Below are 71,048 nucleotides of genomic sequence, written 5' to 3'. Positions count from 1 at the left end.
TAAGGGAAAATGGATAGTCAAAAGCATATGGAAAATAAGCATAAAGAGAAGTCAATTTAATCCACATTCATCCCTCTCCCTCCATTTTCACCCGAACCTTCCCCAGACGTCGTACTTGGACCAGCATTCCCAGAATCGTCTTCCAATTGTCGCTTGTTCTTGGTCTGAGTGGGACTTCGAGATGCCGCATTTGAATCGCTCGTTATAGTTGTACCATGACAGTGTGTTTCAAGGTTCTTCGTAATATCCTTGAGGCCAAATGATTTGACTGTTGAGATGGTTTCCCGCTCGAATGGACTCAACTTTTCCCACCAGGCGTCATCATAGCAATCTTGAGGCAAATCTCTGGGCACCCCCCTTGCGCCTTTGAAAGTCTTGAAAATTGTCTTAGAGCGGCCGTAGATCTTCTCGTTGGTTTTGATGGTTTTGTGGTGCTGCACCTGTGCCTTCACCATTTTGTCAAGGCAGTGGAGTACCGAAGTGAGATCGCCACTACGCCAATTCGGACACATTCTTACTGGTAACATGTTCAGCTCGCCATCTTCAATGTCGGAGCCACAGTCCTTGTTTTCAACAATGTGCACCAGCTGGACATTCTTTTGGAAGACTTTGTCGACCATTTTGCACCTGTTTTCCCTTATCTTGAACATCCATCGGCCAATGCAAAATTTGTAATTCATCAGACAGGGACACAAAACAAAATTTAGCAATAAAAAATTGTAACTTACCTTCTTTTTCCATCTTTGGTACTGCGCCTTTTTCGCCTTTTCGTCCTTCATCTTACTATAAGTGTTGCTGCTCATGTTCTTGAATTGTTGAATCTCGAGGGACTTGGTACGGACCCATCGTTGGATTATTGCTGGCGCCTGGGCTGCCTGTTCATCGGTGACTGGCATAGATCGTCGAAGCCATTCAACAGACTTGCCTCCCAACACCTCTAAGATGGTTGAGTTCCAGGTTGATACAACGCCGTGGCTAATTTCCCATTCAAAAGTGAGCCTTGAGATGCCGGCCAAAGCAAGAGCTCTCTCCACATCACCCTTAGTTTGCGAGCTGACAGGTTGACCTTTATGATTACCCTTCTGAGCGGCGGGAATGAAAGAAGGCAACTGGATGTTCTTTCGGATTTCCTTCTCTGCCAGAGATACGAAGTAGTCTAACTCTGCAGGAGTCTTCCCTTGGAGCCTCTGGCGTAATCTATTGAGTTCCCTTTTGATTGAAGCCGTCCGTTGGTCCACCCAGTACTGGGCCTTGATTTCTTCACGCGTCGGCGCAGGCGGATAATCTTGAGGTTTGTCAGGATTTCCAAGAAAGAACTTTACAAAGCTTTGGATACCACGAGATAATGTTCTGCCAGAGCCTGTTTTCCCGCAATACCCCTCAACCTCTCTTCAGCTCGATGGTGGTCTTCATTTGCTTCTGCCTCCTCCCTTGCACGCCGGGCATTCTCCACCACAAACTTTGGATCCAATCGAGAAGTCTCTGGCAGTTTTGATGGCTGGTTTGGCTCCTGGGCATCACTTCCTGCTAGTAAGTGCACCCATCTATCAGCAAGCAGAAAACCAATCAAATTTAACTATACACTGACCACCAACACCGGTTTCCATTGTAGAAGCGCTTCCATTGACTCCAAACTTGGGAATTAATCCATCTACAACCGCCAAAATCCAACTATCATCCGGACCCACACCAGAAGAGGCATCATTCCTGTTGTCTTCATTCCCAGCCCCGTTTTGTTCATTGAATTCTGAAGGCATGACACACAGAAGTTTGTCTCAAACACTTGATGAAAGCAGATCTCAGAAGAATGACAGTATATGATTGAAAGAGTATTTTATGCAGTAGTTCAAGAGAAAAAGCGCTTTGAGCAGAGTTTGACGGTTGAAAAGGAGAAAGTAGAGTAATAAAGGATAAACTGGCTAAAGTGCATCAAATTCGGTGAAATATTCAGCAATTGAGGCTGATGGGGATTTGTATCACTATTGCAAATCAAGGGAAACAACACCAAATATGTGGAAAATGCGTTTCTGAATTTTACAACAAAGAAAAGGGGGTCTGGCAGATAATCAGTTATCCCTTTTTCTTCCTTCAATTTTCAATCAATTCACAAGGCCCTCCCACCCCTTCATACGTAAAAAAAAACAAAACCAAACAAACCCAAAATTCAGATAAGTATGTACACAAATGTTGTATCAAAATTGAATGAGACTCACAGCTGTACCCAATCCAACAGCACTGATGGTGTTTGTCGAAATTCCAAAGGTTGAGATTGGATTTGCCAGGATTGCAACATGACCAATAACCCTTCCACTGTCAATCACCTCACTAACCTCCTGATCGGATTGAACTAGACGGCAGTTGAGATCCGGGTAATCCCTGTATGGATCTTCTTGTTGTGCTACTTCCTTGAATGGTTTGACTATCAACCAAGTTTTCACAGGTGTTTCTTCTGATTGGAATATTTGTTCCACCTCTCCAAATCTTTGATCCCTCCCTAAGTAGAACTCCACTAAGCAATTTCCTGGGTGATGGCTTTTTGTGGTGAACTTCTTCTCATTGATATTGATGTATTCAACAACCTCAACAGTCGAGGAAAGTTGAAGTTCTTCTACACTTTGAACCAGCCTTCCCCTTGAACCCTCCTTACCAGCCACAGCTCGCTTCCATTTCTTCATCAAAGTTCCATTCAACTGAGTTTGAGTTGTTTCCTTCTCGTCGTTTTTCCCTATGATACCAATGTTTTTTTTATTGTGGTCTTTGAGAATCAGCTGGAACGTTGAGTTGATGTGCCACTCCTTCATCAGTGTTTTAGGTATCTCATCTGCAATAGACCCGATTTATTGTCAGCTTAAAAATTCTACAAATTGAGTACAAACACACTAATATAAAACTCACCCATGTGATGGTTTGTAGGGAGTTTCTGCAACATTCCATTGACTCTTTCCTGTGCCCAAGCGGCAGTTGATCGAGGGGGTCCAAAACGGCGAATAACATCAGAGTAATGTTGTGTTAGATGTAGATTTGGCTTGCTTGGTTTTGTTGGCCAACCTTCCTGAAGGCACCTTCGGTATTCCAAAACCAAGCCATCAAGCTCACTAAGATCCTGTAGTTTGATCTTTGGAAGAGTGAGAAAGTGTGAGATTTTCAATAGTAGGGTGGTTGATTCCAGGAGTGAAGATATTCTTTGTTTGCTTTTGGCTGTTGCACAATCTTTGTACAATTTGGTCCATAGTGGAATTAACGCAATGGGATAGTAAACTTTGTACAGTATCAACCATTCTGCTGCTTTCAAAGATCCATGGCTTGCCAATCCCAAGTTGCGTGGAACACGATCAATCCAAGAGGGGACAATTGTATGTAAGATTGTTCTCCGCACTATTTCCAGCTCCTCCGGCAAGAGTTTAGGTTCATTAACGTCCAGTATTGGTGATGGAGCAGCTCTGCGGGCTCTATGTCGAGCTCGAGTGGCAGTGTGATCACTGGAACTATCATCTTCTGAGTTGGTGGTTACCTCCTCATCTGCATCACATAAAGCCTTCTTCCAAATCCGAAGCCGATATGAATGTGATGATGACCCATCTGAAGTTGTCTCAGAGCCACTGCAGAGCACACTGTCAACGATATCTTGCTTTGCTGTGGTACTTTTTTGCTTTGTTACAGCTGCACGAGCTCGCTTGTTTGGTTTGTCGGATTTCGCATTTGGATTTTCAAGATCATCTAGTTTACGTTTCCCCTTGTTTATGGAGCTAGGGCCAGAATACGTTGCAAACGGATGCTCGGTGTGTGACTTGTCGTTCTGCCATTCTGCATCTTTCTCTTGAATAATCTTGAGCTTGGACGCAACCAATGGCAAGGACATGAAGCGCATTGTGTGATCCTTTAAGTCGCCCAAAATCAATGCATGCATTAACTCAATAGAGCAGAACTCTATTGGCCTCCAGTATGGAAGGTCATTGAGTACACTCCACCTTGCGCCGTGTTCCTTGACAAAATGTTTACGTTCAGTTGCATTTTGGAGTTGGAGCCATGCATTTGCTTGTTTCCGTTGTTCATCATTTGTGCGCGAGGGGAATTTTTTTTTGTCAGTTTCTTCAATTTCATTCTTGCTCAACATACAAAAAGAGCAAAATCGAATTGAGGCATGACTTCCAAATCCAGCAACCTTGCGGAGAGCAGGAAGATCTGCAATGAGAGGAAAAATTGCCGCACGGATAGTTCTTCCTTGTGCATGAGAAGCTGTTGATTCAAAGAATATTCCTTTCCAAAATTCCTTCAATTCATTCACTAGCGGCCGTAAAAGATGGTTGACTTCGTCTAGACTAGGCTCGTTTGGCCCTGGAATAATTCCGAAAAGGAAGATGTTTTCCTGCTTGTAACGCTGAGCTGGAGGAAGATTCAAGCAGATCAAGATGATTGCTCCAATAGAGTTATGCTTTCCAAGATTTGAAGTTCCTTCAGCATTGAACCAGTCAAGATACAGGCTAAACACAAGGTTTCCGGAATTCTGTGTGTAAACGCCCGTCCCATTGTCTAAGTTTGGAAATTCTCGCCAGAAACTTCCATGCCACACGTCTTCCATTTCATTGTGTGGTTCCCAACTAGTTGCTGAAAGACTTGCATCTAGAAGCCCCTCGAAGGAAGGTTGGGAAAGCCGATCTTTCAACCAGGACTTGAGAGTCAGATAAGAGTATGTTCGAATCGGTTTGCGTGATTGATGCTTGTTGAGCTTCATGAGTTCTTGATCACACACAGGCACAAGTTCTTGTGACTTTGCCCACTTACAATATCCCTGATATTGGGAAAAAAAAGACTGAGTACATTTAGTCGAAGGTTCTCGATTATCCTTTTTCAGGGGGTAAAGCGCAAAGCATTTTTTACAACATATCTGTGTTGTAAGATTCGGAAGAAGTCCAAGCCAATGGAAAACCGCCTCCTGAGTCTTAGGGATCTGTTGAATCATAGATTTTGTATTGATGATCCGATCTTCAGTGCTCCACAAGTCTCCTAGAAATGAGACGTTCTGCCTTGCTGCCTCAAGGAAAGCAGCAGAACACTCCTTGCTTAGCCGGTTTTTTAAAACAAATTCAGCCATCTGCATCATGACCTGTTTACAAAAATTCTCCTCCAAGTGTGGCACCTTCCCTGTGGTGGAGGCACTTTGATTTGAGTTGGAGGTGGTCGGAACAGTCTGAACCACACATCCATCAGCCCCAAGAAATAAATTTTATGATTGTAAAACAAACTTCGCTCACTTCAATTTGGTTGTAGTTGATGGGGCCAGTTTGCAAAAGGGTGGTCGCATTCTTCTCCAGTTGCATTTTTTCTTTCCTCTGGTGCATATGGTACGTTTTGCCTATCAAGACCCTCCCCAAAGCAACCCTACCACCCGCGTCTTCATGCTGGGCCTTATTGCACCCATAGAATTCGCAATGGCAAATCAAATTGGGTGGTCGGGACATGATGTGTTGGCTTTAACTCAAATTATATAGGCAGAGCAGATGACTTCGGACTTTTTCAGGAAGGAAGAATAAAATAGCGGTAATCAAGCTTCACACTTCACGTGAGAAAACTTGATCCAACCCAAGCCTTAAATCATCACCACCGATAGATGAAATCACACTGCTCTTCTGTTGTTGAGTAAAGATATGTGTACACAGCAAAATAACCAGCTGTGCACGTGATTGGCTGCAAGAATTCCAGACAAAGAATCTTTTGGAGAGTATATTCAAGTCATGTGCTACCCTCATGCAGGAGATAGAGTCATCATAACACATGCACTCAGGTATCATGTGATTCGGAATCGGAGGAGATAAAAAAGTCTACATTGGTGTTTGAGAAAAGCTGCACTGCATCCTCATATAATTCCTTGTACATTCTGAACTTCTCAAAAATACCACCACCTTATGCCCGCAAATTTCATATTCAGCAGCACTCCTGTCCGACCGGGGTAGATGATTCTTGAATCCGTAAAGAATTTTGTGACACTGTTCCACATAATTAGTGGTGGGTCCCACTGTCTTTCCCACCAGAATTGAGCAAGAAAATCATCACATCCCAAACCAATTTCTCGTTGTTCTGAGTTATATGTCATGCCGTATTATGGTGATGAACCACCTTCCTACCATCAATCATCTCCCGTTTGTGGTACCCTTTCTCCCATCCAAGTAAGATGGCTCCAAGACATGCAGATCTCGATTGATAATGCACTCAAGATCTGGGAGCCAGAAAATGAGGATCACGAGTCCACCACATCCAACACAAACCAACGAGAGCTTGAATTGGAGGCCTGGAAATGGCATATTGTCTGTCAGGGTAAAATGACTTCGGGGGCACATGATATGGGTATTCCCAAATGGGCAGTTCCAAATGTCAAGGCAATTTGGGACGCCAAGAGGAACCGTCTTGGAAAAGGTACGTTTGTTTTGAGTGTAATTTTTTAGCGTATTATCCAGCTGATTCCTGTGTTCCTTGACCCATGTGTTGAAAAAGGGCCACTGATGTTTATTAGTCCAGGCACAGTCCCACCAAATGTTGTTCAGTGAGATGGAATTTGTTAGGATCACTGTTGTGGCAAGATCGAGTGCTGATAGATAGTGAGTAAAGTTGCGAAGTCAAGAATTTCTCATTCAATGATTGCTGAGTTCTCCCTCCATAATGCCTCAAATTCCAGATTGGCTTCCTATTCCAAAAAAAACCTTCTCCTTATTGCCTCTGCATTCATGATATGGCCTTCTGTCACACCATTATTTTTAGTTGTTTTTCTCAGCCAAAATTTAAACAGAAAAATGATAGTATAGGGAACATGTCACACACACCACATTTCCTGTGGCGTTTTGCATGTTCCCATAAAGTCAAAAATGAAATGTCCAGTTACTACCTCAAAGAATATTGTGGTTCTCATTTTGTCAACTTTTTGACTATTGTTAATCAGGTGGTGAGGAAAATTTGATATGTATTGAGCGTGAAGCCCAGGGAAATTAGATTTGTACTTTGGTATTGAGTTCAGAAAAGGTGTTGGTTTGTCTTTTTGAATGCCTTGCAAGACTGCATTGTATGAGTTTGGGGATGGGAGGGTGTCCCGGCAAGATAATATTGCAACATGACACTGTCATAAAGTTGTAGTTGAGTGAAGGTCACTCTTATGTTCGCGTGATCTTTCCCGAATCTTGCCATCGCCATTCAGGTTGGAAGTGTATCTCTGATCGTGCAAATAACGGATGATTGCAAAATTGGCGAAGCATTGTTAACTGTTTGAAAAACTCCGAAGAATCCCATCTCTCCCCCGCCGCTCGTAACCTTCCAAAAAGTTGGATAAAAGACTGGTGCAAATTTTTCAACATATCCTCCCATTCTGAGCTGATGTTCACTACAACACATTTCTCAACTTTTTCTGGTAGATTCAACAAAACGTCCTTGGTTCTTCTCAAACAAATTGCTTCCATCAGTCTATTCAAGCTTTTGATTGCCTCTCGAGATCCAACATTCATTTGAGGAACCAGACAGCTCTTCCAGACCCATTCTTCGCTCCAAGGATATATTTTCAATAGTGTGATCAAGCTTTGCAAGTCAGTCAATCTGTTTTGGACAGGTGTCCCCGTTAAGCAAAGAACAAACTGGTACTGAAGGTTATGGATGCTTTGGGTTCGGTTGGTTTCTGGATTCCTTATCAAACTATCATCATGCAGAAATATGAATCAGAACCAAGTCCAATGCTCATTCACATGAATTATTTCACTTACTGTGCTTCGTCCAAGACAATCCTGAACCAAAATATGTCCAGAGATTCAATGTTAATCTGGTTGGTATGTTTCTTGTTACCGCTTGTCCAATCATTTCGTAAGTTGTCAAGGCAAGCATTGCAGACTGCAGGTCTTCTTTCGATAATTTTTTCCGATCATCTCCGTGGAATACCTTGTAATTTATTGCGTGATCTCTGAAATGAAGACTGATTTCGTTTTGCCAATTTGACAGGGTTGCTAGAGGGCAGATGACTAGAGTAGCAGCTGATCGTGTGTTGGTATTACCGTCTCGAAAGCTCTTTCCTTTGTCAATTGTCGCCAGAATGAATGCAAGTGTTGTCAACGTCTTTCCTAATCCCATATCGTCAGCTAGTATTGATCCTCGGGACCTTTGGTGATTGTGGGAATTCGTCTTGCTAGAATTAGACTCGACATCGAAGCGATCACAAAGCCAGGCATTATCATTGTGGTACCACAAGGCTTCTGGCTTGTGATTTTCTGGGTCCTCATTCTTCAGGAGGAATTCTAGGGCGGATAGCTGATGTGTTTTCATATCTGTTTGGCACTGTTGAAGTGATGCCAAAAGCCAAGGGGGTAGTCTGGAGTTCGAGCCATCTGGAGTGGTTTGAGACGTTAATTGTGGAATTTCAAAGAAAACAGCTGGGTTGTAGTTCCAGATTGGGATGAGATCCACGTTTGCAGTTTTGAAGGCTAATTCTACTTGAGCTATGTTTTCCAAACGGCTGAAGACGCAGCCCCTGAGCTGAGGCTCTATGCAATTCTTTTTCACAAGAAAGGCACGCAAATTAACAAGGGAAACATTGTTGGGGGGGATATCTCGATTTGTTACTGGAGTTGAACAGCTTGAAACTGGTCCTAACAGGGGACCTAGATGGCGACTTTGGTTTTCACTGAGATCACCAAACCTATTCTGCGGTGCACAATATACATGAACTCGATGGTGCCCACGTTGAAGGAAGGCTACCTGAGGGACATCAGAGGTCAGGCCAAAAGGACTAGAAGAAGATAAAGATATGATAAATTGGCCGAGGCAGAAAGTTGAAGACATGCTTGGAGAGCAATGGATAATTCAATTGTTTTTTGTGGTAAAGACGGGAACTGAGAAAAACATGCAAGGAGGTTGTCTCCTTTCCATATATTGGGGCAATCCAACCCCAAGAATATTATTGACCATGATGATATCCTAAAATCTATTGTTAGCTTTGTTGGGTCCTTGTATTTGGGCTCCTCACCATCACATACTGGAACGATGTGTGGTGAAATGCTATTAGAAGACATCGATTGGATCTGCAAAAAACATGCTTCAAGGTAAAGATATCAAAACACTGAAATCATTAGCCCTGTCCCTTAGACGAATATCAAATCTCTCAGAGACCTATGCGCAATCATGTCTTTCTGAATTATTTGTAAATTGGTAAGATTATGTTGTAAAAATATGTACGTTACACACATTTTTTTGCTTGATGTGATATGCTGAGTACCAATTCATAAGATTGGGGCCAAAAGCACAATTATTTCATATGGTAGAAACTATAATTTTAGTTAAACTTGTCTAGCCATCAAGTAATTGTAGTTAGCTTTGTAATTTTGAAAATGTGTATCCAAATGTCAAAACAAAACGCTTTGCCAGAAGGTATTTTAACTCTGCCTGTTGTTTTGCAAAGTAAACATGTTGAAAGGTACTTTAAGGCATTTTTTGGAGGTTTATTGGATAAGATTATTTATGATTGAGTTGAACTAGAATCTAACATTATTTCAACATAAGCTCTTGCTGAATTAGCTTTCAATATAATTTGAACCTTTTTCCATTTGGCCTAAACTTCCACTTAGGAACTGAATGAGTTATGTTTATTAACTCCCACTCAACTTCTGGCACAATTCACACTCACTTACAACTCAATTCTGGTAAAAGTTCCAACCCACTTCTGAATCACTTCCCGTCCACTTCTGAATCACTTCCACATAACTCCCAACACAATTCTCATTCACTTCTGAATCATTTACTAATCACTTCCTAATGCACATGTGACTAACATCAGACCTGAATCAACATAAAATTACACTCTGGCACTCTCCGGAGAGTGCGTCAAAGTCTCCCCTGGTGATAGCTTGGTGGGTCTTGTTGACTGATAGCATAGAAGGGCAGAGTTTGCACCTCCATTATCCCCTTCTCCATTCAGCAAAAGGGTTTCACAACCGCTTTTGAGTCTTACACCGCTGCCCTAAGTAGCGCAGCAACAAACTCCAAACCAACCAGTTCATCATCAAAAACTAGTTTTAGTTGCTGCAACATCACCAATCAGTCCCTCCCCGCTAATTCCCACTTTCCCACCGCCAACTCTATTCACCAACCTTAATAGAGATACATAACATTATACCCAGCATATACCCAGGAGATAACCATATAGATACCGGTCAGATACCCGCGATAAGCTTATTTGTTTGGCTTTGGTCATTGGAATTACTGCCCCATGGCCCGCAAGAAAAAACTCTCAGCACAAATCCTCCATCCCACCAATTGACCCCGATCCCTCCACCACGATATCCAGCTCCACACCTTCCATTCCACCTAGTACTACCCTCTCCAACCCTGCTAGTGATACCCTGCGGCAAATACCCATTCCCCATCTATCTGGCGGCCCTGAAGACCCAACATCGGCGGAACCCAAAGACTTTGCCAACTGGCAATTCCCGGTCGCCATGGACCAGGGATTCTTGACTTACATCAACCATGGCTGCGTTTTGGACAGGCAGGGGTATCCCCTATACCCAAATGGATTGACTGTATTTGTCCGCCCCATCAACGGCAAATTTGCAAACTTTGAAGCAGTCGGTGTGATGAACGAAAGTGGTCACTGCGTAGAAATGTCAGGACCCCGGCCGCTCCAAGAAGGTAAAGTCGGTGATCTGGAGAAACTCCGCTCCACAGTTCCGCCGTGTTGTAGGGCTCTGAGTGGGGTAAATAAAGTAAAGCACGTAAAATAATCCAGCTCCGCAAAGTAAACAGTAAAATAAAGCTCTGCCGCATAAAGAAGATAACTCCGTCACAAAACTCCGCAACAACCGCAAGAAAACAGCCGTAAAGCAAGCACAAATCTCCACAAAGCACAACGGTAACACGTAAAGCAAGTCCGCAACGTACGCAAAGTAAAAGAAGCACAACAATCCGCAAAGTGAAGTAAAAAACCGTAAAAGAGAGTCTGTGGGGAGTATGATCCCCCCGGATCCTTCCTCCCCCACCGTGGTTTTATAGAGAAAAGGAAGAGAACTAAAAGATATCCTCCGCCTGCCTCCCACGCACGCCATCCGCTAACTCCGTTCACACACGCACACTCTTCATCCGTCAGGCGCCACACGTACGTCATCCGCCAACACCTTTCGTCTCCGGTGCTTGCCTTCGACCGCCGTCAAACTCCTCTCTCTAGCTTCCACGCCCCTGTCTAGCCTATGATGTCAGGATCCCACACGCCGCCCTTCTGGCTGCCACGGCTTCCCCCAATCACCACCTCCGCTATCCAGTCCGCGCTGGCCTGCTTAGTCTGCGTCCAGTTCCGCCGTCGAGCTCCGCGCGCTGCCGCCTTCAGTTGTGCGCTCCGTTCCGCACTGTTTCCGCACTGTTTCCGCACCGTTTCCGCACCGTTTCCGCACCGCCTGTGCGCCGCACTGATTGCTCCGTGGACAATTTGACACGAGTTCCAGAACTGATCACCACATCGGTTACTCAAAGCGCAGCAGCAATGGCGCCAAGTCCGACGAGTGGCGGGTTATTCAAATTTACTGTCTTGGTTTTCTCCGGTGCGATCAGGACGAGTGTGATTACGCCGGCCCCCCACCAACCGGCCACAGAAAAATAGAGGAGTTCCTCAGCAGGTTAGTTGGAACCATGCCGTCCCTTATCTGTTCCGCAGCTACCCTTGACACTCTTCTGATCATTTTTGGGGCAATTGTGCAGTAACCCAACCTGCAAAGGACTTGCCGGTTGTTGCCCAGGCAAGATTTATTGGGAAAGTTGCTCAGATCCACATTGCCAACGGTGGGCCAATGCGTTACGTTACGATATTTAGGCCTAAACGCGTAACACATCGACCATTATTTTTAATAAAAAGGTGTTAATTTTATCGAAAAAATATCAAATTTTCAATACTTTACAATAAATTACAATACGTTTTTGGCTGTATCTATGAAAAATGGCCAATATTTGCTGTTATTTAGGGTATTTTTGCATATTTTTGCACCCATGGGTGTTATAGTTAACTTATTTTATATACTCAATAATCTTAATTTTCTGTATTGTAACTTATTTTTCAATACTTTACAATACTTCACGGTTACGGTTAACTGTAACGGCCCACCGTTGACATTGCCGATTCGACTATCACAAAAAAAACGGCTGGGGGCTCCTCCAACACCATGGCTTCCACAACCATTGATGGCCCTCCTCAAAGAAACCTGACCCATTGGCAAAAAAGGACTTAACAGAGACCCTCAAGAATAACCCAAAGGCCACTGCCCTCCAGCTCAAGGTCTGTAACTTGGATTTCGAATCTATCTGCTTTTTGTCTCCAATCTTTTGCCTGTGGATTGGCATTTCACATGCTAACTGGACTGGACATGATTTTTTTGGTCCATCAGATAGGGAATATATCCGCGCCAGGCGAGCCTACCACCAGTGTGGTTAACATTCACGAGTCACTGGGGAACTCCAACCGGCTGCGCCATCTTTGCCAACAGATTCTTCAGCAAATGGATTTTGGATCCAGCAAGGGCGGTGATGGTGGTGACAAATTCATGCACGATTTGTTTGAATGGCAATTGTAAGTCATCTGATTATCTTTTTACTCAGATGATTCGCTCACTGAGAATCTCAATTGTTTTTTTGTCTAAATACATGCAGGAACGGCATGGGTATCTTCTTGATTGCTTGCAAGCGTGGCGAAGAGCATATTATGTTCCAGACAAACTGGATGTCACAACGCTTGTTTGATTGTAGCAAGGAGGGCGGGAAACTCTACTCAGAAGGTTTGATTTCCGACGTAACTTACCAATTTTTTGCTTCCGGACACTACCAAGATGGATGAATTTGCGATGTTGTATATTGATCAACATAGCATATATTGATCAATTTATATTGATCATTTTTTTTATTCCTCTTGATACCTTTTTCTGTGTTGCACGTCTCCTTAATAGTCTTCTATAATCTCTCTCCTTCCCCCTGTGTTAGCTTCAAGCCACATGATTTTTTTTTTTTTTTTGCCTGATAACATTCATAAATTTCTACATACACCATTTGATTCTTCATGAAAAAAAGACATTGCAAGTTTTAGGATTAATCCAGGGTGGCTGAGGGGTCTCAAAGTTTTTTTCTTTTTCTTTTTTACTTCAACAATTGATGTTATCAGAAGTCTCCAAATCTACTTTTTTTCAAAAAAGGAAAAACATTGACCCCTGACCTCTCTCATGATACCATCCTGCAAACATTGTTAATTTGGTTGGTTGAACTTCCTGAAGATATTGCACATCATACTTGAGGTGCTACATGCATAGAAGGCCTTTTTGAAATTAGTTTACCATGATTTAGCATATTTTTGTTGGGTTCTTTGTTTTATCTACTTTTGTTATCACCCACAGATTAATGAGGAATATTTCGACATAAAATTTCATCCAAGAATTGTTCTGCATATAAAACCCAGAAATATTGTGTTTTGGGACACATGCATTATGCAGCAGCTACAATCTGATCAGTTGCCAAATATCACTACTTTTGTAGTTTCGTGGTGTTTCTGCCACTATATCTCATCCCAGTGTGGGAATCCTTCTGCCATATGGTTACCAAAATTTTGACAGGCCCCCAAGGATTCATTATGTACCTTTAGTCACCACAAAAACCCCAAATGTAGCAGCTACAGTCTGATGAGTTCCCAAAATCACTACTTTGGTAGTTTCTTGGTGTTTCTGCCACTATATCTCATCCCAGTGTGGGAATCCTTCTGCCATATGGTTACCAAAATGTTCACAGGCCCCCAATAATTCATTATGTACCTTAAGTCACCACAAAACCCCCAAATGTAGCAGCTACAGTCTGATCAGTTCGCAAATATGACTACTTTGGTAGTTTCCTGGTGTTTCTGCCACTATATCTCATCCCAACGTGGGAATAATTCTGCCATATGGTTACCAAAATGTTAACAAGCCCCCAAAGATTCATTATGTACCTTTGATGACCACAAAACCCTGAAACATAGCAGCTACAGTCTGATCAGTTCCCAAATATCACTACTTTGGTAGTTTCTTGGTGTTTCTGCCACTATATCTCATCCCAGTGTGGGAATCCTTCTGCCATATGGTTACAAAAATTTTTACAGGCCCCCAAAGATTAATTATGTACCTTTACTGACCACAAACCTCCAAATGTAGCAGCTAAAGTCTGATCAGTTCCCAAATATCACTACTTTGGTAGTTTCTTGGTGTTTCTGCCACTATATCTCATCCCAGCGTGGGAATCCTTCTGCCATATGGTTACCAAAATGTTTACGGGCCCCCAAGGATTCATGATGGACCGTAAGTCACCACAAGACCCCCAAATGTAGCAGCTACAGTCTGATCAGTTCCCAAATATCACTACTTTGGTAGTTTCTTGGTGTTTCTGCCACTATATCTCATCCCAGTGTGGGAATCCTTCTGCCATATGGTTACCAAAATGTTGACAGGCCCCCAAGGATTCAATATGAACCTTAAGTCACCACAAGACCCCCAAATGTAGCAGCTACAGTCTGATCAGTTCCCAAATATAACAACTTTGGTAGTTTCTTGGTGTTTCTGCCACTATATCTCATCCCAGCATGGGAATCCTTCTGACGTTGTAAGACTCAAAAGTGGTTGTGAAACCCTTTTGCTGAATGGAGAAGGGGATGAAGGAGGTGCAAGCTCTGCCCTTCTATACTACCAGCTACAAGACCCACCAAGGTAAGCTTGGCAAGTTTTAATAAGTGATAGGAGTGGTTAGCTCAAGATAAGTTTTTCGTGACACAGTATAAAAAGGTTGTTATTCAGTATGTAAGGGTTGTTATATGTAAGTAAGAGGGTTGAGTGGGTACGTAAGTGTTTTGGGTGATGGGTGAGTATAAAACTTGATGAGTAATAAACTGAGGAACTACAAATGGGGGGGAAGAGAGCTCCTTATATAGACAAATGTGAGGGATTTTAGCTCCAGGGCAGCCCCTGAGTGAGGTATTTTAGCTGGCCTGGGCTGTACAACATGAGGGAGTTAAGAGGGAGTGGCTGTGTACAATTTATGCAAGGGGTGCATACATGAGGAGGGGCTGTGCCAGATGATGTCATAATTCATGCAAGGGGCGCATAAGCTGTGCAGGGAATGATCATGTGATGTAATAAGACCAAACAAAGTGGAGTTAGAAGGAACTAGAATGCGGGGAACCATTCATTCGAAGGGGCACAGCCTGCAGGGGCAGTGCTGCATGATATAATGTACATAACAAACAAACCCAAACCAATATATGTAGTGGAGATAGAATGGTGCGGGGAATGTGGCTTGAGGCGCCTGACAGGTGGTTGACTGGGTGCTACAGGTTGTCCAAAGGGTCTAACTTCCAGTGTAGTGGGGCTCCAGTGATGCTTCCAGTGGGGAATAGGGGTTACTTTAGCCGTGGTGTCCATTTAAGGTGTCCAATGGATGGTATCTTGAGGCCTTCTATATGTACATGAGAAAAACTTTTGATTTTTCACATTTTCGAGTACCACATCCTCCCCCAACTTATTGTCTGTCCCCAGACAATTCCGCCGTGAAGAAGGCGTATCTTGAAGATTTAAGCTTGGAGGTTGATATGTATATATGTGGTTTGTCCAGAATCCTTGAAAAGTTGGCCGCCAGATGTCTTCTTGATCCCGCGGGCTGAGAAGCTCTGTATAATAAAAATTGGCCAAAATTGACTTTTGTCACTTTTTGGTATTTTTACTTGAAAAAAAAAGTCCTGTCATGTTGGTGAGTCAGAGGGCTGCGCGCAGTCCGCAGCTGCGCAGCTGAGCGGTCGTTGTGCAGTCGTAGGGGCCGCAGCAGTCGCGCTGGGCTTTGTGTAGTGCGCGGGCTTTGATCCGCGCGGCCTTGGTGTCGAGTAGCAATCGGGGGCCCGTTACCCGTCCGGCTCGTCCGAGTTCAGAGCTCAGGCCTCTCGGTTTGCGCCGCAGCTTCGTGTTTGGTTCCGATCCGACCGGAGGTGGGGTTACCTCGGCGGCGAGGTAACTCAGTCACCTCTATTCAACCACCTGCCGCCATCGATATTTCGACTCAACTGCTGACTTCGCCAACCGCATACCGCCGCCTCCGTCTGTCAGACTCGGCCGTCGTGCTCGGTCCAGCATCTGAAGCCGAGTTGTTTATATATGGAAACGGCCTCCGGTTTCTTCTGCCGCTGTCGATCTGAATAGCCGGTGCCGATAGCACCACCAAGGTACGTCATATTCGTTCCTCGTTTGTCATGACTCAGCCGGATATGTGCACCCAACTGAGCCATCTGAATAGACCCTTCTGGCTGACATGGCCAGGCCGGGTTGTTTGGATCATGCCCGATATCATCGGCGATGCGTTTGGTCCATTTACCTCGGCGATACCTCGGCGAGTCGTAGTCGAAGGAGCTGGTTGATAGGCAAGGCCTCCTATTTTCTTCCAAGCCAGGCTGGTGAGTTCCTTGCCATCGCGGGGTATAGACCGGAGTGCCTGCCCTCCTGGAGAATATAAAAAGAGGCTCATTCGCTTTCGTTTTTAGAGCATCTCATCACCTTTATCCCCTCGTCCTCTTCATTACTTCCTATAGCAAAGATGATTTCCCCTTCTAGACGAGCTTCGTATCCTTATAGCTTACGCCCTCGGACGACTTCCGCGGCAAATCGGGTGAGTTTGACGTTTGAAGAGCTCCTTGATCGAGCTAAATTGAAAAGTTTTTATTTGTTCTTCATCTAGGGTACTTCCCCACCCCAAAGTTCTACCATGATTGCAAGAAACCTGCCAAATCATCATCCGTTAGTGCAGCCATCACTGGTAAGTGACTGCCTTCAGGATGACCCATCGCTGGTGGGTGTATGCTGATAGTTTGTTTAGCCTGGGTCTGATGATGTGCTCGAGCCTCATTTGCCCTCCTCGCCCGATCGAATGGAATGGGCCAGGGAGCGTATGGATTTCTATTCTTGCCCAATAGATTCCTCAATGCGTCGTTCCGAGTCCCCGGCGGCTCGTCGTCCGTTTGTCGTGGGTGATTCCGCGATTAACACCCTGGAGACCGTAAGCAGCTGACTTGTGTTTGTTGTTGATTATCCTGTATGGGCTGACTAAATGTTTACAGCTTTTGGATCCAACCAACATAAATCAGCCCCCCCAGAATGGTGGCTCCTTTATAGCAGGTGCTCCCGCGATACCAGCAGAGTTGGTTGGTTCGCCCCCGCGCTTCCGGGTTCCCACACCATTCCCTGCGGAATCTTCTGAAGTGGCCGAGCCAGGCCTGGCTTTGCCTGTATATCATCCTCGCAGTCCTGGATGGCGTCCCTCGGGTAACTCGCCGGTTTATCAGGCCGCATCCACGGATGTTCTCCGATCTCCGGTAAGCTACTGTTTTGTTTTCCCTGATACCACGGCTTCAAGACTGACAAGTTCGCTTGCCAGGACTTATCCTCGAACCGAGTCGTTTTCGATGATAGCTGGGCTGACCCCGCATCTTGGATGCAAAACCCCGTCGTCCATTGTCAACATGCTCCTCTCGTCGATCTTCAGCAACCCATCGAGGTTGATCCTTCGGTATCGAACAACATTCGCGCTAGTCCTGAAGTCGTTCCTATCGATACGAGGTCGAATACCGAAAATAACGATGTTGCTAGTGAAGATCACCATAGTAACCCAGATTTCCCACGAATTCCGTCCCCGATCCATCGTGGGGACTACAGTATTACTGAGTTGCCTTTCTTACAACCGCATCAGATTGGAGCTCTCTTAACCCGCGATGTAGGTCAAGCCCCGCCGCACACTGCTGTCGAACCCGCTGCCTTGTTTCATATGTATACTAGCTTCGTCGAGGGCTTTATTACCTACTCAAATCAAAGCCCATCCACTAGCGAATTCGACCATCTTGAACGCGTCGCCCTTTTTCAACACTGGGGCCGTCGATACCTCGAAGGCGACTACAGTCTTCAACAAAATCGCTACTAAAAGGATGTTAGTATTATTATCATATTATTTGTTTTCTTGTGCTTGTACTAAGTTGTTTGAGTTTCCAGTGCCTATGTCGAGTTCTTCCCTGGGGTAAAATCACCATAAAAGAAAAAAATCAATAGATAATAGTAAAGCTAAAAAAAATCATATAAGGATAAAAAAATGTTTTGTCTCTTTTTTTTTTTTTTTTTTTTTTTACTTTTTTTTTTTTTTTTTTTTTTTGTAAAGTATCTATTTTTATTTTATTTATTTTATCTTTTATGTTATGTTAGTCTGAAATGAATCCTTCGACACCCCTCCCCCAACTTAAAAGGTTGTCCTCAACCTCTTGAGAGAAAAGTAAGTGTTTGTAAGAGAAAAAAAAGGTAAGCTTTTTTTTTTTTTTCCTTTTGTTTTCTTTTTGAGAGAGAATTTTTATGAAGAACAGAGATGCAGAAAATAGATGAGTGTGAGTCTTGAAAGATTGACCTGGGTAAGCAAAAGTGACCAGAGAAAGCTGGGGAGAGGTTTGTTTTTTTTATTTATTTCATTTTATTTTTAAATGAGTGAATATTTTTAAGGAAAGTGGATCCTCCCCCAACTTTTTTATGAAAAAGAATAATTAATGTTTGTGTTGTTTGAACAGTTTAGTCTCCTGCCCAGGAGATAGAACAAAGTTGGAATTGTTGGCCAGCTCATTGTCAGAGTCTTCAGGTGGGTTATCTTCCAAGTTGTCCTCTTCCTCTGATGAATCTGGTTGATCTGGATCTTCGTCTTGTCGAATTTCTTCAAGTTCCCGTCCACGAGGATAAAACCGTTTGATATGGGAAGCTGCGTAAGCCCTTTTAAGTTCTACACCATCCAATTCCTCCAAGACATAAGATCCTTTTGGTAATTGTTTGGTAATTCTAAATGGCCCATTCCATCGGTTTGCAAAAAGTTTTCCCCATTGGTCTTCCAAACTCTTATTATAGATCAGAACCAATTCGCCAGGTTTCAGAGGTTTTCGAAGTCGTGCTGCCATCTTTCTATCCCAGTACCGGACAGAAGATTCCCTTACTTTCATCAGTTTTTCGTGAGCTATCACTAGAATTTCTTCCCATCGTTCTAACTGCTTTGTTCGAGCTTCTAAGAGTTCTTCCGTAGTTTTGATTTCCGTCCAATCAATTCCTAGATAGGTGTCCATCTCCAGATCAACTGGTAAAACTGCTTTTTGTCCAAAAACAAGCTCAAATGGCGAGTATCCTGTGGTCCGCTTTGTTGATATCCTGTTGGAAAAGAGCACTAAAGGCAGATATTCTCTCCATTTTCCTCCAGATTCGCCGCACATCTTGATCAAGGTGTCTTTAATTGGTCGGTGTCCTCTTTCAATCATTCCGTTGGCCTCAGGATAGTAAGGTGTAGGTCGTTTAAAATGTGCACCAATCTTTTCTACAGCTTTGATAAACTCATTCTTGAATTCAGGTCCATTGTCCGCAGTAACCGTCTTGATTGCCCCGTATCGATAAACCCATTCTTCCAAGAGAAACTTTGCGATTGTTGCAGATGTTAGCTTGACCAAAGGTGCTGCCTCCACCCATCCTGATAAGTCATCTCGAGCTACAAGTAGATATTTATATCTTCCAGCCTTGATGTGACAGACGTCCAGCGCTACTCGTCCGAATAAAGTGTTTTCTCCAGTTGGATTTCGAATTTCCCTAGGTACTAGTGGGTCTCTCTTTTGACAGGGTTCACAGCTTTGTACCCATAAACGGACCTTTTTCTTCAGACTTGGCCACCAAAATCGGCAGACTAGGCGTTGGTATGTTTCTTCACGTCCTCGATGACCAAGCTCCTCGTGAAACTTCCGTAAGAGTCTACTTTGATAAGATACGTTTGAGATTACTAGTTGTGCTATTGGAGAGTGTCTACGCATCAGTCGTCCATCTTGAATAAAGTAGTTGACTGATTTCCGCCTGAGTTTCTGAAATTCTTGAGGATCCAAGCTTTCAGGTTTACGTAACGTTTGCAAATAGTCCTTGAGATCTTTCCAAAATCCAGGCGCCTCCCATTCCAAAAGATGCGTAGAAGCTGAAATCATTTTGAACCGAGAGCAGGCTTTGATTGCTGGTTCCTCTTCGTCGAAATCTTCCGCGTCCTCGTAGAATTCGTCTTCTTCATCACTTATTGGTCGTCTTGACAAGGCATCCGGCATAGTGAATGTTTTACCAGGTTGGTGAACCATGTCAAATGAGAAAAGCTGAATGAATGCTACCCATCTGGTCATAGGTGCATTTGGAAGGGATGGTGAGTTGATCATTTGGATTAAAGATTGTGCATCCACTTGCAACTCAAAGTGTTGACCCCACAGTAGTGTTTGTAGTTTCTTGAGGATCCTGGCTACGCCACAGAGTTCTAGCTTTGGCTGAGAATATTTTGACTCCACCGGTGAGAAGACAACTGATTCATAAAGGACTGGTCGAATGAGTCCTGTTTCTAGTTCTTGTTGAGAAAGTACTCCTCCTGCCGCAATGAAGCTGGAATCCACAGCTAAGATAATAAGTCCGGCATCTTCAGAATAGTCAAGGCTTTTCAAGGTGATATCTTCTCCAATGATTTCTTTGAGCCGGTTGAAAGCTTGATCACAGTCCTCGTCCCAGACCCATTTGATATCCTTTCGTGTGAGCTTCCTGAGAGGTGCAGCAATTTCTGACAGATTTTTGATAAAAATTCTGACATAGGTTACTATTCCCAGGAAGCCTCGAAGTTCTGTGACATTATTCGGAGTAGGCCAGGTTGAGATTTTGTTTTTCTTCTGGGATGACACACGCCTTCCTTCTCTGCAGACCACGTGTCCAACAATGTCCAAAGCAGGTACACAACACGCAAACTTCTTTCCTGAGATGGTAAGTCCTGCTTCTTCAATCCGAAATAAATCTGCCCTTCTATACTACCAGCTACAAGACCCACCAAGGTAAGCTTGGCAAGTTTTAATAAGTGATAGGAGTGGTTAGCTCAAGATAAGTTTTTCGTGACACAGTATAAAAAGGTTGTTATTCAGTATGTAAGGGTTGTTATATGTAAGTAAGAGGGTTGAGTGGGTACGTAAGTGTTTTGGGTGATGGGTGAGTATAAAACTTGATGAGTAATAAACTGAGGAACTACAAATGGGGGGGAAGAGAGCTCCTTATATAGACAAATGTGAGGGATTTTAGCTCCAGGGCAGCCCCTGAGTGAGGTATTTTAGCTGGCCTGGGCTGTACAACATGAGGGAGTTAAGAGGGAGTGGCTGTGTACAATTTATGCAAGGGGTGCATACATGAGGAGGGGCTGTGCCAGATGATGTCATAATTCATGCAAGGGGCGCATAAGCTGTGCAGGGAATGATCATGTGATGTAATAAGACCAAACAAAGTGGAGTTAGAAGGAACTAGAATGCGGGGAACCATTCATTCGAAGGGGCACAGCCTGCAGGGGCAGTGCTGCATGATATAATGTACATAACAAACAAACCCAAACCAATATATGTAGTGGAGATAGAATGGTGCGGGGAATGTGGCTTGAGGCGCCTGACAGGTGGTTGACTGGGTGCTACAGGTTGTCCAAAGGGTCTAACTTCCAGTGTAGTGGGGCTCCAGTGATGCTTCCAGTGGGGAATAGGGGTTACTTTAGCCGTGGTGTCCATTTAAGGTGTCCAATGGATGGTATCTTGAGGCCTTCTATATGTACATGAGAAAAACTTTTGATTTTTCACATTTTCGAGTACCACAACGTATGGTTACCTCAATGTTGAAACGCCCCCAAGGATTCATTGTGGACCTTAAGTCACCACAAGACCCCCAAATGTAGCAGCTACAGTCTGATCAGTTCCCAAATATCACTACTTTGGTAGTTTCTTGGTGTTTCTGCCACTATATCTTATCCCAGCGTGGAAATCCTTCTGCCATATGGTTACCAAAATGTTTACAGGCCCCCAAAGGCTCATTATGGACCTTGACTGACCACAAAACCCCCAAATGTAGCAGCCACAGTCTGATCAGTTCCCAAAATCACTACTTTGGTAGTTTCTTGGTGTTTCTGCAACTATATCTCATCCCAGCGTGGGAATCCTTCCGCCATGTGGTTACCAAAATTTTTACCATCCTCCAAACTTTCATTACATACCTTTACTGACCACAAAACCTCCAAATGTAGCAGCTACAGTCTGATCAGTTCCCAAATATCACTCCTTTGGTAGTTTCTTGGTGTTTCTGCCACTATATCTCTGCCCAGCGTGGGAATCCTTCTGCCATATGGTTACAAAAATTTTTACAGGCCCCCAAAGATTAATTATGTACCTTTACTGACCACAAACCTCCAAATGTAGCAGCTAAAGTCTGATCAGTTCCCAAATATAACAACTTTGGTAGTTTCATGGTGTTTCTGCCACTATATCTCATCCCAGCGTGGGAATCATTCTGCCATATGGTTACAAAAAATTTTACAGGCCCCCAAAGATTAATTATGTACCTTTACTGACCACAAACCTCCAAATGTAGCAGCTAAAGTCTGATCAGTTCCCAAATATAACAACTTTGGTAGTTTCTTGGTGTTTCTGCCACTATATCTCATCCCAGTGTGGGCATCCTTCTGCCATATGGTTACCAAAATGTTTAGAGGCCCCCAAAGATTCATTATGTACCTTTACTGACCACAAAACCTCCAAATGTAGCAGCTACAGTCTGATCAGTTTGCAAATATCCCTACTTTGGTAGTTTCTTGGTGTTTCTGCCACTATATCCCATCCCAGCGTGGGAATCCTTCTGCCATATGGTTATCAAAATGTTGGCAGACCCCCAAGTATTCATTATGTACCTTTAGTCACCACAAAACCCCCAAATGTAGCAGCTACAGTCTGATCAGTTCCCAAATATCACTACTTTGGTAGTTTCTTGGTGTTTCTGCCACTATATCTTATCCCAGCGTGGAAATCCTTCTGCCATATGGTTACCAAAATGTTTACAGGCCCCCAAAGGCTCATTATGGACCTTGACTGACCACAAAACCCCCAAATGTAGCAGCCACAGTCTGATCAGTTCCCAAAATCACTACTTTGGTAGTTTCTTGGTGTTTCTGCAACTATATCTCATCCCAGCGTGGGAATCCTTCCGCCATGTGGTTACCAAAATTTTTACCATCCTCCAAACTTTCATTACATACCTTTACTGACCACAAAACCTCCAAATGTAGCAGCTACAGTCTGATCAGTTCCCAAATATCACTCCTTTGGTAGTTTCTTGGTGTTTCTGCCACTATATCTCTGCCCAGCGTGGGAATCCTTCTGCCATATGGTTACAAAAATTTTTACAGGCCCTAAAGATTCATTATATACCTTTACTGACAACAAAAACTCCAAATGTAGCAGCTACAGTCTGATCAGTTCCCAAATATCACTACTTTGGTATTTCTTGGTGTTTCTGCCACTATATTTCATCCCAGCGTGGGAATAATTCTGCCATATGGTTACCAAAATGTTAAAATGCCCCCAAAGATTCATTATGTACCTTGACTGACCACAAAACCCCCAAATGTAGCAGCTACAGTCTGATCAGTTCCCAAAATCACTACTTTGGTAGTTTCTTGGTGTTTCTGCCACTATATCTCATCCCAGCGTGGGAATCCTTCTGCCATATGGTTATCAAAATTTTGACAGGCCCCCAATAATTCATTATGTACCTTTAGTCACCACAAAACCCCCAAATGTAGCAGCTACAGTCTGATCAGTTCGCAAATATGACTACTTTGGTAGTTTCCTGGTGTTTCTGCCACTATATCTCATCCCAACGTGGGAATAATTCTGCCATATGGTTACCAAAATGTTAACAAGCCCCCAAAGATTCATTATGTACCTTTTTGTAACCATGTGGCAGAAGTATTCCCATGCTGGGATGAGATATAGTGGCAGAAACACCAAGAAATACCAAAGTAGTGATATTTGGGAACTGATCAGACTGTAGCTGCTAAATTTGGGGGTTTTGTGGTCAGTAAAGGTACATAATTAATCGTTGGGGTCCTCTAAACATTTTGATAACCATATGGCAGAAGTATTCCCATGCTGGGATGAGATACAGTGGCAGAAACACCAAGAAACTACCAAAGTAGTTATATTTGGGAACTGATCAGATTGTAGCTGCTACATTTGGAGGTTTTGTGGTCAGTAAAGGTACATATGAATCTTTGGGGGCCTGTTACCATTTGGTAACCATATGGCAGAATTATTTCCACGCTGGGATGAGATATAGTGGCAGAAACACCAAGAAATACCAAAGTAGTGATATTTGGGAACTGATCAGACTGTAGCTGCTACATTTGGGGGTTTTGTGGTCATTAAAGGTACATGATGAATCTTTAGGGGCCTCAAACCATTTCAGTAACCATATGGCAGAAGGATTCCCACACTGGGATGAGATATAGTGGCAGAAACACCAAGAAACTACCAAAGTAGTGATATTTGCAAACTGATCAGACTGTAGCTGCTGCATAATGGATGTGACCCCAAACACAATATTTCTGGGTTTTCTATGCAGAAAAATTGTCCGATGAAATTTTATGTGGAAATATTCCTCATTAATCTGTGGTTGACAACAAAAGTTGATAAAAAAAAGAACCTGACAAAAATATGCTAAACCATGGTAAACTAATTTCAAAAAGGCCTTCTATGCATGTAGCACTTCAAGTATGATGTGCAATATCTTAAGGAAGTTCAACCAACCAAATTAGCAATGTCTGCAGGATCGTATCATGATACTGATAGAGGTCAGGGGTCAATGTTTTTCCTTTTTTGAAAAAAAGTAGATTTGGAGACTTCTGATAACATCAATTGTTGAAGTAAAAAAAACAAGAAAAAAAAATTGATCCCCCTCAGCCACTCTGGATTGATCCTAAACCTTGCAGTGTATTTTTTCCATGTAGCATTGAATTGTGTATGTATAAATTTATGAATGTTATCAGACAAAAAAAAAAAAAGATTCCTGTGGCTTGAAGCAAATACAGGGGAAGGAGATAGATTATAGGAGAGTATTAAGGAGACATGGAACACAGACAATTAAGGTATGAAGAGGAATAAAAAAAAATTGATCAATATACGACATCGCAAATTCATCCATCTTGGTAGTGGGATTTCTCCTTACAACCTCAATGTACTGCGACGACATTGGTTGATGTATACCAGTCCAGCTGAGCTGGATCCGAGGGCTCAGCAAATCATATTATACCATCCATTTCTCGATTCATTTCCGTCAGTTCCTGATTCCCCTGCTCCTGCAAAACGAACGCAAGGGCCTTGCTCAAAGAATCATTGATTTTTCAAAAGCCCAGCAGAGGGGTTTCATCGCGGCATATATGGAAGTATTTGGCAAAACGGACCCCGAGGAAGCCAAGCGCAAGCTCAAGGGGTGTTGGGAACACTTCCAACAGTTGATCAAAAGGGTGAAGCGCAACCGGGCGGTCATAATGGCCAATGAACAGGTGATGATTGCAGATTTTATTCCCCTTTCTTGCTCGCATAGGCTGGATGAACGCTAACCGGGCATTCCCTCTCTCTAGGCGCTCTTTGAAGCTAAGTGCTTGGCATTATTGCAGCCATGTGGCACAACTGGTCCAACTCACGACAAAAAGATTGATGAAATGTAATACCGGTTCCCAAAGGTCAAGGTGTGGCTTGACTGGTGGACAATGGCAGATGTTGAGTCCATGCTGTTTCCGAGCCGCCGCAAGATGCTTGAGGACTCGCCAAATGGCAAAGATGGTCTTCCAAGCACAACAAATGCTCAGGAGAGCATGCATTGTGTGTACTATATGTTTAGGTCAGTCGGTTTTTTCTTATCTTGTCATCTTTACAGCCTTTAAAGCACTTCATCTCTTAGATCTATCTAACACAACTGTGTTTCTCCCTGTAGATCCGGTAAAAAGAGCATGTTGGCCGGCTTTTTGGAGCTTTACGCCCTTGTGAAAGCTTGGGAGACCAATCACTCCCTCAGGATGCGCGGGGTGCCAATCCGATATGAGATTACAACCAAGGACCAGAAGAGCATAGCTCAATTGATTGGCTGGATCAAACCAACCAAGCGACAGAGGGCAGCGATGAATGATGGCCGGCCACCAGACACCACCAAGGCTCTCCTGGATGGTCCCAACAAGCGGGCCAAGCTTGGAAGGCCGCAAAATTCCCAAAACATCAACCAGGCGGCGCATACAACTTATCTGTCCTACGCCGCCTCAAATAACGCCCTCAGGCGAAACCAATGCTGGCTGGCTGCTTTGTTGGATTCCTTATATGTGATATACACGCCCCTTTGGCTGCGATCCCCGGGCGGCAAACAAAACAACCTAATTTTCCACATTCTTCTCTCCCACTTCGCCTCCAGATCAACAAACAAGCTAGTTGGGAACAAATCAGTGAAGACAATCCTTACTCGCGGGTCAAACCAGCTAGTCGAAGCGGCTCGCAATCTACATCCTACCTCTTTCGTCGCCGGGCAGTACTCGTCAGCAGATTTCTTCATGGAAATCCTGCTGGACCCAAAGGCCAACTCCTTGGAAGCTTTGCAAACACTGTTTGCATTGGAAGAACATCAGGTTTTTTTGTGTCCCCACAAGCAACACAGCAAGCCAATCAATCATCCCCGATCCAACCGCGTGTTGAACTCGCTAAAGATAACTCAAGCTATGTTTGACAGCAACCGCATTGGCTATGCTGATGCGGGGGCGCTCATCACACTTTGGGCGTCGTCGGGGCTAGCGGATACTTCTGGACTTCAATGTCAGACTTGTAACACCTCCAGGAGTAAGAAATCCCAACCCAGTAAGCCCCAGAATCCAGATGATATTGCCAGAAGCTGTTTGGAAGAATTGTCTACATTATCCTTCCCCAATGGCAAATCTCCTCCACATCTCTACTTCAACATCTACTCAACTTCAATTCTCAATGAACAAAAGCAGGCGGAATTTTTGGCCCAGATGAGCTGGCCTTTCAAGTTGACAGTATCCGGGGAGGTCTACACTTTAATCTCGCGTGGATACTGGGGTGCCCATCACTACTGGGGCAAGGTATTGCGGCAAATTTGAGGCGTCACTGGTGTTTGGCTACACAACAATTGAGAAAACACCGGCTATGCTCAGATGGTCAACCCGGTCCCTGGAAGTATCAGTGGTGCACATCAACGATGGGAGGTTACGTTATAGATAACGCAAAGTAACGTTAACATAACTAAAAAAAGCACGTTATCGTTGAAGTTTCTTCTAACTTTTTCAAGTTGCGTTAGGTGTATTTTTCCTTCTTTTTTTCTCACTTTAGTTACGTTATCTGGTTTTTTTTATTCTTTATTTTTTAGAAAAGTTACGTTATTCACGGCAGCCAGCTCGCTTTAGAGCGAGCTGGGTTTGTACGCGCCGCAGTCGTACTGCTGGTTTACGTGTAATCCGACAGTACAGCCGCGGCACACTGAACTGACGGCAGCAAGCTTGCTCCAGAGCAAGCTGGGTTCGTACGCGCCGCAGTCGTACTGTTGGTTTACGTGTAATCCGACAGTACAGCCGCGGCGCACTGAACTGACGGCAGCAAGCTTGCTCCAGAGCGAGCTGGGTTTGTACACACTCCCATCCACATGCCGCCCAGACTGGTCAAACCACAGGCAGGGGAGAAAATTGCATGTGATTGCGTGCATGCATAGACTCAAGTTGCCCACATTCCTCCGCGTGCGTGGCCACCAAGTCTGACCAATCACCGCGTGCCACCAACAAGTTGTATGTATGTCGCGTGAAATTCCAGTATCACTCTAGACTGCCTGGATCAACTCAATTTTCCAGTATCTGCACGGAAGGCAAAAACCCGCCCTAATCTCTCCGGCCATCCAAAGGCTCCTACCATGCCAACCCAACATGTATTAAACTAACGGGTAAGAGCATCTCTAACAGAGCCGCGACTGGGCGTTCGGGGGCGAACTTTGGCCGCCCGGGATCCTGTTTTGCGCGCTAACGGACCCGCGGAACGACCCTGGGAACATCGCCGGGGGCAGTCCAACCCGCAATCACCTGCTGACTTCTGCGGGTCGCCTCCCGGCCGCAATTGACCACACACACTTGCATCCGCTCCTCTTCATACCTCGCAAAGATGGACAACACAGTCTTGCAGCTCACCAAGCAAGAAAAGAAAATTCATCAATTGAATCAACGAGCCTTGTCTTGATAACGAGGTCTTTTCCGGTCATCGAGAGGAGTAAACACTCCCCTTGGTGACCGGTTCTCTCTGATCATTGAGGGGAGTAAACAAGGAAACACTCCCCTCATTGACCGGTTCTCTCTGATGATCGAGGGGAGTGTTTACTCCCCTCGATGACTGGGTCCGTTCCGGTCATCAAGAGGAGTAAACACTCCCCTCGATGACCGGTTCTCTCCAGAGAGGAGTAAACACTCCCCTCGATGACTGGGTCCGTTCCGGTCATCAAGAGGAGTAAACACTCCCCTCGATGACCGGGTCCGTTCTGGTCATCAAGAGCAGTGTTTCCTCCACCTGATGACTGGGTTTGCTCCGGTCATCGAGATACATGCGTCCCAACGACCAGAACGTGACCAGAACGTTCCAGTCATCGATATGTGTGCATCCCAATGACCGGAATCAGGCTCGCAGAGGGTGGTGGGTGGCGCTGGAGTAGTGAGGTTTCAGTAGGATTGCAGCTTGAACTGCCAGTCCATAATTGGAGCTGAGCCGTGATTGCTGTGAAATGTGTCTGCGGGCCGGGGAACACAGGCCAACTGCCCCCCAGACCGTTGGAGATGCCCTAACAAGGTAGGAGTCAAGGGGGTCTATTGCATCAAAATTAAATGCAGCTCAAGCTCACCTCATCCGGTCGCCGCTGGTAGTTAAATGATGTTTACAGATTTCATTGTTACAGCGACAAAAGTCTACATGTACATTTACAATTATTACTCTGTTTTCCTCGTTACCCCCGTTATTTCACTTTTTTTGTCGAAAGAAAGTTATGTTACTGCCGGGCTCAGGAGGAAGGAAAAATCATTAGTTACGTTTCCTGAGACTGGTCTTGCTTCAAGTTAAAAAAAACTTTAACTGGTGAGAAGATAACGGAAAAAGTTACGTTACAAAAATCACTTCAGATATTGTAACGTATGTAACTTCCCATTGTTGTGCACATCCAAACACCAGCTGGTTAATCTACTCTTGACAATGGACCAACGACAAGGCCACCTTTGACAGAGAAAGCAATGAGAGGATCCCACGTGACAACCCCAAAATCTCATTGGGGTTCCCCTTTGAGCACTTGCAATATTTCTTGAATATTGCTTACAACGGCAACATGACGGGTGACATTACAAGACCGGCACCATCTGCCAATCCTGTGCCTAAGCCCGTGAGTACAAGGAGAAGGAAGGCTACCAAGTTCATTGGTGATGATATATTGTCACCTTTGTGCTCTGAAGACTGGAGCAAAGATCTCTCAGACCACAGCGGCAAAGATGAGGAATCTACCAGCAAGGAGTCATTGCATTCTGACTTCCAAGCGGTTTTGTAACCTCAACCAAGTCAACCAGTCACCAAACCAATCAAGATACGACTCCAATTGAACAACAGTCAACCAAACCAATCTATGCCGACTCCCCCTTCTGAGCCAACTCCAGCAGCAAGAGCTAACTCCAAGGCCCCTACCAGACAGAGCCGGCGTTCAAGAGCCCCTCGCCCCCCCTCTTCCACCACAGTGTTGCCACCTCCGCTTGTGCAAGACTCTCTACCGGACCCTGCCGCAACATCTGCTCCAATTGGGTACTGATGTCCCCTTTTCAGAGTCGGCCACCAAGAAGCCTGCCGGAAAACGTGGTCGCCCAAGGAAGCCAATCATATCCAACAGCAAATTTCAGCCGGCCCCGTTGAGTGGTGTGGACTGGGAGCGCATTGCCGCCCACTTGGCGGCCAACTGGAAGGCTCACTTCACCGCCAAGAATGTGAAGTTTCAAGCCCAGAACCAAGGTAATCCAAGGAAGTCCCTCCTCATTGACCTTGGAAACCTGGCCTCGAGTTTGAGCGATTGACCTGCTGCCACATCTCACAAAGACACCCCAACCCAGGACTCCGCTGAGAAGGCCGCGGGCACTCAGAAGGCCATGGCTGCTTGGAGGGCAGGGGCTTTTCAGAAAGAGGAAGGGGAAACCCTTGATCCCAATTTCCACAAAATTGTGGATTTAATATACTTAGATTGATCAATATATGCCTTCCCAAATTCAACCATGTTTGTAGTTTTGGGAGGGTGTATGTATGCCCTCTCAATGTCAGGTATGTGCTGGACACCAAGGGGGCATACACTCTTGATGTCCGGAACAGAGCGGACATTGGGAGGGTGTATGTATGCCCTCTTCTCAATGTCTGGTATGTGCTGGACACCAAGAGGGCATAAACTCTTCACACACAGACACACCCTCTCAATATCTGGCCCAGACCGGGCACCAAGAGGGTATATACACCCTTGATGACGGTCTATGCCGGCTTTGAGGGTGGTGTGAACTCTTGATGACCGGCACAGACCAGACATTGGGAGGGTATGCAAGTGCCCGGTCTGGGCCGGATATTGAGAGGGTATGTCTGCGTGTGAATTCTTGATGTCCTCTCTGTGCCAGACATTGAGAGTGTATGCCCTCTTGGTGTCCAACACATACCAGACATCAAGAGGGCATACATACACCCTCCCAATTTCCGCTTTGTGCCGCACATCAAGAGTGTATGCCCCCTTGGTGTCCAGCACATACCGGACATTGAGAAGAGGGCATACATACACCCTCCCAATGTCCGCTCTGTGCCGGACATCAAGAGTGTATGCCCCCTTTGTGTCCAGCACATACCGGACATCAAGAGGGCATACATACACCCTCCTGAGGTCCGCTCTGTGCCAGAAATCAAGAGTGTATGCCCCGTTGGTGTCCAGCACATACCGGACGTCGAGAAGAGGGCATACATAAACCCTCCCAATGTCCGCTCTGTGCCGGACATCAAGAGTGTATGCCCCCTTTGTGTCCAGCACATACCAGAAATCAAGAGGGCATACATACACCCTCCTGATGTCCGCTCTGTGCTGGAAATTGAGAGTGTATGCCCTCTTGGCGTCCAGCATGTGTTGGACACCAAGAGGTTAGCGGGGGCCATGATCGCACTGCAAAAGGTTGTCCGCGACTGCTTGTCTCCAGACCTTTTGCAGCGGGTACCTGGACAGGTACCCGCCATCCGAAATTTACATACCCAGACCCGCACACGGCACCCGCGGGCGGTTACCCCCCATGGGCAATCTCTAATGTGGGAAAATCCCACATATCCTCCTTCCTCTTCACATGAACACCACCACTAAGCCCCTCTCTAGGGCTGGACCCCAGGGACGGGGTCAACAGGTATACCCGGCTATCCAACCCAACAGGTCGGAGGCCGGCAGGTTTTTTTCTAAAAATATCCGCCGGGCATTCTTGGGTATAAAAGTTGGGGCACTCCGCCAATCTCACGGGGACCAACGGGTAGGTTGTTTTTCTCTGGTGAGTTGACAAAATATTTCCAAACCCATGACTTGCGGGCTGATTGGGAAGGCTGATTTGGTTGCCGGATCCATGTGGATGCCTATTGTCAGCGGTGGGCAGATACGTTATCCAGAATTCCGCATTTTTTTGTTGTAAATTCAAATTTTGCACACAACAGTTCAACTTATCAGCAAGAGTTAAAATTTAGGGCTTTGTATTCCCAGTATCTTTCATTTGCAAAAAAATATTCCATGTTTACTGATTAATTTTCTTCTAATCATCAATTACACAACAAATTTTCTGTTATCTGTAAATAAGTTACAGATAACTGAAAATTTGGTGTATAATCAGTGATTGAAAGAAAATTACTCAACAATCATAGGATTTTTTTTCGCGCAAATTAAAGATACTGTGAATACACAGCCCTGATGTTTAAATCTTGCTGATAAGTTGAACCGTTGTGTGCAAAATTTGAATTTACAACAAAAACATGTGGAATTCTAGATAATGTATCTGCCCACCGCTGCTATTGTTGAGTGGTCACAGGTGGTATGGTAATCTGTCACGTTGAAATTGTATGTAATGTCCCAGCAATGGGCTGGAGAGACCCAGTACCCGCGGATATACCCTGTGTCCGCCGGGAATATCCGTGGGTACTAAAGATCGCCAGTGGGTACCCGGAACCCGTTGGCGGGTACCCGTCACTGCCCTTTGAGTACCCGTTCACAGGTGCCGGGTACGGGTCCGGGTATACGGTTTGGGCTGAAAAATCTCCGGGTACCAAACAGGTACCCGTCTGTACCCGTTGTTGTCAGCCGCAGTTGTGCACTCCAAGTGTGATGGCCAGCCATCAACATCATCCCACTTGATGGCCGGCCATCCCATTGAGTGGGGTACACACCCCGCTTGATGACTGGACATCAAGAGGAGTACACACCCCACTTGATGATCCGACATCAAGCGGGATACATGTCCCACTTGATGGCCGGTGCACTCGATGACCAGCCATTGAGTGGGATGCGCACTCAATGACCATTGACCGGTCACCATGTACACACCCCGCTTGATGAACGGTCATCAAGAGGGGTACACACCTTTGATGACAGGCTATCGTTGAGAGGAGTACACACCCCGCTCAATGAACTGTCATCAAGAGGGGTACACACCCTTGATGACCGGCCATTGTCAAGCGGAGTACATACCCCCACATCCCACGCGATGAACAAACATTGAGCGGGGTGATCACAATGGCAGGCCACTGAGCAGGGTGTGTATTCTGCTCAATGACCGGCCTACACCCACTTGATGAATGGTCATTGGGTGGAGTGCGCATCCCGCTTGATGGCCGGTCATCGAGTGGGATGTGTACCTTGCTTGATGTGTGGTCATTGAGAGGGGTTTGTATGCGCTTGATGACCCCACTTGCAAAATGCAGTGGCGGTACCCGTGGTACCCACCTCAAGTACCGCTGGTACCCATTGGCGGGTGCCGTGTCCGGTGTGGTGACCCATTTTGTGGTCAGCTAGTCAGGAGCATCACCGCCATCACCGCCCCCAGCTACATCAAGATCAAGACTCCATTCTCCCCTCACGCCTCAAGACTCATCAAGATCCTCAAGGCCTTCAAGAATTCACCCTTCTCCCATCATCTTCCCACTTTCCACCTTCCCACTTTCAACTGGCTCCCTTCTCAAGATCTTCCCCTTTTCCCTTCCTTTTCCCACTTCTTTCTTCCATACTCCTTTCCCCCTTTCCTTTCCATCCTTCCATCTCACCTTTTTCTTCTCTCTTTCCCACCCCCCTTCAGTTTCTTGGTCCTAACACAGCACCTGCTGTGGGTTTACTCACTTGTTTGTTTCTGGTTTTTCTCCTTTTCTGTTTGTTTTGCCTATCCCTTCTTTTCTTTCTTCCTTTCCTCTCTGTGGCTCTTTTCTTTCTGTCTCCTCATGCTGTGTTTTCTTTTAGTTTCCTCTGTGTTGTTTCTTTTCTCTGCTTCTTTGTTTGCTTCTTTCTGCTGTTTTGTGTGTGTGCGCGTGTAGCGCGCGGAGGATGTGATGAAATGTATGTGACATGTCACCCGGAGTCCAAGTTCAGCTCGAACTTGGATGATGGGTGGCCATGGCATTCTGATCCCCAGAATACGGTCCATCCTGAGTTTATAGATCAATTTTCAGAGCTCAAACCTTCGAGCTCAGCTCGCCGATCTTTCCTCATCAGAGTTTTCCAGACTTCCTTCCTTCCTCATCCGTTAAGATCACACCCCACCATCCTCAAAACAAAACAACCGCCGCCGAGGATCCAAACCCCCGGCAAACATCTCAAAACCACTCCCACCAACCACACAGCTATCACTGATCCCTTTTTTTCTTTGCGCTCATCTCAACGGACCACCACCACAAGGGCAGCCTAAACAGCACCCATTCCCCTCACACGACTGCCGCCGCTTAGCACGGACAGGAGTCCCTCACCGGGTCTGGGTGTCCAAAATTGGAGAAATTTGTAGCAAGTACCCAAACCCGTTTGGCCATCTCTAGCGGGTACCCTCTGGGTAAAATACCTGCGCATACCCGTGTATCTGACCCAGTAACCGTGGGTATTTCCATGGGAGCATCATCCACTGATATTCTACTCAGGTATTCCCAACGGGTATTACCATGGCTGGGCTGGAGGCTCTTGGGTATCACCCGGGGTCCAGCCCTACTCCTCTCTCACACTAACTCCTGCCGTCTCCGCCGGTTGCCTTTGTGTTGAAATTTTGTAATCCTCAGTGGTCAAAATCAACACATCAGGCATGGACTTGGTAGCCTACACAGCGGGCAATTGGGTGTCGCACGCAGTCCGCAGCAACACCCGCATAAAGGGGTCCCCTTGGCTTGGGTGTTGCTGCGTGCGACATCCAATTGCCCGCTGTGCTAGTTGGTAAAGGCAGCACTTCTAGTATAGTGTCTTAGCTTCAAGCTAAGGTTGCTGGTTCAAATCCTGCCCAAGTCAATCATTTTCTGCTAAGCGTCTGCAAACTGCATTTTTAGTTTTAACACTTTGCCTGCTGTTTAATTCCTCTCTCCCTAGCTTCCACGCCCCCCTGTCTAGCCTATGATGTCAGGATTCCACTTGCCGCCTTGAGTTGTGCACACTGTGGCCCTTGGATCCGTAATCAGGTGTTGCACATCCTCCCGTTACATCCAGTCCCCAAACTCCGGGACTCCGCACACCCCTGGACAATTTTGACACCCGTGCCACTTTTTGTCACACAGCGTTAGCGGGTTTTTTTCACAGCTGCTAATGCTGCAATTTTTTATGGGTAGAGTTAGCATAGAATAAAGCTACCCTAAATGTTAGTGTAGAATATAAAAGAATTGAGAAAACTGAAAGCAGGGCTGGTATAACCTGCTGGGGTCTGAGGGCTGATGAGGGTAGGGCGTAGGGTTATTGTTCCCCCTGTCTACAACTATTGCGGGTACTGAGTGCGTGAGCCTGAGCTGGCTACTTAAGTAGCTTGGTTTTTTCCTGTCGGAATAGTTTTGAAATGTCTTGGGCTGCTTGTTGAACGGTTTTTGCTCAAGTCAGCTTGGCTCTTTGTTTGTTGGTCTGTCTTGTGGAGATCTGTGCTTACCGGTAGCATTTGCTTCCAATAGTCTAACGAGCAGATCATCTGGTTTCTTGGGCTTGGTTCCTATGCATTCCTTGAGAGTTCTGTGTTGGAGCAGGAGTCTGGTCAGTCTTGCACACAAGTCTGCTGTTGTCTTTCTCAGGGACTTACAAGGTTCTGGAGCTTGTTGATCTCTTTGGCTGGGCGTTGACCTGTAAGGTTCTTGCTGTCTGCGCTTCTGTAATCGACAAAGCAATACTCTGCATTAGCTTTGGCCGTGGTTAGGGCTTGGGTCTGGACCACAAAAGAGGGCTAACCTTTCTTTGTGGCTAGGCTTGGGCTTGTGCCTTAGTTTGGCCGTGCAAGCTTCCGGGGGGGTTGCTGCAGGCTTTGTTCTGAATTCCTACAGAATAAAGCTACTCTAACTGTTAGCGTAGCTGTTGTCTATGCTCACGCCTCCTGGGCAGAAACAGCCCAGTTTTGTTCCCGGAAAACTACAGGGATTGAATTGGGCAGAAATAACAGGCCATTCTTTTCTGTAGTCACACAATACAGGGAAAAACTGGCCTGTTGTTTCTGCCTGGTTTATCAGGCCCTAGTGTTGCAGAAAATTTATTCAGCAAGGCTACCAGAGGGGCAAAAATCTGCTAGTGGCCAATCCGCTACGCACCATCAGTGTAGCAATTTTTTTTTCTGTGCTGGTGCTTTTTTTAGTTTTAGTGCAGAAGCAACAAGCTACACTACACTGCAACAAAAACTGTGTCAACTGTGAGCAGTTGACATGCAGCAACTCTGAGGAAGCTTGTGGTGTTACACCAGCCTTACTCAAGGTTTGACTCAACCCAAGCTTTAATATTATGCACAGTCACTGTGCACCTTGTGAAGAAATTACAACCGGAGGCGAGCAGAGCGGGCGAAGGAAAAAAGATTGGCTTAGCCAATAGCAGACAACAAGTCTGAAAAAAGAGACTGTTTTACTCACTCTTAGGGGCTAAAGTGCCGAAGCAGAGAGTCTCAAAATGGGGCTAAAGTGCCACTCGAGGATTCAGTTGAGTCAGGACTGATGGTTTCTTTGCTTCTAGTCTAAGGTGGTTTAAATAGACTAGATACAATGTGTTTGACTTGTGGGTGTGAATAATTCAAGCATAATGAATAAGAAAAATTTCACCGGAATAAAGGAGACATGAAACAAGTTTCAATCATTGAAAGAAAAAAAGAAATGGTTAGGAGAGCTGAAACAAGTGAAATTCCAACACCTTGCACAGTGACTGTGCCAACAAAGGCACTTCTGCATTCATGTGGAGTTACAATGACAGCTTGGCTTGAGTATCCTGCATGTCAACTGCAAGCAGTTGACCAAGTTATTTTTGCAGTGCTACAGCTTATTTTTAGCACCGTAAAATCCTGCTAATGCTGCAGATTACTGGCCAAAAATAATTGCTGCTACGCTAACAAAATAGATTAGTGGCCCATTTTTGGTGTTAGGTCATAGATTGAGTTGGGAATTTAAGATAAAAGATAAGATAAAATAGGGCAGAAATGGCAAATTGATACAATTGAACAAACATTACACAGGGTTCTTGATTGTAACATGTGATCGGGTCAGCTCAAAGACCCAAAGGCAAGTTGGGGTTCAGTTGTCAGGTAATCAAATATATAGCACATTACTTTTCTCTGGAGTTTTCTGTTTCTCTATTGCCCAAACAGTTAAACCTCTTTTTTTCCAATTGACTGAGCGTTAATTGACAACCAGCCAGCATTGGTTTTCATCCTTAGTCATCAACATCTTCATTTACGGCAGGCAAATAGGTAGCCAGCGAGCCCGTCCGTTCGCTACCGTCCTCGATACCACTCAGCTGGGCGTTACCACCAACAAAGTTATATAAGGCAACACAAGACCCTTCGCAAATATCTGGTTAGTGACCGGGTCAGTTTGTAGGTTATGATCTAACTAATGGGGATGCAGAAGTAACTCAACATGCCATTGAAACTTCGCCCAAATTGGCATGCAAACATCTTAGCAATCCCCGAGATTTGACAGTGACCTCATAGAATGCGGATGTTGGCCTCGGTGTTCCTTGAGTTGTAAAAACACGTTTAGATTTGATCTTCCTAAGCAGTAATAGCCCAGACACGCTAGTCTTACCGTCTTGGGTTACTTGGGTAGATGGAGCGTGGAAGGAGTGCAAGCCTCGCCATTCCGTTTCAACTCGAGCGTGCTCAGTAGTGATTCCCAGTCGAAATCCACCGTTGCGACTGGCAGAAATGGTGATTAAATCTGAGAGGCTCTTTAATCGTTCGGCAACCTTGCAGAGATCGCTAATTTTCGGTAGGGCGATGATGGTCTATGCAGTCGAGAGCAGATAATCAGCTAGAGTTGTGGGCACAGAAGTTTGGCGGCTCACGTCGGGTGTGGGTATTTTGAGTTCTGGAAGGTCCTTGAGGTCGGGAGGCTTCAAGACCTTCACGACCACTTGCTGTTCAACTTGGTATTCCACACCACTCCGTCCCTTCAAGTCAATGAAATCGAATGAGCGCCAAGAGAGCAAAGATCACCGATCAAGTAGCGAGTTAACATACGACTGTTTTGGCTACAAAACTCATGTACGGTGTCCTTCCCAACTTGGCCAGCCGAATAACGATCTCGGTGGGAGAACTTGAAGTCTGGCGAACAGCGCTCGCAAATGCTTGAGTAGAGACTTCGACATGGATGTTGTTGTTCATATTTGACTCGACGCAGTAGGTGGAGCCGAACAGTTCAGGCTTGAGAGCGAACCAGTCGTAAGTGAGCATCACCCTGAGCCGTAGATTGTGACGTGCTACATGCTTACGACTTTGATGGTTCTACCTAGCGACAAAGTCCCATTATCAGAATTCCTATCGAGGTCTTAGCTGACTATGAGGCATTTACCCGTGGATCCTCAATCCATCCTCGTCGTCGCCCGTCGAAACTAGCAAGATGTCATCTGGTCCGAATGTGAAGACGACCCTGCGTGCAAGCTTATTTACCGAATCGATGAACTCTGGCGGTCAGATGCGATTGTAGAGAGGATAGGCATCAGTTTGGGATATGAGAGATAGGTCAGCTGAGAACGATCAGACATACAAGTTGACTCACTGGTGAACGTGGCAACATTAGCTAGATGGGCCCGAAGTCTCATATTTTTCTTGCCCGCGCGCTGATGTTGGGCGACAAGCCGAACTTAACGCAGTCCCTCCGAGGAGGTCGCGCGCACGCGACCTCCGGGAGGGACTTGCCCGCAAGCGGTGAATGTTGGCACAGGAGGAACTTGATTTTTTGCCAAATTCCCAAAATTTTCAGTAATCTGCCAGTCCCTCCCTCAACTAAGCAAATTCTTTCCTTTTTTGTTGACCAAATGAAAGATCTCCATGTTGCGGAGAGGACCACATTTTCAAAAAATTTATTATCCAATTTCTTCAACCTGTAATCGGAGCAGTAAATCATCCAACTGGAGGGTTGAGTAAATCTATAAAGTATGGAGGCGCTGGACCAACAAAAACGGCCAATTTTGTGTTTTTTTTGTGAAATGCCGGTAAATCCACGACAAAATGGACAGATGAACCGACAAAGCGGTCATTGTTATGCTTTCAGAGCGACAATCCAACCATCTTGGTGTCGGTCTGATGGTGCCCCTAGCCCGACAAAACAGCCACCATGGCTCTGGGCCGTCATTCCTAGCCAAACATGGTGCCTGAGCCAACATTCCTAGACAAAAATGGCTCTGAACCAGAAATTCTTGTCAGTCATGTTTCATGTTTTGACTCTAGCCATCTTTCCTTGCTTCTGCTTCCAGCATCCGCCAAACATGTGGGATCAGTATCTGTCTGTATCAGTGTATGTATTTATATAATGCATGTGTAGCAGTACTCAAACAGGTGTCAGTGTCAGGATTCGTTATAAATCCTGTAATAGTAAAATGAGCAGCCTGGTTCCTATATATACCTCTTCTGTTTTAACCCACTCCAACTCCCCCCTCATTCTTGGCAACTTCTTTATCACTCAACAGGGGGTTGGTTAGGTGCCCTGAATAGTTGGTCAAGCTGTTTACATGCTGACTTTTGACATTGTGCTCTCTATATCATGCTGCTCTCTGACTTGGGGGTCGGTTAGGTGCGCAGGAGAGTCAGAACGGCATTTCAGAGCATATGATTTGAGGAATTGAGACCAGTCAAATGGCTTCAACTTCTCCAAGTCAACTGGACTCTGCAAGGGAGACCTGTTCTCACCAACAAAGCTCACTGAGGAGCATGCTGCTGCATGTACATACCTTACCAGCCAGTGGCAAAATTTCATCGTTGCCCACTGGCTTGCCAAGGCTCCTGGAAATTTGTTTATAAAGTACCTTGGCTTCCCAAGGGCTACCAATGAGCTGATTCAAAATCCTGGACGCACTGGGGACGGGGTGGTCGGTCTCTTTTGCTTGAGCCGTGGGTAACACATCCTTCTGCTCACAGTTTCGGCGCCGTGCCGCGGCGCCTGGGGAGTCCCAAAAGCCGGTTTAGGCTTCCCAAGACTCTGTCTGGGTTGGAGGGAGGTTTGATCCTGGGTCCGCTGAGAATGTTCCTCCCAAGGGCCTCGCTTTGGCTAGAGCTTGCCCAAGAGGGATCTCTTGGCCGAGCAACGTTGGTAAGGGAGGAGGGGTTAGCAAAGCGTGTCCTCCGGGAGCAGGCACAACCCAAAAGGAAGCAATGACTAAGGCGCTAGTGGAAAGTTTAACGGTTCTTTCCTGGGGGCAAAAGGGCAGGCAAGGACCGAGGGGACTATGTACACACCTCCCTGTACTTCCGCTGGCACATGACTACGCTGGACTCTACAGCACCCCTTGTCACGGAAGTGCTTATAGGATCTTACAGTTGTACAGGGACCAAGCTAGGCAATCATGGGCTACTTCGCTCCTGCTTTGCTCCCAGTAACAAATATTCTTTCTTGTTTTTTAAAAATAAAAAATAAAAAAGTGAAACTAAAAAGATGTCCGACATGTCGGTCCAGCGCCTCCATAATAAAGTGCCCTTGGATACACGGCAGTTGCGGGGTGCCGTTGTGGAACTCCGTCCGGTGCAGGCCGGCGGCAGTTAGTTGCAGGGGAATGGGAAAAAGAGATTTTACGTGCCCTCCGAGTGATGGTCGGGATGAGCAAGGAGGATCTGTTGAGCGATGAGGTTTGGGGGGGGAAAGATTTTACAACGGCGTTTGAGCGCACGTCGGCGGTTTGTTGTTTTTGAGGGAAGAAGAAAACTGGAATCAGAAAGAGGTTCTCAAGGATCAAGAAGATTTGGTATGGCACTCTGGAGGGCGCCGGATGATGAGCGATAAGATTCTGATGGATTCCTAATTGGGATCAGCTAGGTTCCATGCCCCCCTTCCTCTGAGTTCGTGGGCAAAATCAGACTCCAGGAGGCGCCGCGCACTGCGGACCCGTCATCACACCCCGCACGCGCACACGCTACAACACACACAACACAGCAAGCCAACAAACAACTAATCAAAGGAATAAAAAAAAAAAAAAAAAAAAAAAAACCAAACCAAACCCTCCCCACTGTAACCATCCAACGCGCGCAGTAGAGAAAGGAAACAAGTCAAGGTCCTAAGAAACAAAACATCTCAAACAAAGATAGAAAAAAAAAAGGAAAGAAAATATATATAAAAAAAAACAAAGATGAAACTCCTGAAACGTCTTGAGGGGGATGCCGCCGCGCCACCATAGATCTTGTACCTTGAGGATTTGTTCTTGATGTCTTTCCGCGCGCCGCGCCACAAAATGAGTGTTGTCCCTGCGTGTACCAAATGGCGCACCACACCGTCAAAAATTCCGGAAGTTTGGTTGTCAATTTGACGCACCTCACTCTGCGGCCGTTGACCGCCAAAAAACAGACCTCCGGTCAGCCGTCAAACACACCGTCGAAGTGCCAACCGCCCCGACCGCCCACATTCAGGCAAATTTCGGTCAAACCTAACGCCAAATTGACCACTCGGTCAAATTGCCGAGCAAACCCAAGCCCCACAAGAGCAGCGGACAGGGACGTTCGACCGCCCTGGCGGGCAAACCACCGGCCAATCACCTCACCACGCCCCACGGCCGTTTACCGCCAATCGTTTTAGGCTTGGTCCCATTGGGAGCACTCACAGGGGACTCTGACCAAAGTCAGACAAAGGAATCCAGGCCACCAGGGCCTTTTTTTGTTTTTTATTGAATGTTCATAGTTTTTTTTTTGGCTTTAATATTTGGCGTGTTTTTTCTGCTTTTTGATGCCTTTTCTGTTTTTCCTTTTGTTACAAGCAAGCATTAAATAGAGAGTGGTTGAGAGGAGAAGAAATAAGAACGGTTTTTTTCGCGCTTGTGAGAAATAATTTGTTCTACTTTGAGTGCCTTGTCAAGGTTACCTTGGCGAGTTGTCAATCTTGGAAAACTGGTGCTTTCCACATCTAGGGCTGGCTGCTCTCTATTAGAGATGGCCAGCAGGTACCCATCGGGCGGTACCCGGCACCCGCTGGCGGGTACCCCTTGCTGTCCGGCGGTACCCCCCTGCGGGTGCCGGGTACGGGTATGTGTCTGTGAAATGTGGCTTAAAATTAGCAAGTAGGGTACCCCTTGCTGTCCGGCGGTACCCCCCTGCGGGTGCCGGGTACGGGTATGTGTCTGTGAAATGTGGCTTAAAATTGGCAAGTACCCGTTCAGGCACCCGCCGCTGAGTTCTCCTATCCTGGAGAGTGACAACACAGAGAAAAAACCTGACCTCAACCTCATACACCATGACCCAATCAAGAAAGAGACCGCGCCGGACCTTGAATTCACCAACATCCTTGCCTAGGCTCTGGGACCATTGGATGGTCAGACCAACCCAAATCCAACTGATGTCATTGATACAGATATCTTGGTTGCGAATGACAATGTCACAAATACCACCTCTAGCTCTTGGACAAAAGCTCCTCGGACCAGCCGGTCTAGTACCATTTGCAAACTCACTGATCATGATGAGCTTGGTAAGCTTTCTTTCTGCTCTTCCACTCCATTCATATCACTGACTTGGGCATCCAATATTTTTCCTGAAAGTTCAAGCTCAGAAGATTGCCTCGATGGCAATCAGTGCCTCCTATTTGAGCTACCAATCAACTGTGATCAATCCAATTTTTATTACAAATATGTATTCATCTACAAATGCAAGAAATGTGTAGTCAATAATTCGAGGTAATTTTTTTCCTCGGATTTTGTTATCTAACAATATTGGGCTTGGGAATTGAAAAAAAAAATGTGCCGACTCAGTTGTGTCAAATATAGTCAGGGTACCCGCAGCACTCGCCGTGGTTACCGGCGGTACCTGTCCGCGGGTGTTGACGGCGAGTCCGTGTATCTACAATATTACAAAATCATGGCGGGTACCCGGACACGTCACGGGTACCTGGGTCTGCGTGGCCATCTCTACTCTCTATCGTCGCGGGAACGATCGTGGTGATGTCCATCTTCAGGTGAGTCACTGAGTCTTGGGCGGTTTTGAATGTGGTCTTCCTCAGAAAGACTCTCCCAAACTTGTTTCCAACTGTTTACTCCCTCCCCCAGCGCCACGATAGCTTCTGGCTGAGGCTCTTCCCAGGAACTGGTGTTTGAAACATGGCCTCCTTCAGCAAGAAACTGGGGAGAGGAAGAGCTTACTTCTTCTTTTTCACTTCTTGAGTCCAAATGATGGACATGCATGGTCTTTTCAGAATTGCTGAGAGGCTTCTCAGCTATCACATCCATAGGCGGCGCTGTTTGGAGATCGTTCCAAGACACGGAGCGTGTCTCTTTGTGGTTCTCTTTGTGGGTTGGTGAGTTCGGCCTGGCCTTGTCAAACCGAGTTGCCAACCTCAGAAAGCTGGGGCTATCAGAGTTGGTTGTTCCCAGACTGTTTGGAACGAGGCCTTTCGAGTTGGAATTGGAATTGAATGAGATGAATGTGCAAGGTTTGCTTGCCGAGCCACTGCACTGATCTCTTGGAGACATCATGATGATGGGGGCTGGTGATCTGGACGGGGTGCTCGGGACGATCAGCACAAGGAGTGAGGGGTGCTGAAGATGGCTGTATGTATGGGAATGGTGGAGGCTTTCGGAGGCCAAGTCGGAGCAAGCGTAGTGGTGGGCCAAGCTTGATGGACAGGAGCCTGGAGGTGACAAGGAACTAGGTTGAAGGTGTCATGTCCCTCTGGAGGGGTGATGAGGGACTTGGTTGGAGTTATTGCTGGGGATGTGGAGGGTGACAAAGGGACTTGCTCAACGTTTGGATGTGCCTCTGGAGAGTGAGGTGAAGGGGTGTTGAGGTGACGTGTCCCTCTGACGCACAGACTTTTAGAATATTCTGGAATCTGCATAGGCCCCCTCTCCAGTGAGCTCTGGTGGTTGCCGGTGTGCTGGCCGTCAAAGGTTCTTGACGGCGAATTGCCGCTATGCCCGCCGGTGTTTGATTGGTCAAGGCATGTTTACCGTCAAATTGACCAGGCAAGTTAACATAACTTGCCTGAAGTCGAGTCAACTTCACATGAGCTTGAGTGTCGGCGGGGGTGCGGTCAGATTGGCGGCAATTTGACAGCGCGGGGGTCAATTTGCCGGTGGCTTCCACCCCGCGTCAATTTGACGGGCAAAACCCAAAATTGTGCAACCGCCGTGTAGGCTTGAATCCTTTTTTTACCTTCAAGGTTAGACAGATTGGTGACACATCATGTTCAGTTTTCTTAGCTAATCTTGCTTTGTACGTTGACCTCATTCAACTGTCAGTGAGCGTGTGAGTTCATGGTCTCTCAGGTTTCCAGTGCATTGCTCAATCATTTTTGCCTTTGAAGCCCCCAGACAAGTAAGAATGTAGGACTGAAGGAATGGGGAAAGGATAGGAATGAAGCCATGCTTCTTAGGTATCATTTGATCCAACACACCATGCAGGAAACCTTTGAGGTGGGGGTTTAAAACTGATTCAAAAATAAAGACCTGGCATCAAGGCAGATTTTCTGTTCCTGCCACCCCAGCTTTCACCGCTTAGGTTTAAGTCCCTCCTCCGGAGGGCCCTTCGGGCCCCCCTCGGAGGGACTTTGATAAGTTCGGCGACAAGCGTTAGTTGTCCGAACTTAGCACAAGTCCCTCGCCTGCCGCGGGGCAGGGGCGCGAAGCGCCTCGCACGAAGTGCGACCTCCCGTCAGGGAGGGACTTTTGTGCAATCCACAATTCCTGGCGTGAGAGCCCCGCGTGCAGTTGGTGTTTTTTGCAGGTGGCCAACTTTGTGCCCCCAAATCCCCCACTTCCCAGAGGGCATGTTGCCCGCCTCTTGATCCGGTGAAAGACCTGCATCTCCTCTTCAAATTGGTGGTGGGCATGCCACCATTGCCCTCCTCCCATGAGCTGGAGATTGGCTCAAAGGAGCTCACTTTCCAAGAATCCTTTGAGATGACTAATAGAGTTGTACAGTTCTGTACAGTAAATCTCACTCCCTACACGGCCACTTTTCCTCCATGATTGGAAATTTCAACCGGGAGGATCAGGCATTATATCAGCAGCTACAAGGCCCAAATTGCATCAGAAGAAGCGCACTCCCAAGCACTTCTTAAGTCCAGAAGGGCGACCTCAACGGGCCAATGGTTGATGTTTAAAAATGAAAAGAGTGAAAAAAAGCCTGATACAGGCTGATATTCCTGGGGCTCTCAGGCCAGATACAGGTTTTTGCAGGTAAGCCTCTCTGTGAGACAGAGACCCTGCGGGGCTGCCCCTTTGGGGCTCTCACAGTGAGGCTTTGTTAAGCTCGTTAGTCGTCTCGACCCTATAAAGTAAGGAAAATTTCGCAATCGTCCCGGCCAGCGATGCGCCGCACACAGCAACCACTTCTTAATCTCAACTTCAGCATCGCATTGCAAGAATTTCCAAGACTGGGCTGAGAAATGGGCAATATGTCAACAGCTTAGCTTGAGCTGATTTCTCCCAGCTGGCTGTTGATCAAGTCTGTATCTGGACCCTGAATCAACTTCAGAGAACCACTGTCATGAAAGATGAGGTCGACTCGTCGAGCTTGTATTTCAGTGCAGTGGTTCTTGCCCGCTCGTGCCCTTGCTCACTGAACCGTATATATACCTTCCATTCCAGGTGCCTAGTCTTGTGTAACTATCGACGGGATGGTATTGGTCGGAGCGGCTGGGCAGTGTAGTTTGACATGCACACAAAGCTGTTCACCTAGTCAAAGCTGGTTGTGTGGATCGAAGGGGCAACGCTGCTTGCGCCGCCCACGTTGTTGCCATGATTGTTAACCCGGTGGAAGCAGAGAATCAGAGCCAGAAAGGCATTCAGAAGTTCCCTCCAGTGGTCAGAGAAGCCTGCTTGGCCTGGAAATGTCTCTGCGCATTGCTCTCTTTTCCACTGGCGGAAGCTTTGCATTCTTTTTTGCTTCACTTTGGAAGAGCTTAGATTCACGTATCCTCCTCATCTTGAGGGAGAAGCGTTGACTGTCATGACTGACTGGCCATTGTTAAGGCGGAGTTTTAGGCATCATCCTCAGGATAGAGAGGCCTCCATGCATATGATTGATCTAAACAGTTGTCATTTGATGTAACCTCCCTTGTAGGATCCACCAATCCTGTTTGGTTTCGATCCACTCGGTTTAGGAGAAGGTCCGGGCTTTGGAGGAATCTTTTTCCGTTGTCTTTTCGAAAACCAATCGTCGTCGTCTTCGACCTCTATGGCTCGCGCGTTGGCAGCCCTGTCCCTGCGACCTGGTCGAATGGGCTTTTTCCGACTTGGTGGGGGATCGTGTGGCCTGTAGCTATCCTGCCTTCCTACGTCGTGCTGCCGATCATAGTCTTTCCGGCGCGGGCTGGAGTCCCTTCCAGACCCATACAGTTGGGGATGCCGTGAATCTCGTTTAGAAACTGAGCGATCTGAAAACGCGGAGGGCTCTGTGTGAAGAGAGGGTCTTCGAAAGGGACATTCGTCTCCAAAGTGGTCGCCGGTGTTGCCACAGTACTTTGGTGCCAGAAACGCAATACAGTTGAGTCGTCATAACAGGCATATGCAGGTAGCCCAATTCTTTACATACGTAACAGGCTCGCATAATTCGCTGGGGTTTGTCGTTGGTTTCTTCTTCATAGGCCCGCCATATGGAAGGACAATTCTAGATGGACGGTATGTCAGCGATTGTTCGGATTTCAAGAAGGGAAGAGAAACTGACGAGGGTGAGATGAATGGTCGAGTCACAACGTGCACAGTGAGCTCCGGATGTCCTAGAAGATGGACAATGCTACACGATGAGATGAGTTGAGCAAAGTACAATGAGTGGGAAAACATTGACAGAATGGCGACACGTACCCGTGCCAGATGACCTCGACTACCACAGCTATGGCACACCAGACTAACCGGACATTGCCGAGTTATGTGCTCATCAATGGCACCGCAAGTTAGACACTATGGGAAGAAGATACAGGGGTCAGGAAGGACAATTTCAAAATAAAAGTTTCGCTCAGATGGTTTGGGCAGACTAACCAGTTGGTGGCTGCAATTTCGAGCTTGATGATCCGGTTCAAGGCAAATCGAGCAGAGGAGTCCATTTGATTCTTTCCAATACCGCTTTGTCGTTGGAATGTGGTCCGTTTCACTTGGGACCTCGGGTGCCGTCGTGGGTTCCATGGCTTGATACCGCGAAAAGCTGACCGGATCGTATTACGCGCAGACAGGCGGTGATACTCGGACCCGGACCCCCGGACAGCCCACCGGGAAGATGAGAATAATCTATGCATTTACAACAAATGCAACTTGAACTCATCTCAGTCGTATTGAATCAATTGAATCACAAAAGTGAGACCATCCGCACCGGGCGCTAAGTTAGCCCGGATTAGGGCACTTAGTTCGACCCCGCAACCGCATCGGGTTGGATTAACCGGGGATCAACTTGACCCGGAGCTTGGTTTGGAGCTAGTGGGGTATAAATCTAGCCCCCACTAGTCCTCGGACTAACCTATAAAATGAATATGCATCATGCTCAATGGCATGAACTCTATGTGTTTAGGTGCCAAACACATACCATACAGGCACCTAATCACATAATCTCCGATAGCCTCGGACCTCCCAATCTACGTCGATGCGGTCGGCCACTCGGATTAGCTTAGTCCGACCGTAATCCGAGCTAGTTAGTCCAGACTAACTTAGGGCCTGTACCATAGTGGCTCAAAAAGCTGTTTTTCGGCCGGAAAACGACTTTCCTCACGAAAAACAGTTTCCCCTCGAAAACGTGTACCACAGCACCTGTTTTTGGGGGAAACCAGAACTCGTTTTTCGTTCAAAACAATCAATTTCCAGAAACAGGTCTGACCCTGTTTCTCATAGGTGTTTTCCTTCTGCTGAGCCCCCTCCAACCAAGACACCGGGGCCTCTCTCCTCGGCCGATGCAACATGGGTATCGGTCTCTCTCTCATCTCGGACCGATTCAACATATGTATTGGTCCGTCTCTCACCTCGGACCAACCCAACATGTCGGTCCGTCTATCCTCCCAGACTGATATTATCAGTATGAGAGGAATTCTCTCCTTCCTCTCCGACCGATACAACTAGATCGGCTGGAGAGGAAGAGAGAGGGTTCTGCCACCGATACTATGTATCGAGTAGCTCTCTCCCCCTTCCTCTCGGACCGCTCTATTGGATCGGTCCGAGAGGAATCCTCCCCGTCTTCCTCTCTGCCCGATATACAATCGGTCCAAGAGGAAGAAGGGGAGTGTTCTCCTCAGATCGATACATTGTATTGGAAGGGAGAGGTTTGGGCCCACCTCCTCTCATCTTGGACCAATACACAATGAATGTATTGGTCTAGTGTTGAGGACCTTCCATCCCCCCCGGACCCATGTGTTATGTATTTATGTATGTACATACACAGTTTGGGCCAGGAGAGCAGTCAACACTGGGTTGCTACGCTACGCTACGCTATTTCAGCGCTACGCGTTAGCGTAGCGGCAAAAAGCGCCCGGCTATTTTGCATAGCGTTAGCGCGCTGTTAGCGCCGCTACGCTACGCTAATTTTCAGCGGCGCTAACAGCGCGCCAATTCTTTGTTAGCGTTAGCGCGCCGCTACAGTCGCTACGCTACGCTGCGCTGCGCTACAGCGCTTTTAGCGGAAAAAAAGCCCTTTTTTCCCGCTAAAGGCGCTGTAGCGCAGCGTAGCGCGCGCTCTTTTGTGCCCTGCATGTTTAGCGTTAGCGCAATTGCGCGCATCTGCGCTAACGCTACGCTATCAGCTAAAATAGCTGCGCACCGCGTGCGCGTAGCGTTAGCGCATATGCGTGCAATTGCGCTAACACTACGCTAAAAAATAGCGCATTTGCGCTGCGCTACGCTACGCTAACCGCTATGGTTAGCGTAGCGACCCAGTGTTGGAGCAGTGCAGGAAGCCTGCAGTTGTGGTACACGATTGTGGGAGGCTGTTTTTACCTCTTGATAAACTGAATATTGAAAAAAAGAAAGCTGTTTTCCTTGCGCGGGAAAAACAGATTTCGTGTGGTACAGGCCCTTAGCAACGGATGCGGATGCTCTGAGGGAGTGGGGATTTTGGCTGCTCTCGGGCTAGCTGTTGTAACCCAGCGGGGGTTACGCGTGGAGGGTCTCATCTAGACCCCTTTTCTCACATTATTTTCATGTATATAAACCTAGCTATGTTTACATGCATGAAAATCATCATTCCTGTCTTGAACCACATCCTGAGGTTCCTTTTCTAGCCAAGGAATTGTATGTGGTGTCGGATCGTCGGCATCTCATGATTTTTGTTGACAATCAAGGCATGAGGACCAGAAACCCAGCAGCTCCTAAGCCGGGGCAATGGAGGATGTTATGGGCAATGAATTATCTCATATCAACTGGCCAAGGAAGCGTTAATGGAGTCCCCCTCCTCGCGTTCTCTGAGGGTTGGAACTTCAGGAAGCAATTACAAGTGGGTTCAACGGCCAATCACGACATGCCTCTCCGCTCGAAAACGAGAACGTCTGGAGCTTGGAGGGGTAGAGTCGTGCCGGCGGGTACGAGAGCGAGAGCGAGACCTATCGCGCCTCCTAGTAGACGAAGGCTCTTTAATTGGGCTATCTGAAGCTCTGGCTCCGCCGCGAATCCTCCATCCTCAATCTTTGCCACGAGGAGGGACAAAGTTACCTCGGGGAGGAGCGTAGCCATTCGGACCATCATCTCTTGATCAGATGTTAAGTTGACGATTGATGCTGGTGTCGATCTTTTCTTCTGCTTCCAGTCACCTACAACGCCAAGCGCATACACTGGCGTCGAACAAAACTCCACCTCCAAGCTCTTCATTCGAGCCCAATTCTTCTCTGCCCATTCGAGTTAGCATGTTCTCCAGAAATGAAGTCGATTGTTATCCATACCTGTCGAACTCCCGCTGAATGGCTCTGAGCCCAATTGCAGATCAATTTTTACCAACTCCTCCATATTGGACGCAATCAAGAGTCATGGCTTGACAGTCTGGACGCGTCGCCGCCCGCATACACGGCAGCCCATCTGTCCCAGCAGAGGCGGTTACCTCGCAGTGACGTTGGCTTCGTGTGAGGTGGAACATCGCACGCATTGTTGCAGTGTGTTGTTGACCGGGTCTGTGGGAGGGAAAGTGCTGGGTAGATAGGAGCACCATTTAGTGCAATCTTGTTCACCGGCAGGATGCCCTCCAAGTTGAAAAGAATTGCACAGTCTTGTTGAGGGAAGTGCATTCATTGTGCTCACTTGCCACTCCTTCTTTCTCACTTGACTTAGCTAGTCTCATAGGGAACACTGGCCGCCAGCGCTACTTGCAAGCTTGAAGTTCAAAACAAAATTCACAATCAAATAGTTACTTCCAAGCAAAAATGTAGTCCTCTCTTCTCTCTGAGCGTTCCTGGAAGGCAATGTTTACAAATTTGCGGTCTCATAAGGGGGCTGTTATCATTCGATGTCGGTTGTCATACTACCGATGGATAAAGTAGTCATGAGGAAGTTCGGAAGTTGAAGAAATTGGAGCGTGTCAGGGGGACGAAAGAAAGGAAGGGCATAGTTCAGTCGAGCTTGCCGTTGAATCGGATGAGTGTCTCCTGATCGGGCAAGGGGGCTGAGGGTGTAAAAGCAAAGATAGTGGACTCGTGGATACATTGGGAGCTTTCTCAGTGCCATTCGAGGGGAACCTGGAGCGCAAAACTACAAGAGATTTTGAGGGAAGTGTTAGATGTGCACGATGAAGATTTTGGTTCCACATCAGAAAGCGAGCTTACGGTGATCCTGATCTATCCGCAGTGAGAACTGATGCAGGTGGGATTTCCTGAGCCCGCTGGGGGTGTTCCACTCGGCGCGACGATTGTGCCCAGGAGAAGCAAGACCGTGATCCCGAACATGAACATCTTCATCTTGTGTGGTGGATTGTGCGGCGCGTTTTCTCGAGGTGGATGGTGGTTTGATGGGTGCTACACAGGTGTTGAGTGGATGGTGTGCTGTTCTGTAGAAGGCAGGACGGCTGGTGATGGCTGCCTTTATAAATACGTGCCAATATCATTGTTCCTGGGGGCGGAATTGAGTTACAAAATGTCTCTGCTATCTGGGGAAGAATCCTCCTTGGTGAGTAGCGAGGATGAATCTTACGCGGCAAGCTGCTCGCCGGGGAAGGGGATCGCCGAGCAGGAAGCCGCCCCCGAAAGCGGAAGCGGGCAGTCTCTTTGCTCGAAAGGAACCTTGCCCAGGATCACCGCCCGGCAAGCGGCAAAAGCCTCAAGTATGAACATCTAAATGTACACACAGGCCGGATATGATTCCTCATTGGCGTGGCGAGTATTAGGTACGAAGTGCTCACCCAAGAGGAAACCCCCCGGGGAAATCCATCCTTGCCAAGTGGAAGCATCCCAGCTAAAAATACATATACACAACTTTAAGCTGGAACAAGTTTTAAGTGAGGAGCCGACACCCCCACCTCGTTTCAGACTGTGAGGCGGATGAAACACGGAGTGTGCGCACGGGGGGGGGGGTCCCCAGCCCATGCACCAAGGGGGGCTACGCTTATGCATGGCGAAAGTCCCGCGAGTTTCACAGACAGCCCTCACCCAGAGCAACCAACGCCCCATCGACCCTCATCCTGAACACCTCCTTCCAACGATGGCCGAGCGAAAACGTAAATGGGACAGCGGGCCGGACGGCAGTCCGAACACCAAGCCCAAGTTCGCCGAGTCGGCTTCCACCCACCCCGCCGGGACCGAGACCAGCTCGGAGACGACTGGGGCGGCTGATGCCGCGGGTAGGCCGCGATCGCTTTCTTTTCTGTCTTGGGGAAAGGCTGATCTCACGAGGTGGGCTTTCGTTTTCGGGTCAATGTGTTTTAGCTGCGATCGCTGCCCGGATCGCCGCCCAGTACGCACCCACGCCGACTAAGGCGAAATCCAGCGAACCGCCGAAGTACGAGAAAGACAAACGTAAATACAAAGTCTGAGATAACGTTGAGAACCAATCAAAACCAAAAGAAAATCGAGAAACACATTTCTCCTCGGAATGATTGTTGAACGGATCCGACTGATGAGGACTGTTATGTCTGTGGTTTTAGCGGAAGTGAACGATCCGGAATTCGTCAAGGACATCGACATCAACGACCAACGGAACCGGTATCTGCTGACGAAAGGCCCCACGCAAGCCGAAGTAAGCCCCACCCGCGGGCTTCTTCCCGCCTGGAGGCTGCGCAGTGCTGACACATCATCTTCTTCCGGGGCAGATCCAAGCCGAGACGGGGTGCTCAGTGACGACGAAGGGCCAATGGTAAGAAGAGCTGCTCTGGTGGGGGTAATTGGAAGTGCGAACTGATATTTGGATATGCCGGCCGATGGCACAGGTATCCTGACCGAACGAAAGCGCAGGAGCGGGACCCGCCGTTGTATCTCCATCTGACGGCCACCAGCCAAGAGATCCTGGCCAAGGGGATCGCAAAAGTGAACGAGCTGATCGAGCAAGACCTTGGCCCCCTGACCGAAGCGCCGTACGCCATCCTCTGCCCCACCGCATGCCATTCAGTATTCTCTGATTTTTATTTTTTTTGTGTGTGTGTATGTGTGCGGGGCTGCAGGTTCGTCCATCAGCGCAGGGAGAGAAGGGAGCCGAGGGAGCGCCAGAAGTGGCCCGAACATAAGCTCGAGATCGGGCTCGAGAACCTGCGCAACTTCAACGTCCGAGCCAAGGTGGTTGGGCCCGGGGTGAGCCGTGGCCTGATTTTTCTCCCAGCCAGGATGATGTACTTAAATCGTGGTGTGCGCTTTCGTATAGGGCATGTTTGTGAAATATATCCAGACGGAGACTGGGTCGAGGGTGCAGATCAAGGGTGTTGGGTCTGGCTTTTACGAGAGCGACACGGGTGCCGAGTCGACGGAGCCGATGCACATCAACATCACGTGAGTACCATCCACCAAGCTCCTCGGATGTTGACAGCATATATTGAGCAGTGTTTTTTTTTTAGTGGTCCGGACGACACGCAGAACATCAAGGCCAAGGAGCTGGCGGAGGATCTGCTGGAGACGGTGAAGGAGAAGTGGGCGGAGGCGAAGGCGGTGAACGACCAAGCGCAGGCGCAGTACAACACGCCGATCGTCAACCAGCCGATGTACATGGGCTTTGGCGGCGTCCAGCAGGCGCCGGGGATGATGGGCGTGAGTGTGTTTCTTCAGGGAGAGAGAGAGAGAGATGCTGAACAGCAGATGGCTCCGCAGTACGGCCAGCAGCAGCCGCCGCTGCCGACGGCGAGTGGCGACGCGCCGCCGCCGCCTGCGAGCGATGCGCCGCCGCTTCCGAGCGGAGAGACGCAGGACTACTCGGCCTACTATGCGCAGTACTACGCGCAGCAGGCGCAGACGATGACGGCTGAGCAGCGGGCATACTACAACTCGTGCGTGTTTGCGAGTCCTCCCCAGACCGGCCGGTGCTGACCGATGGTTGCTTGTCCAGGCCCGAGTACACCGCCTGGTACCAGCAGTATCTGCAGTACCAGCAGCAGGCGCAGGCGGGCGGGGGCGGGGCGGCGGCTGCGGCTGTGGCTGCGCCTGCTGCGGCCCAGCAGCAGCCCCCGCTGCCCTCGGCGGCCCCCCCGGCGCCCCCGCCGCCCAGCGAGGATGTTGCGCCGCCGCCGCCGCCCGAGCCGGCGCCCGAGTCCGCCTCCGCCTGAACTGTCTCCTGTTAAATATTTAAATAAATAATTTGCAACTTTCGCTTCCAATATTACAAATAAATACTTCGTAAATGTGCTCGGCCGAGTCCGCTGTCTCCTGCCCGCTGCCATCCCGATGCTCCTCCTGCTCCTCCTCGCGGCCCTCTCCGCCAGCGCCGAGCCCCTGCTGAAGCGCTTCGCCGACTGTCTCGGCCAGCACACCCCCAGCCTGGCCCCCGCCGAGCAGCGGATCAGCTTCAGCCAGCTCTGGACCCAGCTCGACAGCTCGACACTCAGGATCAGCCTCCTCGGCCAGGTGGACTCGCAGAGCTCCGGCTACAGCCCACAGACCAACTTCCTCGGTAAGCACCCCCAGAACAGCAGAGCCGCACAGAACTCCGGCTGACCCCAACCACCACCACCACCACCCCAGCCACCCTGATCAGCGAGACTGCCGTGCTCAACTTCCAGGCATTCACCAACCAGTCTGCACTCTGCTCCGCCATCAGAACCCCGCCGACCACCAACAAAACAGCATCCGACTCAGGCTGCCCCTACGGCCCCGGCCAGCTCGCACTCGGCGTCCAGCTGCCCCTCAGCCCACACCCAGACTACCCCTTCCGCACACTCAACACCCAGCTCCAGCTCCTCGACACCTCCACCCCCGCACTCACCCTCGCCTGCATCCAGCTCGACACCTCGCCCTACCATCCCCACTCCATCTACTTCAGCCTGCTCCGATGGATCCCGCTCGCCATCCTGCTCGGATATCTGCTCGTCTGCGCCCTCGCCAGGCTCTGGGCCGCCATCATCTCCGAGCAGCTCAACCGGGAAGCCCAGGCCGCCGCCCAACTCGACCACCACCACCACCACCACCACCACCACCACCACCGCAACCCCACCACCCCTTCCGCATCCCTCCTCCTCCCACGCATCAGCGCCGTCTGGTGGCTCGTCTGGAGCGGCCAGGGCCTCCTCCGCTCCGGCGCCCTCCTCCGCTTCTCCACCCCCGGCACTCGAGACATCATCAGCCACCTCCAGTTCATCGCCCTCCTCGGCCTCTTCAACGTCCAGTGGCCCGAGTTCGTCTACCCCATCCTCACCCAATCCGCCTGGACCACCCTCATCTTCAACTCCACCATCGTCCGCTCAAGGCTCTCCTCCGACCCGCCCCCCGACCCGCTCAGCACCCCAAGCTACGACCCCCCACAGGCCTTCGTCAGCCAGTTCGATACCCCATCCAGTCCCCTCTACCTCAACCGCTCCCTCCCTAACGTCCTCCTCAACTACGGCGACCAGCAACAGGGCATCCCGCGCTGGGCCACCACCATCGGCATCCTCCCGCGCGACCTGTTCGGCGTCGCCATGTCTCTCTTCGCCATCTGCGCCGCCGCCGTCGCCCTCTTCAGCGCCATCTCCTATCTCATTGCCCTCATCGCCACTCTAGTCTCCTCCGCACGGCTCAAACACATCCACCACCACCATCATCATCAACGGGACTCGGGCATCTTCACCAGTGCAGACACCGACGATGGCCGCACGTGCAGTCCGCCCACAACCACCAGGGTCTTCCACCCCCACCCCCACCACCACCACCGCCACCAGGACAAGACGACGAGCAGCTCCCAGCAGCCGGAGAAAGCCTCTCTGTTCGACTCCCTCTCCCATGCGCCCCCCGTCTCTTCAACCCAGAGCGTCGTGTGGCCCCAAACCGGCCTCCACTTCGCCCTCCTCCAAGGGAACCTGCTGCGTCTCTTCATCCTGTTCTACCGCCCACTAGTCGTCTTCGCCTCCTTCCACCTCACCCTCCTCCACACCGCCTCCCCCATCTCCATCGCCATCGCCGCCATCCTTCTCATCCTCGCCGTCCTCATCCCCCTCGTCCAGCTATGGCGCCTCAACAGACGCTCGGCTGAAGACCGGCTCGATCACCCCGCCACCATCCTCACCCTCGGCCCGCTCTACAACACCTTCGACGACAGAAACGTACTATTCATGGGCGTCCGCTTCGCCAGCTCATTCGTCGTCGCTGTCGCTATTGGCGCCGCCCAGTCACACGGAATCATCCAAGCGGTCGTCCTCCTGATCGCCGAACTCACCGAAACTATGCTTACCGTACGTCTGTCTCCTCCCTTGGCACCTAAGTGTATTCTGTCTGGTTCCTAACACAATCCCGTCTTTTAGTCGCTCTGGCTTCCCTGGGGCGACGGAGCAGCGATGGCCCCGCTAACGTTCATCACCTCAGTGACGCGGATCATCAGCGCGGTCATTCTGGTGGTGATGACGCCGACCGTGTCGGTGGGCGTGATCGCATCGGGCTGGCTGACGTACGTGGTCTTGCTCATCCTCGGCGGGGTTCTGTGCATCCTGGTGCTCGTGCTGGGAGTGAAGCTGGTCGAACTGGTCTTGCGGTTGGGTGCACACATCCCGTTCGACGAGACCCGGAGCACCCGGGCGGGCGGGATCCGGGGTGCGTGGCGACGGTGGGACCGGAGCAGCGGGAGTCGATCTACGAGGCACGGAAGGGCGGCGGCGATCGCGGCGCGCCGGCACCGACGGCGGCCCCCCAAGCCTGCGGCCGTCGGCTCGCGGCGGACGCCCCGGGCGTCCATCTTCTCGGCGCTCAACGGCCAGGACAACCATCCGGGCGAGCTTGCCCACGTCCAGACCCCGTCGCTTTCGCCCGGCTTTGGGGCCATCAACGACGAGGACGGCAACATCATGTCGGCGATGTCCCAGGGCGCCTGGCTACGCACCGCGCCCCCGGACAACTCCCTCTTCCCCGCCCGGCCGGGTATGGCCCCGCCCGACCATTCCGGCCCAGGCGGACAACCTTCCTCCGGGTTCGCTGTCGTCAGGGGAGGAAGGGCGACGGAGAAGACGCCCTATCTCATGCACAACGACGGCCGCAACTCGTGGCGCACCCCTTCTCATCGTCCACACGATTACCCTCCCTCACACCACGCCCACCATCTCCAGCAGCACCATCTGCCGCCCTCCTCGTCGCCGCCCTCGGCCTTCTTCCACTCGACGTCTTCCTCTGCCAATCCGCTCAACCCACACCTCGCCCATTCCACGACGACCACGAATCTCTTCGACCAGCAGCCGGCGCCCTTCCCGCTTTCGGGACACTCCACCTCGGACGACTCGTTGCCCCATTCGTCCGTCCGTCGGAGACAGAACAGGAAGAAGAAGAAGAAGAACACGCACACGGGCGGGGGGCTCTTTGGGCTGTTCCGCTCCTCTGCTCGGGCGCCCGATCGCACCGACTCGGACTCCACGGACTCCACGGACTCATCCTCCTCTTCGGACTCCTCGGAAGAAGAAGAAGAAGAGGGGGCAGAGGACGGCGCGAGCGGGTCCGAAGACGTGTCCGGAGGGAGCACCCGACGCCGGCGGCGGAAGCGGCTGCAGACGGGGATTCTAGGCGGCCTGGACCGCTGGCGCCGCAAGCCTTCCGCCTCCGCCTCCGCCCAACAGCAGCAAGAAATCATCGACGGAGACGGAGGAGCAGGACTCGCGCAGTCCGCCGCGCCCGCGTTCCAGGTCGTCCGGCAGCCGCGACCCCGGCCCTCGCCCAACGGATCTGCCAATACCTCTGCTACTGTTAATGCGGGCGCGGCAGCGGAGGGGACGACGACGACGAACGGGGCCCAGCTGCCCATGCCGCCCTCCTGATCTTGCCCTTCTTGTCCTTCTCCTTCGGTGCTCGGTCTTGCTCTTTCCCTAGAGTCCCTCGTTCCGTCGCTCGTTCATTCTTTCGCTTTCTTGCTCTTGCTCGCTCTCTTCGCCGTCTGAGCGAGAGACCTCGCGGCGCGCGTGGTTATCATTATCTGCGGCTCCTCCACCCATCTCCCCCCTTGCCTTCGTCCATCGACTACAAGCCCCCACCCTTAAACTTCTCCTTTCATTCCTTGTTTTTTTTTTCGGTAATGGTATGTCTTGTTCCGCTTCTTTATTTAGTACGAAAGACACGGACACTTTCTGGTTATGTGTAGATAGATACACATGCATGCACACGTATATATCCAATTGATTGCTTTTTGGTGCAGGACTGGGTACATGCAACGGTGGAACAATCTGATCATTTATCATTGTCTTAGTTGGAACTGACAATACATGCTTCCATCAGAAAAACAAAGTCTCAAGTTTTCCTGCATTGAAGCTCTTCAATACATTCATCAATAATGTTTGATTGTGTTGGAAATCGCAATGGACGTTTGCAGTCATGTGGGAGAGCGTCATAGCTTCAGGAGCATGAATTCAGGAATCAGTTCCAAAGTGTAAATTCCACAATAGTGATATGGGCCCATACCTTTGGTTCAATAGACTTCTGACAACTGCAAAGTCTTGTTCCCCTTTTGCGGAGAAAGCCTTTGCTTGGGCTGCTTCCGCAAGAGAGCTGGCTTTCTTCCACTCGTTATAGCTTGGACTGTGTTCCTGTTGCTCTTGGAAACCCTGCGGAGAAGGTAAAAGTCAGAATACGAGCTGTGTTCTTGTTAATGTTGGGATGAATGATTCAAGCTTGCCTTTCCTTCGCTTCGTCGAATAAAAGCATGAAGAGCGGGACAGTAGCCCTTCAGAAATTGGCCAAACAGTCGGGCCACAATCTTCAATCTGTTCATAATTTCTTGCTTCTCATCCCGATGATAAGGAGCAATGGCCTCCGAGACTGTGAAGCCTCTTCGATCGTAAGCCCAAAAATGCCACTCGGTCTGCGAGGACAGGACACCCTGTAAAGTGTTCAGATTTAGTTGACGTGAAACATTTAGCATATCGCAGCCTAAAAATGAAACTGCGTTAGTGCAATGTCACCAGCACGGATGAGGTGAACAGACTTTGGATGACTCACTCTCTAATTCTGCCATCATTTGAGCAAAGTTTCTGTTTCTAATCCCTCCAGCTTTGACTTCCAAAACGACATTGACACAAGCTCCCAATACGGTGTAGATGGACTCGATGCGCCCTTGGCTGGAAGCCGTGCCTGCGATGTAGCCTTCGGCATCGTTGCTGACAGCACCACTGAACAAGCTACTGATTTCGACAAGAATCTTGCGAGCAGTGAGGAATGATGTCGATCGATTTACGGTTGATTCAAACAATGCAGGGCACTTTGATGGGCATCGGACTTGGAATTGGACAGTTTTTACGCACGGCTCGAATCAACACGGCAACCCTGGCTTCGTTATCAGCAGCACCCGATTGACTCGTGTCGACTTCTGCTTTTTCAATCGCGCGGAAAACCTCAGCGGCAAACGTTTTTGGGATGTATGGTTCGATGGGATTGTGTTCTGGAATATCGGTGATTACTTTGTACTGAGGCCAAAGTTGAATGGCATGATTCCACTCCATTTTGGAGAATGATGGCGTAAGGTTAGCTAAGAGATATGAAAGGCAGGTGAGGTTAATAGATAAAACAGACATTAGTATTTCTACCCAAGATGGTCAAGATTGCCTACCTCTGCACTTGACAATTTTCTCAAAAGGCAGTGAATGAGTTCGCAGAAGTTTCATCAGAGAGACAACGCCTTCTCCGGACGGGTCATTTCAAAGGTCTACGATGTTAGCAAATCAAGATAATGTCATAGCAACTTCCTGACCTGATTCGGATTTTGGAAGGGGCTTCTTTGGCTTACTGTTGTTTTGCATTTTTCTTTGAAAAAATTGGGGTGGTTGAGGTTAATCGAATGATTTGATGGTTGTCGGAAGTTTGGAACCAGCGGGGCAGGACCCAGGAAAGCCCCTATGGAACACAGCAACCTAAATTCCCATATTTTTGAAAAATTCATACATTTTTGGAGCTCACTCATAGGTTCAGAGCTAACTTAGCTAATTTCCCTCCTCGGGGGAGCGCAGCGACCTCCGAAGAGGGTCCCTGCGGGACAGCGTCCCCCCTCCACATAGAGAGGGACTTAGTTAAGTTAGGGTTCAGAGCTTGGTCTGAAAATTCATACAAATTTTGTGCCTACGTTTAGGGGGTTTCACAATAAGGAAACCCGGGAAGGTGTTTGAGCTTGTTCGAGCGCTCGCGAGTATGAGGGGGTTTCACGATAAGCATTTTCGCTTCCCGCGGCCCTAAATTTTGTTACTCGCGGGTGCCATACTCGCATAAAAATTAGCCTAAATTTTAAGTGAGAAAACACCTCGAGCAGCCTCAAAGTGATACTCGCGAGTGGACTCAACAAGAATTCTTGTTATCTTAAAACCATAGACCCCCTTTCCACAAACAACCAACCATAACACAAACTCTAAACCCCCAAAGCACCAACCACCACACCACAACCCTTCGGCCAAGCAACATCATCCTTCAAAATGGCCAATCCAATGGTGAGTTTCTTTTTTATTCTCCATCTCCACATACTTTTTTTTTGCTGATTGTTGAGCTTAGTTCGACAGCAGCGTTGCGAGGCGGACAACAATCACAAATTACAAAGCGAATGATTTGCTCTCAAACAATCACAATTTCAAGAAGAAGCAAAAAAAGGCTGTACAGGAATGGCTTGCTGAAGGCAAGACAATATCCAAGATTGAGTCATTGATGTGTATGATTTATGGAGTGTGATCTTGTACTTCTTTTCTGTTGCTCATCTTGTGCGTTCACTACGGTATTTGGTTCTCACACTTCAAATAGCTTAGATAAACAAGCAACCCTCTTTTTTATCTTGGTTAACAATTAATGTTGTCTCATGAAAATGGTCTACAAGTGTAAAGAGAAATTCAATGAATTACTTAAAAAAAGCAATAAATTGGGGGCTATGCCTTTGCACATACATAAAACAAGAGAAAGATGCTTAGAACGGGTGTTATGTACATACTGTACATACAACAATGAAGACATACAGAAAGGGGGCATGTGTATTATATTAATCAGGCGGAGTGTTTGTAAGAGATAGCATGGCAGGAAGGATGTGGATTTGGGTCCGAGGCGATGGTGGTAGCAGAGGGGCCGGCCCGACAGGATGCTTGGATGTAGTCGGAGATAGAGCAGAAGAGGGTGATTGCATTGGCGATGGAGCGGAGCGAGGCGGCGGCGGCGGCGGTCCACTGGATAGTCTTGTGGAGGGGGAATGATGGTGCGCCGGAGAAGGAGAGTGTGCAGTGATGATGGTTGAGCAGGGCGGTGTGGTGATCAATTCTAGAACTTGTGTCAAATTGTCCACGGAGCAATCAGTGCGGCGCACAGGGTGGTGCGGAAAACGGTGCGGCACAGAGCGGAGTGGAGCGCACAACTGAAGGCGGCGGTGCGCAGAGCTTGACGGCGGAACTGGACTCAGACTAAGCAGGCCAGCGCAGACTGGATAGCGGAGGTGGTGATTGGGGGAAGCCGTGGCAGCCAGAAGGGTGGCGTGTGGGATCCTGACATCATAGGCTAGACAAGGGCGTGGAAGCTAGAGAGAGGAGTTTGACGGCGTTCAAAGGCAAGCGGCGGAGACAACAGGAGTTGGCGTGAGAGCGGAGCTTGGCGCAGGACTTGCGTGTGTGTATAGCACTTGGCGGATGACAAGTGTGCGTGTGTGAGACGAGTTAGCGGATGGCGTGCGTGGGAGGCGGGCCCAGGATATCTTTTAGTTCTCTTCCTTTTCTCTATAAAACCACAGTGGTGGAGGGAGGATTCTGTATCATCATACTCCCCACAGACTCTCTTTTTTTTACGGTTTTACTTTACTTTGCGGATTGTTGTGCTTCTTTTGCTTTGCGTACGTTGCGGGGCGGAGTTTTACGTTGCCGACTTGCTTTATGTGTTACGGTTGTGCTTTGCAGAGTTTTTTGTTTGCTTTATGGCTGTTTTCTTGCGGTTGTTGCGGAGTCATCTTCTTTAGGCTGCGGAGTTATCTTCTTTATGCGGCGGAGCTTTATTTTACTGTTTACTTTGCAAAGCTAGATTATTTTACGTGCTTTACTTTATTTATCCCACTCAGAGCCCTACAACGCGGCGGAGCTGTGGAGCGGATTTTCTCCAGATCACCCGACTTTACCTGGGAATCATCTTGGAGCGGCGGGGTCCTGACATTTCTACGCAGTGACCACTTTTGTTCATCACAGCGGTCTGGAAGCCGGCAATGGCCCGGGCGATGTGGGTGAGGCTGGAGCGGTAGATGGCGAGGATCTGGGCGGCCCTGGCAAGCAAGTCACACATATACGAGTGGAAATACAGGATCACATTCACTTGGTTGTCCGGCTGCAGCCGCAGGAACTTCACCTCCGCCAGCGCCGGCGTCAGCAGCGCATCCACCAAGTCGTTCAGCTCCCCGATCTCCTGCAGCCCGTCTTACGCCTGGAAGATCTTGTCTGCCAGCCGGCCAAGACCGTTCCATAGTCTGCAAATATAAAAGTCAGTTTTTATTTTGTATTTGCTGTTGAAGAGGGACTCAAAGACTGACTGTGTGCTGTCGGTCAGATGATGCTGGGTGAGGAAGGAGCCAAGTTTGGTGATGAGGTTGGCAAGCAATTGGACTGCTTTGGCGGTGTTTTTGAAGGGCTCGAGGGCAAAGATGAATCTGGCAAAGGCCTGGTTGATGAGGATGCTTGCTCTGATGACCAAGCGGGGGTGATTGGGGGTGGCTTCCCAGTGCTCGAACTGGTGGTGATACTCGGTGAGGGCGTGTGTCTTGACGTTCGCTGATCTTGCGCATTGCTGGGACTTGAGAGGAATTTGGGAGGTGGGTGAGTAGGGCTAGTCACAAGCACCCGGGAATGTTTCCATCACCCAAGGAATACTCGCGCAGATTTCTTGGGTCATAAATTTTAAGGTGTGCAGCTTCTGTGCAGCACAAGTAAGGAGTACTCGAGTTCACTCAAACTCTTTCCCGGGTATTCTTATTTTGAAACCCCCTATTACACATCAGGAAAGCTTTCTATGAGTGGGGGGCTAATTCAATTTCCTACGGAACTGCACCAAATCCTTATCCACAGTGCTTTATAGAAGGTGTTCCTAATGTGTAATATGTACCTCCTTGGAGCTCAAAATATTTTATAGAGAGTGTATTCATATGGCAGAAAAAATCTGGGGGTGTTTGGAGCACCGTAGCTAAGTATTTGGCAGATTGCCTTTGTAGGAAATCCACCAAATCAGCCCCCGGCTACACAAGTTGTCCCTGAGGTGTGCTAATTCCCTGAAGCTCAAAATATGTTTTAAAGAGTGTATTTGTATGGCAAAAAAAAATGGTGGCCATTGTGAGAATGAAAGCTGGTTAGTCGGTGGAAATGTCCGCTGACCGCCTTCTTCAAGAATATTAGTGTCCGGGCTGTGTGATTGTCGGTGACTCGGCTCTGCACTGCTACTATCCGCTAGCCTTCAGCGCTCCTCACTGAGCCTGATTTATAGCGTAATAATCAGCAAGTGAATAAAGCTCCGCACTCCGTAAGCACAGAATCCGCAAGTAACTCTGGAAGTAAAGATAAGGTCACGAATATATCTCCTAATACTCTAGTACGTCCGTAAGCTTGTAAGTACAATCCTGAGTAATCCGTAAGATGATAGGATAAGGAAAAAGAAGAGAAAATCCATCAGCCCCCTTTTCCCGTCCTTCCCTCCACGCACATTGCCTTCCCACCCGATCCCGCACGTCACTCTCCCAGACTCCGCTCCTCTCAAACGCTTGACCTCCCACTGTCCTCTGTCTAGCCCCCGCCAGTTGGTCTCTTGTCACCGCTATTGAGGCACAGTACTGTGCTGCGGTCAGAGTCCGTTTAGGTTACATTTACATGATGGGATTGCCAAACATATTGTAGATGTATATAGTTCAACTTAGTTTCCACACGTTGTTTCTCTATTCATCTCAATTGCATTATCAATCTCACTCACTCAACCTACTTGGTCTGCAGGTATGCCTTCAGTTCTCTTCTCTCATTATCTACTGTACGGTCTCTTATCAGCTCTCATTTGGTCGACCTCCAGGTGTGCATCCACCAGCTCCTTCATCCTGTTCGTCGTCATGATACTCACAGCACAGTCGCTGCTATAGGTTTGTGTTGTGTTTCCATTTCATTCATCTCAATTGCATTATCAATCTCACTCACTCAACCTACTTGTTCTGCAGGTGTGCATCCACCAGCTCCTTCATCCTGTTCGTCGTCGTGATACTCACAGCGCAGTCGCGGCTATAGGTGTGCTTCCCCCGGCTTCTCGTCCATTAGGTTATGAGCCCAGAGGCGTAACGGGTTCCACCAATAAAATCAAACACGACAATTTTCAACCATGTCAGACCATAAGTCTGTACTCCAATCACTCGACCACATCCCTTTCTTGACCTGGAAAGGACAAATGAAGGGATACCTTCAAATACAAGGTCTCAAATCTTACATCAACTTGACTGTTGCAGCACCCACTGAGGCTACCAAGATCTCCATCTACAACAAAGAGATGGATAAGACCACCGGCATCTTGTCACTTTACCTTGGTCAACGCTATTGCACCCAATTCGTCACAACCAAGAACAAGAACAATCCCTGAGCTACCTGGCTCGCCATCAAAGAGCACTTCGAACAACGGTGGGCCAGCTACGCTAACCGTAGCGTTAGCGTGGCGTAGCGTAGCGGAATTCCGCTAACTTTTAGCGTAGCGTTAGCGGAATTGTGCCTTTCTGCGCTAACGCTACGCGCAAAAGGTGCGCAGCTAATTTAGCTGTTAGCGTAGCGTTAGCGCAGATGCGCGCAATTGCGCTAACACTACACACGCAGGGCGCAAAAGAGCGCGCGCTACGGTGCGCCACAGTGCTTTCAGCTGAAAAAAAGGCCTTTTTTTCCGCTAAAAGCGCTGTAGCGCAGCGTAGCGTAGCGTAGTGACTGTAGCGGCGCGCTAACACTAACATACAATTGGCGCGCTGTTAGCGCCGCTGAAACGTAGGGCAGCGTAGCGGCGCTCACAGCGCGCTAACGCTACTCAAAATGAGCGGGCGCTTTTTGCCGCTACGCTAACGCTAAGTGGCCCTGTAGCGTAGTGTAGCGTAGCGGCCCACCGTTGCTTCGAAGCCAAGACAGGTGACAACCAAGCCAAGGTTGTCCAGGAATTCTTTTCTATATCGTTCAAAGGCAACAATGTCGCGGCCTTCCTCACCAATCTCAACAGACACTTGAGCAGCATTGCCGCCGTGGGTATCAAGAAAAGACGCGACCTGAGTCAGGGTACGTCAGCCAACACCACTCCAACCATCAAGCAAGAATCTGCACTTCTGCTAGCGGCAAGTCCAACAAGAATGGCAAGTCAAAAAAACCGGCCAACAACACCAACAACTGGCCTGTTTGCTCTCCTGGAGTCCACAATCCGCTGACTAAGCACTCCGCCGCCGACTGCTATCAACTTCGTCAAAAGCCCACCGCAAACACTGCCGCTACTCAGCAAATGGATGGTGACGACGAGGACCACGACTCCTCCTCTATCAGCACTACCAACAGTGGACTCCTCTGCATTCAACAAGCTCTGGCCGCCGTCAAGTCAACCAACGTATGCTTTCTGGACAGTGGTGCCAGTCACCACATGTTCAGTGATTGATCAAAGTTCTCCGACTTCCATCCAAGAAAGACACAGATTGCCTTGGCCAATGGTAATCAACTTGAATCCGTTGGTGAAGGCTTTGTCAGGATCATTGCGAACAACGGCTCCGAACTCAAACTCAAAGCTTTCTACGTTCCTGGTCTCGCTGGTACTCTCATCAGCTTTGGTCAACTTTTTGAAAGAGGTTGCGACGTGGCTAGAACTGGACCAAAAACTTTTGATCTTGTCAGAAATCGAGTGGTCATATTATCCGCTGCAATTATTGGTGGTGTCTGCAACATTCACATTGCTCCCGGCTCTCATCAAGCTCAGTCTCTAGCGAATGTAGCCAGGACGCATTCGTCAGCTGACATCCAATCTCTTCACAGGTCAGCCAGACACCCAAACCTCAAGGCTCTAAAGAAGATGTTTCCCAACATCAAAGCGGCGAAAATCAACTGTGAAGCCTGCTCACTATCCAAATCTCATTGGCTCACTTCCTGAAGCCACTTGTCCACTCGAATTCGTCTACATGGACTTGAGCGGAAGAATCAACCCAGCCTCCTTCGGAGGAAAGGAGTACTATTTCAAAATTACTGATTACTATACTCGTTATCACCATGTGTATTTACTTTCCAAGAAATCAGAAAGTTTTTCTTTCTTCGTGCAATACTACAACGAAGTGACCAATCATCACTCCTTGAACATTAAGACCGTCATCTTTGACGGAGGAGGCGCATTCAATTCAAATGAGTTTCTCGACTTTCTTTGGGACAAAGGTGTTACCTTCCAAGTTACCGCGCCCTACACTCCGCAACAGAACTCAGTAGCTGAAAGGGGAAACCAATCCACCTCTGAAAAGGCTCGCTGTATGCTGAAGCAAGCTCAACTTCATTCTGAGTACTGGGCCGAGGCCGTCTCCACCGCGGTTCTTCTCAAAAATTTTACTCCAATGAGGAAATTGAAGTGGGATACGCCTCACAATCAATGGTTTGGCACACCCTTCAGAGTCAATCGACTCAAACCCTTCGGATGTCTGGCTTATGTCAACATTCCAAAACAACTTCGCCATGGCAAGTTTGGGGACACGGCCAAGAAGGGCCTCCTTGTCGGGTATCAGCTGGGGACGCACAACTGGCGCGTCCTCCTCCCAGGGGGAAAGGTGGAGCGCTGTCACAACATCACATTTGTCAAGACAGACTTCCCAGGAGTCTCTGCCTTTTCTCCAGCTGATCCTTCCTTCCAATTTGATCCACTAACTCCGTCAGAATTTGATGAAATCATTGATTCTACACCCGCATCTCCGCCCACATCTCCAAACTCAATGATGGACGTGCTTGACTGGAGGTCAGCAGAGGATGAGTTTGACCTTGATGCGCCATTGATCAACGTTAATTTTTTCTTTCAGACTCCGGACAAGCATGGTACTTCTTCTGATTCAAATGACAATCCCTCCCAACTCAACCCACTTCCTCCACTCAACCCAATTGAACCTCAAACCCGTCTGAAGCCAGGCTACAGCATTCGACTAACATCAAACATTGCCCCCAAAAACATCTCATCTGACATCGACCCTTCCCACATTCTTCACACCAAAAGAAGGGCAAATCTTGCGATGGCTCTCTCTGCCTCCGACATACCTTGCACTCACTGTGAAGCCATGCTATCATCAGAGGCGTCATCCTGGACTCAAGCAGTTGAATCCGAGCTGGCAGCAATGAACAATCTCAAAGTATGGTCGATCGAAATCATGCCAGGTGACAAATCGCTACTGGGCACTGTTTGGGTGTTTCGCAAAAAGAAGGATTCCAAAGGAGTGGTAGTCAAATTCAAAGCAAGATTGTGCGCTCAGGGGTCGCAGCAAAAGGAAGGCTTTGGGTTCACATACGCTCCGACGGGTCGCTCCACTAGTCTTCGAGCGGCTTTGATTGTTGGTCTCTCGCGCAGTTACGACATTCATCAGATGGACGCCAAAAATGCCTTTCTAAATGGTAATCTTAAGGAATCCGTCTATCTTCGACCCCCTCCTGGTTTATAAGTTCCGAAATGATATTGTCTGAAACTTCACAAGGCTATCTACGGCCTTAAACAAGCTCCAAGGGTCTGGTACGCCGAGCTGAAAAGTTTCTTTGAATCCATCTCTTTTCAACCCAGTCCGGCAGACCCATGTCTCTTCACATTGCAGATTCCGGGCTGGGAATCCTTTGTCCACGTATACGTTGATGACATGATCATTATAAGTCATGATGTATCACGATTCAAGAAACTTATCTCAAGCAAATTCCGAATGGAGGACCTCGGCGAAGCTCATCATATTCTTGGCATCAAGTTGACTCGTACATCAAAATCCACCATCCTTCTGAATCAAGAAACATACACTCAATCCATACTTCACAACTACAACATGAATGATTGTCGCACCACATCGACTCCAATGGTTGCAAACTCCAGACTAACTAAATGCTCTGACGCGGAACATCAGTCATTTCTTCAACTAAAAGTCAACTATTGAGAAGCGCTTGGCCTGCTCAATTATCTGTTGGTTTCAACTGGACCCAACATCTCATTTACGGTCTCGCAACTTTCTCAGCATCTGGAAAAACCGGGAGTTACTCACTGGAAAGCGGTTCAACATCTTCTGTGTTATCTTGCCGGCACAAAACATCACGGTATAATTCTCAATGGCAACGGTAATCTTGAAGATGTCTTGGTCTACACTGACGCAGACTTTGCAAACTGTACTGATGATCATCGATCCTACTCGGGGTATGTCACACAGCTGGGTGGCAATCTTCTATCATGGCAATCGAAGAAACAACAAACCGTCTCCACATCAACAACAGAAGCTGAGTATCGTGCCCTCTTTGAGGGTGTTCAAGAGTCAGTATGGCTGAAATACTTATTTGCAAGTTTGTCAAAACCATTAAAGAGAAAATTTGAAATTTACGTTGACAATCAAAGCACCATTGCTCTTGCCACCAATCCAATATTTCAACAACAATCCAAACACATCAACATAATCTATCACTGGCTTTGCGAAGTTCACAACACCGGCTTAATTCACATCAATCACATATCAACTCAAAAGATGAAGGCGGATATGTGCACGAAGGCACTTGGAAGACAGAAACATCAACAAATCATCTCCGACCTGATGAGAGAGGGGGGGTATTGAGGCACAGTACCGTGCTGCGGTCAGAGTTCGTTTAGGTTACATTTACATGATGAGATTGCCAAACCTATTGTAGATGTATATAGTTCAACTTAGTTTCCACATGTTGTTTCTCTATTCATCTCAATTGCATTATCAATCTCACTCACTCAACCTACTCGGTCTGCAGGTATGCCTTCAGTTCTCTTCTCTCATTATCTACTGTACGGTCTCTTATCAGCTCTCATTTGGTTGACCTCCAGGTGTGCATCCACCAGCTCCTTCATCCTGTTCGTCGTCATGATACTCACAGCACAGTCGCTGCTATAGGTTTGTGTTGTGTTTCCATTTCATTCATCTCAATTGCATTATCAATCTCACTCACTCAACCTACTCGTTCTGCAGGTGTGCATCCACCAGCTCCTTCATCCTGTTCGTTGTCGTGATACTCACAGCGCAGTCGCTGCTATAGGTGTGCATCCACCAGCTCCTTCGTCCTTTTTGTTGTCGTGATACTCACAGCGCAGTCGCTGCTATAGGTGTGCTTCCCCCGGCTTCTCGTCCATTAACCGCCTCCACCCCGGTTCCACCCGCTGGTGAAACCCGCTTTGGCTGTTGTGGCTCACCCGCTGACGCGCCGCTGCTACCAGTCCACGTGTGTAGTCCACCACAGTCCAGCTCTGTCTTTCCCGCTCCAATCCAAATACCCAATCCAAAATCTGCAATCCGCAATCCATGCATTCCGGTCCGGGTGTGACTTTCCGTAAGCTTTTCTAGTGCGCTTTTCTGACATCATCCTCAGTGCTTATGTCACTGGAATGCACTCTGCTTGAGCCGCTCTGTGCATTCCCGCCCGTGCTATGCCCAAGTGGACATTCTACCACACTCCCCTATATAAATCACCACACCGTTTGGAGCACTGTAGATAAGGTTTTGCGGTTTGCCTTAGTAGGAAATCCGCCAAATCAGCCCCGGCTACACAAGGTGTCCCTGAGGTGTGTTAATTCCGTGAAGCTCAAAATATGTTTTAAAGAGTGTATTTTTATGGCAGAAAAAAATAGGGGCCGTTTGGAGCACTGTAGATAAAGTTTTGGGGTTTGCCTTAGTAGGAAATCCGCCAAATCAGCCCCTGGCTACACAAGGTGTCCATGAGGTATGCTAGGGCAGTGAAGCTCAACAGATTTTTTAAAGAGTTTATTCTTATGGCAGAAAAAATCTGGGGGTGTTTGCAGCACTGTAGCTAAGAATTCAGCGGATTGCCTTTGTAGGAAATCCACCAAATCAACCCCCGGCTACATAAGGTGTCCCTGAGGTGTGCTAATGCCGTGAAGCTTAAAATATGTTTCAAAGAGTTTATTTTTATGGCAGAAAAAAATTGGCGCCGTTTGGAGCACCATAGATGAGGTTTTGGGGTTTGCCTTAGTAGGAAATCCGCCAAATTAACCTCCCTGTTCCACAAGGCCTTCCTGACAGTTTCTTCTAGACAGTTTATCTAGATGACTGTAAATTTTTAGGAGAATTTGGGTGCTTCAGTGAGGAGATATGATTTTTTATTTATTTTGTGGGATTTTTTGTACAACTAAAATCCTGACTCCCGTTTGGGATTGCGGAATTACAATTCCACCTCCCAAAATGCCCCCGGGTCAAAATTCGGTCATGAGGACCCGGGGGAGACGTCTCCAAGCGTTCCGCGCGAGGTAAAGTTAACTCCGTTTGGGAGTCAATTTTGTAATTTATGGGAGTCAATTTCTCAACCCCCAAACACTCAAATTAGAGCAACATTTCTAAAATGGTACACATAAAATCATCATTTGAAAGTTTTATGATTTTACAATTTTATGATTTCAACTTTGAATGGGTGGCATGGGGGTAGGGGGATTGATATACCTTGTATATCCTTGCGGCAGTGGTACTGGAGCCGCAACTGCAGGGTAGGTGGGCGTGGCACTGCTCCAGCCTAGAATTTTAGACTTGATTCAGACTGAAAAATCATCACAGACAAGGCTTTCAAACTTACCTTTGTGAGAATTATGAAAACTGAAGATTATATTATCTTGAGTAAGTAAATCAATCTATTAGGGGGGTTCACAATTGAATTTTATAAAACTTTCACCAGGGGAGAACTTGTGGCACTCTCTAGAGAGTGCTAGGCTATAAATTTATCACTCAAATGGTCTGAAGTCAGTTCAATGTCAGTGCACAAATTTTGTTTGATTGTTTTTATAACTCATTGGAAACTATTGCATGTAAGTATGATGAATTGATGTGTTGGATAGTTTGAACTCACAATTTACTCCTCATGAATTGTTGTTCAAATGTAGCCTATCTTACTCATAAGTCTAGATTTCATAATTCATTATCTTTCATATTGTGATTTGGCAGAACATCACAATGACTGATGTTCAATTCACTCTCCATAAACATTGAGTTTTTTCTGTCAACTGAGAGCATCTATGCTAATTACATTCAGATGGGTATGTTGTGTGTTTAGACCGTCTGGTGATCACTCATCCAAGCCATTTTGGGATGAAGTGTATATAAAGTTGCATGAAGGATTAAAGTCATGATAGTCTCTTATCTTCTTTTTTCTGGTGTGGTTGGCTTTGTCCAACAATTTTGCGGCAAATTCTATATGTAGTTTGAGGCATAGGAACTAGCCTATTGGGAATTACAGCTCCTGCCAACAATTCTCCTGCACTGGTTTTTTGAGGAGAGTAAGAACTCCTCTGGAAGACCTGTCTGTACCGGCTGGAGTTGTGACTCCCCTTGATGACTGGTACAGTGCCCAGAAGAAAGTTTTCATTAAATTTCTTTTGACAAGAACACATACAAACCATGCCTGTTAATTTCTGATTTATTAGGAGGATGGACAGAAAGGTTCCAAAAGAATGAATATAAGTAATGTTTTTGGAAAAAATAAGTGCATACTAGCTGAAAATATTTTTTTCATTAAATGATAATTTTGGAAAATCTTTAATACTATTCCAAAAAAATTGTGAATAAGCAGAATCAATAGACTGACATGTGACGTGAATGATAATAAATGAAAAAAATGAATCCCAAAATCCATCCTAAATTTTAGTTGGCAGTGAAAACACCTCAGACACTGTTTTTTTGTTACCTGCAGTGCAAATTTGCAATTTTTGAGGTACTTTCCCTGCCCACAAAAATTTAGGATGGATTTTGGGATTCATTTTTTTCATTTATCAT

At 47.8% G+C, this 71,048-nt stretch overlaps 6 protein-coding genes across 6 annotated transcripts; 2 read left to right on the top strand and 4 right to left on the bottom strand.

The window, feature by feature from the left end:
• Positions 1 to 36,836: 36,836 nt before the first annotated feature.
• Positions 36,837 to 38,225, bottom strand: PtA15_14A69 (uncharacterized protein; the record flags this gene model as incomplete). The annotated part of the gene is made up of 8 exons (XM_053163239.1): positions 36,837 to 36,976; positions 37,043 to 37,141; positions 37,211 to 37,409; positions 37,470 to 37,574; positions 37,645 to 37,827; positions 37,896 to 37,908; positions 37,976 to 38,015; positions 38,183 to 38,225. The coding sequence occupies 8 exons, from the start codon at positions 38,223 to 38,225 to the stop codon at positions 36,837 to 36,839; spliced, it is 822 nt and encodes a 273-aa protein (XP_053026743.1).
• A 7,407-nt stretch (positions 38,226 to 45,632) lies between these two features.
• PtA15_14A68 (uncharacterized protein) lies at positions 45,633 to 46,715 on the bottom strand (the record flags this gene model as incomplete). The annotated part of the gene is made up of 5 exons (XM_053163238.1): positions 45,633 to 46,055; positions 46,129 to 46,203; positions 46,261 to 46,329; positions 46,398 to 46,493; positions 46,572 to 46,715. The coding sequence occupies 5 exons, from the start codon at positions 46,713 to 46,715 to the stop codon at positions 45,633 to 45,635; spliced, it is 807 nt and encodes a 268-aa protein (XP_053026742.1).
• A 4,356-nt stretch (positions 46,716 to 51,071) lies between these two features.
• On the top strand, positions 51,072 to 53,232 carry PtA15_14A67 (uncharacterized protein; the record flags this gene model as incomplete). The annotated part of the gene is made up of 12 exons (XM_053163237.1): positions 51,072 to 51,327; positions 51,413 to 51,502; positions 51,631 to 51,722; positions 51,796 to 51,839; positions 51,913 to 52,056; positions 52,144 to 52,270; positions 52,341 to 52,465; positions 52,531 to 52,720; positions 52,766 to 52,779; positions 52,864 to 52,956; positions 53,016 to 53,066; positions 53,175 to 53,232. 12 exons carry the CDS (start codon positions 51,072 to 51,074, stop codon positions 53,230 to 53,232), a joined length of 1,284 nt encoding a protein of 427 aa, XP_053026741.1.
• A 118-nt stretch (positions 53,233 to 53,350) lies between these two features.
• On the top strand, positions 53,351 to 56,892 carry PtA15_14A66 (uncharacterized protein; the record flags this gene model as incomplete). Its single annotated transcript, XM_053163236.1, has 7 exons — positions 53,351 to 53,580; positions 53,661 to 54,054; positions 54,184 to 54,760; positions 54,857 to 54,977; positions 55,119 to 55,329; positions 55,399 to 55,617; positions 55,849 to 56,892. 7 exons carry the CDS (start codon positions 53,351 to 53,353, stop codon positions 56,890 to 56,892), a joined length of 2,796 nt encoding a protein of 931 aa, XP_053026740.1.
• A 466-nt stretch (positions 56,893 to 57,358) lies between these two features.
• PtA15_14A65 (uncharacterized protein) lies at positions 57,359 to 58,863 on the bottom strand (the record flags this gene model as incomplete). The annotated part of the gene is made up of 7 exons (XM_053163235.1): positions 57,359 to 57,461; positions 57,530 to 57,672; positions 57,744 to 57,997; positions 58,067 to 58,265; positions 58,369 to 58,592; positions 58,674 to 58,742; positions 58,815 to 58,863. The coding sequence occupies 7 exons, from the start codon at positions 58,861 to 58,863 to the stop codon at positions 57,359 to 57,361; spliced, it is 1,041 nt and encodes a 346-aa protein (XP_053026739.1).
• A 2,620-nt stretch (positions 58,864 to 61,483) lies between these two features.
• PtA15_14A64 (uncharacterized protein) lies at positions 61,484 to 64,366 on the bottom strand (the record flags this gene model as incomplete). Its single annotated transcript, XM_053163234.1, has 3 exons — positions 61,484 to 61,532; positions 61,596 to 61,855; positions 64,343 to 64,366. 3 exons carry the CDS (start codon positions 64,364 to 64,366, stop codon positions 61,484 to 61,486), a joined length of 333 nt encoding a protein of 110 aa, XP_053026738.1.
• Positions 64,367 to 71,048: the final 6,682 nt, after the last annotated feature.

This window comes from Puccinia triticina, chromosome 14A, assembly GCF_026914185.1.
Source record: "Puccinia triticina chromosome 14A, complete sequence".
Taxonomy (NCBI): Eukaryota; Fungi; Basidiomycota; class Pucciniomycetes; order Pucciniales; family Pucciniaceae; genus Puccinia; species Puccinia triticina.
The sequence above is the reverse complement of the archived record's forward strand: the minus strand, read 5'-3'. Positions and strand labels throughout refer to the sequence as shown.